This window comes from Idiotropiscis lumnitzeri, chromosome 22 (assembly GCF_059441095.1).
Source record: "Idiotropiscis lumnitzeri isolate Australia: NSW breed Sydney's pygmy pipehorse chromosome 22, RoL_Ilum_1.0, whole genome shotgun sequence".
In the NCBI taxonomy this organism is placed as follows: Eukaryota; Metazoa; Chordata; class Actinopteri; order Syngnathiformes; family Syngnathidae; genus Idiotropiscis; species Idiotropiscis lumnitzeri.
Genome location: NC_142412.1, coordinates 5,803,277 through 5,875,365, shown reverse-complemented (window position 1 = coordinate 5,875,365; position 72,089 = coordinate 5,803,277). Strand labels below are relative to the sequence as shown.

At 42.7% G+C, this 72,089-nt stretch overlaps 1 long non-coding RNA gene across 2 annotated transcripts; it reads right to left on the bottom strand.

Annotated features, from left to right (window-relative positions):
* Window positions 1–35,850: 35,850 nt before the first annotated feature.
* On the bottom strand, window positions 35,851–53,063 carry LOC148316172 (uncharacterized). Of its 2 annotated transcripts, XR_015840285.1 has the most exons (5): window positions 52,832–53,063; window positions 41,184–41,329; window positions 40,894–41,074; window positions 38,484–40,382; window positions 35,851–38,427 (listed from the first exon to the last, which is right to left on the bottom strand). It is a non-coding gene; the product is annotated as an uncharacterized LOC148316172 (long non-coding RNA). The 2 variants fall into 2 exon arrangements; XR_015840284.1 differs by having other exon boundaries at window positions 35,851–40,382; window positions 52,832–52,999.
* Window positions 53,064–72,089: the final 19,026 nt, after the last annotated feature.

The following is a 72,089-nucleotide window of genomic DNA, read 5'->3' as shown; positions in this document are numbered from 1 at the left end:
CGTTTTGGCAAAAGGCGTGAATAAACAGGGGGGAATGTTAGAATAATATTTCTCCCAGCTCCTCCCATTTGTCAAGTGGTGTTTTATTTACATTTGGATACAAAAATCACAGTCAAGATTTCATATCATGAAAACGTTTAGTTTAGCTGTTAATGAAGTTTCGTTTTGTAACCCCAGCAGGCGTGGGTTGGAATCCCACCTCAGACAGAGTTTTTTTGCGATGCATGCTTGTGTTGTGCACGAGCCAAGCGTGTTAGCAAAGCAGAGGGGCGGCACTGCAGAAAAAAAAAAACGACGTGGCGTCAATTGTGGCCCCAAAGCACATCTCTCTAAACAGCCATGTGATTGGCTGAGTCTGAGTGGCCATTGTATACTGTCTGTGTTTGTGTGTTTTGTGCAAGTCAGAAAGATGCCAATGTTTAACAGTCTCAATATCCTAATACCACGCCTCCTGGGGAGACTGTGACCTGAACGCAAGGATCTTGTCGGCCACTATGATGTAAGGCGTGGCTATTACGGTGCTGAAAAGTCCGATTGGGTTCAATTTTGTGCTTCTGCTGCTTTCATTGTATCTGAAACGAGGAGGTCTGTCTCGCTAATTAATCCTCCTACATTTAGTGCCTGACAAACGGAAGTTTCACCATGCATGCATAGAGGATTGCCGGGCTGTCGACACCAGAATTCCACTGAGGGGCGACCTTGTTGAGTTGCACGGAGAAAAACATCCAAGAAAATAACTTGTATTAGCTTTTACCAGTTGGTGGCGCTACTACTACGATGTAATTGATTTGACTCTATAATTAACACCTGCTTTGAGTACTACGCTTCTTACACTTGTTTTAAAATAAACTTGCCATGAGGTTTTTTCCTTCCTCTGATGAATTATTGACGTTTTAGAAAGGGGGAGAATAGACACTGCTGAGTCTGCCCCGTTCCCTGGGATAGCCGCACTGTTGTGGCATTGAGTCTTTCTTTCACTGTGATGCACTCAAAACACATCACACTAATGCCGTGCGTTGGGAATCTGACACAGTAAGCCGAAGAGGAGCACCTGAACAAAAAATTCATGCAATTTGTAATTAGACACTTTGTCATACAAAAAGTCACTCAGGGCAAGAGAAAAAAAAAGGTAAACTTTGACATGTGCAGGGAAGACTGATTGTTTCTTTTTTTGTTGGGTCGTCTAAGGCGCTGCGTTCAGGTCGCAGTCTCCCCAGGAGGCGTGGGTTCGACTCCCGCCTCAGACAGAGCCCATTGAAAGTACCAAGCACCTGTGTGCATTAATCCAACATGGAACAGAATGACATCTCATAAATAAATGAATAAATAAATAAAGAATGCCACCTTACAGGGAGTTAGTTATTCATGAGGGTGTGACTTACCTGTCAAAAAAATGAAAAATCATGCATTTCTGAGACAGCTGTCAAGGCTCCATTTAGGGGGCCGGCTATGAGCCGCGCCGTGCCCGCCAACAGCCTTCCACGGTCGGATACAATGTTTCAAAGTTCCCCGCTGGAAAGGGGACTTAGAAGAAATTTGTAAAATTCACCGTCCATATGAATATTTTGGTTGGAACATTCATGACATGTCTGCCTTTAGGCAAATTCTGCATTGTAAATTAAATATATGGGTAATTGTACGTTTATTGTTGGGTTTTATATTACTTTGTCGGATTATAATTTTCATTTTATAAAAGCTTTTCCGTTTGTTGACTGACATTAATAGTGTTGATGCTTGATTTCAAACTAACCCAAATATTTGAACTGTCAGCTTCCCATTGTTTTTTTTTTTTTTTTTTTTATTATTCTTTTCTGTTGCATGCTGTTTTGCATCACATGTCAAATCTTCCTCAATTGCCATCGGTGCCTTTTATGTTTGGAAAACAGTATTTCCGTCAACATCGAAGTGGTCACAAGCACGTGTCTCATGTTGGATGTATGAAATTTTATTCTGATATTTTCCATTGTAACGTATTTCATTGTATTTAGGACTAAGACATTGTAAAACACTGTTTGGAAGAACTTATAGAATACCTCAAATTTAAGAACAAATGGGAAATAGATGTTGAAGCAACTTTAGTTGACCATATGTGAAAAGTGTTAGGAAAACAAAAGACAGGCGCAAATTTAGAGTGACAAGGATCTTTCTGTCTCCCAGCAGGGGCACAAAATTAGTGAAGCTAGGATACTGGGTGCTTGTAAGAAGAACCTGTTACACAATCGCGCCTTCAAATGCGCGTTGAGCAAGTGAGACGTTTCAATTTTCAGCAAACACATTCAAGAGAGCATTACCAGGTGCCAGGATGGCGGAGCGGTCTAAGGCGTTGCGTTCAGGTCGCTAACCTTGTCATTGTAATTAAAAGCTGTTGGTGTCACCGTTCAAAGCAAGAAAAAGAGAAGAAAAGACTCAAGACATTGATCTTACTCTATCCCTATTTTTATGACTTTCCTTCAAAGGGCCAGCCCAGCGGCATGCAAACGAATGTTCACTATATGTATCATTGATTTTGGGCAGACATATTCAATTCAGGTTCAATTTATCAACATTTGGCACCGCCTGTGCCCGGGGAAGGTGCTCCTATTCGGGCCAAGTGTGACACACGCCCGCACTCCTCCTCCGGAGCTTCCATTTGTGCAAACTTAGGGGCCGCTTGGCACCGTCTGTGCCCGGGGAAGGTGCTCCTATTCGGGCCCACACCCGGCCGTCGCCGGCAACGGACAGCCTCGAGGGCTACGCCGCGACGAGTAGGAAGGCCGCCGTCGAACAATCGGAAAAATAATAATAATAATAAAACAAATTACATCGATACAAACCCCAGATGATTATCTTCGTCGAACTTGATTAAAAAAAACATTGGTAAATGAGGACATTACCTGCACGCATCCTTGGGGGGAACCGGTGCTCAGCATGAGGGTGGAGGACGGATCTCTTGACTGTGTTTGATTTGTTATTGCTTGGTACTTTCAATGGGCTCTGTCTGAGGTGGGATTCCATTTCCACGGGTCGTTTCCTCCCACATTTCCAAAACATGCACAATTCGTGACTGTAGGTTTTGTAATGTCCACTCTCCTTGAGCGAGTAAAGTTTCATCTGACCTTTGTTTGGACGGGATTATAGTAAACAAATCAAATACCGATAATATGCTCTGAGTTAGCTGTCAGACAGGACCCAGTCCATGATGTGATTTTCTCTTTTGCAGTGGTCGGTGATGGCTGATTTGTAATGTTTTTTTACACTCTATAAATGTGGAAATTTACATTGGAAACGTTTGGTTTAGCTGTTAATGAAGTTTCGTTTTAGGTTAATGTTTTACCTGACACGCCGGCCCGTCTCATCCGGAGCGCAAAAGTTGTTTTGTTTTGAGCCATTAAACGTCTTATGATGTCTGCAGTCGACGCGGAGCGCTCTGTAGGGGACCAAAATTTTGTCTAGCGCTCTTCCAGCCATTAGGGCGCTGGAAATATGGCTACGGGACAAAATTACCTTTTCGGGAAGGTCACGGCCATGATGTGGTTTTCCCTTTTGCAGTGGTCAGTGATTGCTGATTTGTAATGTTCATGTTGCGGCAGTAAACAGGCCAACAAATAATTAAATTAGATGCTAAAGTATATAAATAAATGTCGCGCTGCAGGAAGACGACATCACGTTGGCATAGCAACCGCATTTTCTTGGGAAGGTATCTAACATTTCCCATAAAAACGGACGCTTTTCTTGCTAATTCCTAGGACCATATATAAAATTGATTTTTGGAACTGGGAGATGCCTGTACTCAAAGAGCAAGTTTCCTTGTGGAAAGAGCAAGAGCATGGGCAGAACACAAACACATTTCCTTTAAATGGAAGTAATCCAAGACGGGTTTTTGTGACTATATTTTCAGATTAGAAAATAATTAACCCAGGTGTCTTAATCAGGTATATAATACGTGTATATTCAAGATTTTGTGGGTAAATGCCATTCCATCAGGTGTAAAGGTAACACATGGGATTTTAAATCTTAATCAATTTTGAAAAAATGAAATAAAAATCTGTTGCTATTTGCTTTTTTAGTTAGTTTTTATTACTTGTAAGAGCCCCTTTGTTTGAGGCAAATGTGGAATCAGAGGACAAAAATAATAGGTCAGATTATTTCAGGATACGGCGCTCTGGAATTTCCCACAATGACGGACGGTAGAGGTCACGCCGGTGTCGGGGATCTGCTCTGTGGCATTTCAGTTAGGACATTTTGAGAATTTTGGTTGATTGTTTCAATAAAGCACTTCTACTGGAGCTCATACCCATCAAAAATTTAAAAGGGGAGGATTGGTAACAAATACATGGCAATTTATCTTATCTCAATGTTGTTAAAAGTGAAGAAAATGTGCTTGAAACAGAAAGTTGACGCACATGATTTGCTATTCATGGGCCACATAAAATGATGTCGCAGGCCAGATCTGGCCCCTGGGCCTTGAGTTTGACACCGGTGGGACCAAACTTGCATCTTAATGTTTTTGGGGGTCAAGCTCAGGTAACACAGCCTGGTGATGCTGTCAGAAGACACCCCAGTAAGTGTAGTCTAAACATTCCTGTAATTTTTATAGCAGGTTTTGCACATTTCAGTCTTATTTCCAGTTAGCCATTAAATTAATTAACTCTATCACCTTTGTAGGAGTTGAGTCACAGAGGAAATGAGAAGTATTTAGTCAATGCTCGTTTATACAGAACAGCAATGCGGGAAAGAACCGTGAAAATGCCAGCAATTACAGGCGGTGTGAAAGGGGTCATTCTTTTGCACCCTGATCCTAAAGGCTTCATCTGATTGCCTTAAAATTCCGTTTTTTTTTTTGTTTTTTTTAAAGCCTTACAATACATGGTTGTTTTTTTTTTTTATTTTATTTTTTTTTTAAACCTCACTATACATGCTTGTTTTATTTTTTTTTAAAGCCTTACTATACATGGTCGTTTTTTTTTTAAAGCCGTACAATACATGTTTTTTTTTTTTTTTTTTTTTAAACCTAACTATACATGCTTGTTTTATTTTTTTTAAAGCCTTACTATACATGGTCGCTGCTGCCCCCCCAGGCCGGGGCAGGCCCGCTTGGGGAGGGTTGGGGGGGTCTGAGCAACCCTGACGCTCATTAGGAGCTGTCAGTCGAGGCCCGAGCGGGTTCAGTGCTTCGCGGTTCACCTTTCGCGGGTTCAGTGCTTCGCGGGTATAAAAAATATTCGGGGGCATTGTAGTTTCGCCGAGCGGCACGACGGGCGCTGGAGCGGTTAGACGGCCGGCGTGCGCCGCGGACTGCGCGATGGTGGAACGGGTGTCCCTCCGCCGGCAGCCGCGCGCCAAATGTAGGCGCAGATACAACAAATAACCACTCACACTCACTTTAGCATGCACATAGTTGGGGGCGCCCCGGTGCAAGCAGCTCTGGTTGAGTGTTTCACCTCGCTTTTGAGAGGCATTATCTCAAAAGGGAAATATTGGACAATCAAATTAATGACTGCCCAGGCTTCAGGATGTCTTTTAGAAATTATTATTGGGGCCCGAGCAGCGACCGCGGCGAGGCGCAGTGCGCGTCCCCCAAAGCCTGGGTCAAAGTGGAGCCTGAGACTTCGGACCCTCAATTGTAAATAAGTCTGTAATAAAAATGTAGATTATGTCACGGATAAAATTCCTCACCACTGAAAAGGGATTTAGGCAGAAGAGTCATTAGAAAACCTGTAAAACGAATCTAAACCTACAGTATCTAGAAAGGTCTGTGAAAAGTCCTGAAAAGGTCTACAACAGGCCACATTGTCTTCAGGGCCTGAATATCCTCAAATGTGTCTTATCCGCTTCATCTTGCTCAGATTGGCATGTCATTTCTTGAGCATTCTTAAAGCGTCAAAGTTGAAAAAAAACCATAATTGTCTGCTTTTAATGAATCAGTCAAATATCAATAATAAGAACGGCAGGATGTCTGATTAGTGGGCCGAACGTGAGCCATTTAGGCTCCAATTGATCCATCTTAAAGTTAATGAACCCAACGCCTTAGACCGCTCTGCCATCCTGGCGGGACATGAGCTTGAGACGGACGCAGGGCGCGCTCCGCCGGAACTTGAACTTGGGACGGACGCGGGACGTGCTCCGCCGGAACGTGAAGCACTTAAAGGGATAATTCATTCATTTTTGGAATTTTCAGCAGTAATAAGTAAAATATTTTGCTGTCTGAGGTGGGATTCGACAGCAGGTAAAAGTCGGAGTAATTAAATAAATACAAAAAGAATGGCTGGGGAATAAAAAAATACTGAAAGGTCTGCAAAGGCTGTCTCGCCTGCCAATGACTTGCTCGTGTGAAAATGATTGCTGCACTACAACTTCTATAAACCACTTGGAACAATCATCAGTTTTTTTTTTTTTTTTTTGTTTAACCATGCACAGTTTATTTCCCTTATGAGATAATCCGGCAGGGGCCCCATTTTGGGTTCCACTGTTTTAAAAGGCGCAGTCTCAATGCTATTTCTGTATTTGAAACATGCATACACGACACTGTGTTATTGGTCACAGGCATTGTGAAACATAAATTTAAAACACAGGATGCACACTAAAACAGCAATCTGTCATGTCAACATGGCCTTGTACAAAATGTCTCAAAGGAGCAGGGGACATCAGTGTTCTCATGAAGAAGAAAAAACACCTCTTCCTCCTCCTCCTTTCTTCTCTCCTCCTCATTTATGGGACAGAATGTCAATTATTTAATTTAGCAGGTTTATATTTACTGAATATGCTATGATCGCAAAATTCCGGACGAACTGGCGCACCAGTGAACACCAATAGGAGTGATATCACAGAAGAGGATTAATACGTTGAGAGTATGACAAGGCTTGGATAAATAATGTGTCCCTGTGACAATTAGGCCGGCGTGCAATGTGAATGTGGTGGGATTCGATCGTGTCCGGGGGAACGTGCTCTTCTTCTAAACGCTACCCCTGGTCACCTAAACGCTACCCCTGGTCGCCTAAACGCTATATATATATATATATATATATATATATTTATTTTTTGAAATGGCTCGCCATGGCCCTCGAGAAATGTTAAAAAAAGCAGCCCTGGTTGTCGAGACAAGCTGAGACGGTCCAATACCAGAGAAGTTAAAAAAATATTCAAAAGAAAAAGTGGTGTCAAAGCTCATTTTGAATTAGTTTTTCATGAGGGCAGCCATTTTTATTACTGTGACGCGAGCATGCCCTCCTCCTCAGCTGGTAATGCCCTCTTTACTGTGTTTGCTTTGATATTGCTTGGTACTTTCAATGGGCTCTGTCTGAGGCGGGATTCGAACCCACGCCTCCTGGGGAGACTGCGACCTGAACGCAACGCCTTGGATGGCAGGAGTGTAAAGACAATAAAATAGCGATGTAGTCGGCTACCGTTGACATAGCAGACATCTTTGATGAACGCCAGCAAAATTGTCATGAGCGAATCGAGCATTAAACATTTGACAGTCAAACAATGCCGATGCGCATTGCATTCACAATAGATGCAAAGACGGTGCGCAACCCGCCGGGCACATTCCTCCAAGGAAAGGCGGGTTCTGCGGTAAAGTGTTTTGCTACACGCGTCTCCTTCCCTCACTTAAGATTTCCTTCGCCGCAATGGACAAAATGCTTAATTTATCTATGTTTTTTTTCTACCTGATGCATTTGCATCTCCGCGAGTCCCGGACAGGTCGTGAATAAAGTCAAAAGTCGGGCCCCGTTAGCCACTTTTCTGCTTTACATGATGTTTTTTAGTGCTGAAAATGCATTTTCAGCTCGCACTGTACACATTTGCTATAAAATGTATTTTTGAAAATTAAAAAAAAAATGGTGTTGTACTTGATAAGAAAAAAATAGTTATAATATAATTCCACTGAATTTAAAAAATTAAAAAAGGCCGCCAGGTGTCAGTATACTTAATACAGATCTACAGGTTTTTTGAGCTTTATAATGGCAGTGACATCTAATGCTAATATTGTTAGCCTGCCAATAGCGTTTTGCATTGTGTGTTATCTTTCACTAATTTTAATAATTTTTTAATCATTTTAATAAAACATTAAATGTGATGTCTCGTCACTTCTGTTATTTTGTCAAATTACAGTCATGTATTTTATGTTGTCATGTTCGCTTTTATTTTGCAATAATTATTTCCTCTTGTTTCAGTAGCTTTACTTCCTGCCCTCGTGTTTCCTCGTTATGGTAACTCTCTCCACCTGTGGGCCATATTGTTCGTCTCTCCCTGTCCTCAGATCGTGAAAACTTTGATGCCCCAATAATAATTTCTACACAAAGTCGGATTCGTCAAAAGGGCACCGTGCAGTACGTGAAAATTAAAATTAAAAAAAAGCAGCTCTGGGTGAGTGTTTCACCTCGCTTTTTGTAAATTTTATGGAGTACAGTGAAGCCGCAGGCCGTCATCCAAGTGGAGTCCGATGCGCAGATGCGCTTCGTGATTGTGCAGCGATGAGCGAGACTTGGGCCGGGGTGTACTGTGGTGTTGTGAGTCCAAGAAAGGTCGTTGGAGATCTGTGAGGTGAATTCCCCCCCCCCACCACCACCAGCTTGCTCCTCAGCTTGGAGTGGGGAGTGTCATGAAACTAAATGACCATTAATTTGATTGTCCAATATTTCCCTTATGAGATAATGCCTCTCATAGCAAATGTGTCTAATGCAATCTGGACGCGAAATGGACTGCGGCGTCAAATTGTTGAACCAAATGAATGAGTCTGCCCCCAAAAAAGGATCCATGCTGAAGCAACTTACAAATTCAGCTCACGAACCCACACAAGAACACACAGTGGTGAAAAACCTTTTTCCTGCTCAATTTGCGGAACGGAGAGTTCGAATAGAAGCAACGTGAATGCACAGAGTTCCGTATTTTCCAATTTGGAGCGGGCCATGGCAAACATCACAAAACCATCTTACAGTGCACATATGTGGCCATTGAACCATTTATACCCCCACTCAGTGGGAACTGAAACCGCACTGTCTGGACGGATGTCATGTAAGTAAACCATTGGCACCGCCTGTGCCCGGGGAAGGTGCTCATATTCGGCTTCACTGTCACACAGCATGCACTCCTGCACACCGGCCGTCTAACCGCTCCAGCGCCCCGTCGTGCCGCTCGGCGAAACTATAATGCCCCCGAATATTTTTTAGAGATGTATCTGGAGGAAAAATATGAGAACAATCACTTTTAATAATTGAGCTTTACATCAACCACAGCTGGCTTTTAGATGGGCGCACACAGAAAGAAAGAAAGAAAGAACGCACGCGCACGTGCCCGGCATGCCCAAACCGCATGCATATGAAACAATAACAAAAGGCTGTCATGCCCGACGCGGATCATGACAGTACGAAAAAAAAAAACATTTTGTGAAATAAAAAATTAGAATACTTTTTCTGGGGGGAATAATCAGAAATTTCGCTTTCACTTCCAGTTTTGAGGCCAGAAATTTCATGCGTTTACATTGTGTTTATTAACCTTCTGTGCACCCACTCATACGCACGCAAATGCGCAACGGGGCTGACGTAATTAACTCCACTCCGTGTTGTCTAAAGAAGGGGCTGAGTGTCGCTTTGTGTCCGCCCAACAAGATGCATGAGCAGCATGAATACAATTTGTCAACGCCTTAGACCGCTCCGCCATCCTGGCACCTGGCACGCCTCCTGGGGAGACTGCGACCTGAACGCAACGTCTTAGACCGCTCTGCCATCCTGGCAGCTGGTAATGCTCTCTTGACTGTGTTTGCTTTGTTCTCGACTCGGAACGGGCTCGCCACTTTTCCTGAAAGGCAATCAGCTCTCCTGCGGGCAGGCCTGGGACTGTTTTCATGAAACCGTCCCTCTTTTGTGCTGCGCGTGCAATGCAGGCTGCCAGCAACACCAGATTTGGAAGATCTTCAGCTCAAATAAGCGTATATTTCACACTAAGAGTTACGGCGCAGGGCAAGCGCACACGCTGGTCCGCTCAGTGTGGCGCGCGTGTTTTGAGTCGTACGGTAAAGTTATGTTTTCCAGGTACTTGGACCAGGTCAGCCGGCGACACACGGCGGCTGCGGGTCGACCTCTGAGCGTTGGCCGGCACCGCAGCACACACATAACCACTGACCGATTGGCAATCATGACCCGCCATCGGAGGGCCCCTGCCGGCCCCGGCCTCGCGCCGGGGTGTTCGGGTGGACGGTTCCTTCGGCCTGCGGCAGAAGGTTTTGGTCAATTTAATAAAATTGCTTTTTTGAACATTTCTCGAGGGCCAGATAGGCACCAGCACCCCCGCGACCCTCGTGGACCTTTGATTCAGATAATGGATGGATGTTCTGAACGACCAGTCAAATAATGAAGGGGCAATATTATGAGGCGTCTTCCCGGGTTGGGGAATGCTGAAAGTCGAGATGTTGGCATCCGCGGTGGTATTGGAGCCCCCAGCCTGAGCGTGAAGCCGGGAGCAACATGTGACAGCACAGGCAACAGGCGGACAAAACATAGGCACAGATGGGAATGAGGTGATGGGCTCAGTTGTGCACAGCAGCAGCAACGAGCTGCGTGATGTGGATCATCTCCTCTGTGGCGACAAATAAACGAACAAGTAGCGTTTTAACTGAGGAGGTGAACGAGGAGTCGCTAAGCGTGCTCATCGCTGAAGTGAAACACAGACATAGTCTGTTGAGTAAGTGAGTCGCCTAGAAACGGTAATGTGTGAACACGTACTGTGAGGGTAATGTGAATGCTTGCTTATTGGTTGAGTAGTGACAAAAGTTGACATCATATATGAGAGGAAGCGCGGTGGCCAAACTATCAATGATTTTTCTCCCGCTGACTTTTTCTAAACTTACGCTAGCACGTGTGAATGCATGTTTAGTTGTGGTCGACGGTGTCGTCTTCCTTGGCTGATGGTGTGTGTTTTGAGGGGCGCATAATACAAATTGAATGAAAATCCGACATTGCTTTTGAATGGTGCTGCCTCTGGTCCATGTTTTAAAAAAAGCACAGTGACGACTTTAAATAGGGCAACCAACGGCTTTCAGTTTGAAGACGATCGTGACGCTAATTCGAGGACAGACTTGATTATCTTTTCTAGCAATATTTGTACATTTTCATTCAATATGGGTTTGATATTACGAGATTTATTATTCTTTTTAACTTTAATTATTATTTTTCTTTTAGTAGCAGAAGAGTTACAGTCATCACGTTTGACTGAAGGGTTGCACGTCCTAATTAAATGTGATCATTTAATACGCTAAATTAAAAGCCAACATTGTCATGAAAGCATTTACGTAAAAGTCACTTTGCATGTGATGAACATGCCAATACACATACATGAAAAGACCTCCTTTGTTTGTTGATGGTTCGTAGAAATGTATTGACATTTCCAGAAATACTAATGAATGCCATGGAGGCATCCTCTTGGTTAATTAACTCAAAATGCTCTTTCCATTTTGCGTCATGTAAGCCCCGTGCTCACCGTGCCTCTTTGCATACTGATAAACACGTGTTCACTTTTTTTTTTTTTATTGTCTAATGCAATCATTTTTTTTTTAAACATTTGACCTTTATCCGAGTCTCTGAGTTGAGGTACAGCAAGAATATGACAGAATTCTTTGGCACGACAAGACTTTGGTGACGTTTAGGTGGAATTAATTTGCCTCAGCGGCACGGAGGGGCGCTATCCTTCGAAAGTCGGTCACGGTGGCTGTCGCTTGCATTTCCCGAGTCGGAACGCGCGGTTTCCGTTTTGACCCCAATGTGCCAGGAGGCACACCTGACGCTCGTACAGCTCCGGGTTTTGGGCGTGCCGAGACACGCCTTGGCGCACGAAGTCGGCCGAGCCTGTACCTCACCAACGCCAGATCCGTGGTCCACAAAATCGTTACCTGACATGTTTCGGCGAGTCTTTCGCCTTCTTCAGAGTGTCGGAGGCGTGGGTTCGAATCCCGCCTCAGACATTGCCCATTGAAAGTGCCAAGCAAGAACAAAGCAAACACAGTCAAGAGAGCATTACCAGATGCCAGGATAGAAGAGCGGTCGAAGGCGTTGCGATTATTTGATGAAATTTGTTGATTCCGCATAGTGCTGCCCTCTCACAAGCGAGTATTGACTCACAAGACGCGTTCGTCACCTTCAACGTGAGGCCTCCGAGGAAGCCTTACGGTCACCAACTTGTGAGCTGATTGGCCAGCAAATTTAAAAATATTCGGGGGCATTGTAGTTTCGCCGAGCGGCACGACTAAATCTCAAATTTTGACTATTACACACGATGTCTTGTCTGGTATCATGATAGCTGGAGGATATTTTGTCATGATATTTTAGTCAGGCCTGATAACAGTGATGTATGCTGATTTAAGGCTACTAAAGCCAATTTGCGTTTTTCCCAGAAAATGTTTGTTGGCAACATGACGCGCTGGTCCAATGATGAGCATCTCGGTTTTATCTGAGTTAAGACGCAAAAAATATCGGGACACAAAGACGTAATGAATTATGTCGCAGTCCTTTAGAGTAGCACTGGACATCCTATGAGAAAATTACAGTCAGTTCCACACTAAATCCGAAGAATTTAGCGGCATGCTCACGAAGCAAAGTACTTTCCATATGGTGTAATAAATTTATTAATAAATTAAATAAATATAAATTACCAGGAATTTAAATTAACACAGCATGCACCACCGGTGCGCATGCAATTGGGGATGCTGCAAGGTTTATTGCCCATGGTGATGCTGTTGCTATGGTTACAGGCATTTTATTATTTCCCTTTGGCCCAAATATCTGTTCTGATCTCATTTTAACAAATATGGTTCTTGTCCTATTCGGACAATTTATTGTAATTGTCCAGCTTTTTCATTTACGCTGGATGAGCCTTGCACCAAACGGACTCTCTGAGCTCCAGAAATCCGTTCAGCTTCTCCAGCTCCTTGCACCACGGAGGTTCAAAATCGTAAAAAAAAAACGATTCCATATTCTATTAATATGGGCCCGAGCAGCGACCGCGGCGAGGTCCCTATTGTTTATGTAGAAATTATTATTAGGGGGACAGCCACACTTGGTCACCGACCTTGTACGTAGGGGCCGCGCGCCTCCAAAAGGGGGTGTGCCAATTTGTCATAAATCTCATCCGCAAAAAAGCCCTTAAATCACACTGAGCCGCGCCGTGCCCGCCAACAGCCTTCCACTCTGGTCTGAGTGGTTTAACAACCGCCACCCTTTCAATTCACCAATTGACATATCACATTGTACATGTGATCACAAACATGATTTGGTTTATCAAAAATGCACTCATCCAAATTTAGTCATGAGTGCATCTTGCGTTAGAATTAGCAGCTTAATCGCTTATTTCTCGGTTCTATTAAACTCATTGTTGTCCAGAAACGTAATAGTGATGCGGTAAAAGGATCACGTTCATCATGATAAGGAGCTCTTTGGATTATTCAATGCAATCTTCAATAGGATACTCGAATACGAAAAGTGCCCGGGGAAGGTGCTCCTCTTCGGCTTACTGTGACACGAGCATGCCCGTTGCCGTTGACTTTGTATCGTCGCTTGCATTTCAAAAACTCTTTTTTTTTTTTTTTTTAAAGACAAGCCTGACACAAGGCTATTTTGACTCTGCCCCTCCCCATCTCCCAGAGATACCAATAATGGCATTCTGACATTATCAACTTTGCAGCCGCATCGCTCCGATACTTACAAACTTAGCAAAGACCATTACAACAACAACAACAGCTTGAATACCAGTCTAGATCTCTTTCTGGAGAATTAATTTGAGTAAATTAACTTTGAACTCTGTTCTACTTATCCACTCTTTTCATATATATGAATTGACTCTCCCTCATTTACTTCAGCTGTGCTTTCAATTTAAATAAATGTGGGAGCCAGACTACGGTTAATGGGGACAGAGACCACCCTTGTTATTAGGGCCCGAGCTGCGACGGCTGCGAGGTCCCTATTGTTTTTGTAGAAAATATTAATACTTTTAGCAGAGTACAAATTTTGATTTTAAAAAAGAGAAAGCAGAGTATCACGGCAAAAAAAAAAAAAAAAACACATTAACCGGATTGACAGAGACTTCTCACTTAATCAGCAATTCATTTAGGAAAAAGTGAAATTGTCCTGCTTTTATTGTCCCGTGGCTAAAAGCACATAACCCGGATATCGACTGGGGGCGACTAGCGTAATATTGCTGTATGTAAATTGTATATTTATTGGTCATCTTCTGTTGTCAAACTATGTGCTATTTTTAGAACAGACCCCAGGACTACTCATGTTGTCCAAAAGCTCCGGCAACATGACTCAGATGATCCTATCTTCTCGAAGTTGTACACATTCGAGGATACTTCAGCCCTGAAGACATCTACCAACTTATTTTTCATCGTTCTTTTATATTCTGTGTCATTATTCCACATTTGTGTCACCTCTCTTGACGTCTATATCCGTCAATGGCAGCGAATGAGTTAAACGCCCAACTCGGACGTCACTCTCTTGTTCTTTCTCGCTATGCTCATTCACGAAATTATTTCTCGATTGTCGCGTCTGCGCCGATCGTTTCGCTCGGCATTCAACACGATCATCCCAGACATCCTCGTCGCCAAACTGGACACTCTCGGCCTCCCTGCCCTCACACGCATCTGGATTAAGGACTTTCTGACCAACAGACCCCAGACTGTGTTGCTCGGCCCAATGAATAGCAGTGCGGCAATTATTGTAGTGCTACTCTATAGTTAATCTTTAGCAATCTCGGTACGCTAACCAGAACCGGCGTGACGAGCTACTAAAAATAGCACATTGTCGTACGATATTTTGATAGATTTTCCATCGTAAGTTAGCAGGTCATTTCCTAGTTAGCAAAAGATGACGTCATAGGACAGAGGGGCAGGCAACGAGATTAGAGGGCTCCCCTCTCCAGTGCAATACGACCTGAACGCAACGCCTTACACCGCTTCGCCATCCTGGCAACTGGTAATGCTCTCTTTACTGTGTTTCCTTTGTTCTTGCTTGGTACTTTCAATGGGCTCTGTCTGAGGTGGGATTCGAACCCACGCCTCCTGGGGAGACATGCTGTTTTGCAAGGTTAGGGTGGTGACGCAGGGGTTCGGTCAAATGAAGTTCACAGTCGTGTTGCGTGTGTTGATGTTTTGCTCTCATGGTTTACACAAGCTGAGGCTAAAGAACGAATTTATGGTTCAACGGAAGCGATCGGTGGCGACGTTTCGCGCGGTTCGGACCGTACCAGAGCTCCGGCCGGAGCTCTGGTACGGTCCGAACCGCGCGAAACGTCGCCACCGATCGTGTCCGGGGGAACGTGCTCTTCTTCGTCCACTCTCCTCTTCGCCCACGGATGGCGACACAACACAATGATTTGGTGAACAATTTCTTAAGGAATTGCATTATCTAGTCTCCATTGTTACCCTCACAGACGGCTTCATCTGATTGCCTTAAAATTCTGTCTGTAGCATCTTAATTTATCAATATTTTATACGTTAGTTGTGCTGCTTCTTGATATTGCCATGGTCCGCGTTTGTTGATTTTGGTTTAGTTTTTAGTTTCATGTTTTTCCTGGTGTTCCTTCTTTGTGTGTCTCTCGTTAAGCTTATTGTGTCCAGCCTGTACTTGCCGTCCCACTCCTTTCCACACACTCCCACACGCACACATACATACATACATACATACATACATACATAGGGCTACCGTGCTGCTCTAGCAGGTCGCCACTCGCTCCCTAGGGTGGCGCCCAAGACTGTAGTACTGCTGTTTCCCGCTCAGTAAGAAACTCTGAAGAAATAATGAACGGCATGAATAGAGGAAGAGCAAGATGGTGATGAGAATGGTATGTAACAATGCGCCCTGTAATGCAACACGCCTATTGTATAGACCGAGTAACTCACTCGACCATCAGCACGTCGCCTCTGATTGTGTTAGTTAAGATTCCAGATCGCTGCCCTCGGCGGCTCTCGCGTCTCCAACACACGCTCCAAAATCCGCGCGTCCTCCTCGGTGTTAGGCGGCGGCTTCAGTTCTTGACACCGCAAGGCTAAATCCAAAAGCGGCTTGGGAAGTGGCTCAGAGGAGCCGGGACAGGGCTCAGCAGCTGGCGGGGAGCCGGGACTTCTTCCTTGTGTAGGCGAATGACATTTTAAGGTGCTTGTCCGCCAATCCAAATTAGAGAGGGGGAGTGTTGTTCTCCACGGGAGCCGCTTGCGCGGCTTTGTTGTCAAATCCAGTAGTAGTCGTTGTTGTACTCAATCTGTTTACAATCTTTATCAACACTCCAGACCAGGGTTTGACTTTGACCATCGCCAAACCTTCATTCACTGTCCGCGACAGGGTAAATATGTTATCATTGGGGGTGATTGGGGCGGCATGGCTCATCGGTAGAGTGGTTGTTTCCCAAACTAGAGGTTGCGGGATCAATTCCTCGCCATTGTGAACATGCCAAATTGTCCATTGCGGCGAAGGAAATCTTAAGTGAAAACTTTGAAGCCTGCCGACTTCACCCACACTTATTTTAGTTTTTTTTTCTTCGGTCAGTTAGCACGAAGGCACGCTAGCGCCACACACGCACACACAAACACGAAGCAGTTTTTTAAGTGAAGTGCTAAACAAAAAAATAAAAAAGACAAACTCGAACTGGACAATGACGAACTCGAACATCAAGGCATATACTTAAGCAGACTCCTTCTCTCGTGCAAACATTGGTGTGCAGGAGACGACACACAAATTCAAAAAAGATGAAGAGTGGAAAATGGCTATGCGCAACGCCAAAACTAAGGTAAGATCCAAATAACTGTTTTAGAGCTCTAATATTGACCGTACCAGAGATATATATTTTTTAGTTTTACTGTTTTTAATTTTGCATATTTTCTGAACTATAGAGTGCCCCCTAGTGGCGAAGGAAAAATCCACAAAAACGCCGCACCATTGTAGTAGCCGCCTGGTTCAAAATCTAATTTTCATGTTGTGCTTGTTCTTCCCAACAACAGGTCCGTGGGCCACTTTTGACAGAGCCACGGCGGGATGCACAGATGAAAAAAATAAACAACTTTGCAGTTGAAAAGTGCAAAGAGCTCCCATGCTCAGATGCATGTATTATAGCTCAATGAAAACAAACATCTCTTTAAAGTTTACGACGGCAAATCGTTAAAAGCCCCCCCTTGTGTTCGAGACCAGTCAGTTTCACGGGTTCAAAACGTCCGAAAACGAGACTGTCCAGGCGAATAGTTAATTAAAAGCTTGCCTGGACACCTCATTCCATCACAGCAAATAATGCCTCACATAGCAAGAGGCACGGTGCTCTCCGTGAGCGGCCAGGTTAATCTGCTCATCCAGCAGGCCATGGACACCAAAAACCTAAGTAGGCTCTTCCCGGGCTGGCAAGCTTGGGTGTAAATGACACAGCTGAGCAAGCCTCGCCAGTTTTTTTTTTGCAAATATTGCGCATAACGCGTTGCCTTTTGCCAAGCCAGAGAGGGGGAGGAGCGCGTGCCACCAGCCGCCAAAGGCCCGCGAAGCCACTGTTTTGACCCCTTTTAAGTAAATTCAAAATGGCCTCATCAGCCAGCGCGACAAGCAGTGATTGTATAACAGGCAACCTAACAGGTTAGCTTTTATTTACAACGAAGTTTGAAATATAGTAAGAGTCTCTGTGGGGGGGCGGAATTAAATAAGGACCCTCCAGAGATGATTTATCCGTGGGCTGTGATACTCGTCTACTCGGCGTGTGTGTGCGTGTATTGTGTTTGCACTTTTAGATCACGTGACCCGTAGAGCAGCATGGAGAGCTGAACATTGCTACAGCGCCCCGTCGTGCCGCTCGTCACTGTGCCCGCCACCAACTGGTTAAAACAAATACAAATTATTTTCGTTGATGTTTTTCTCCGGGCAGGTGAACAAAATCTACCTTATATTTGCTGCAGTCTCCCCAGGAGGCGTGGGTTCGAAATTGGAGAAATACAACACAATACGTCGCAGAACAAACAACAAATGACGAGTAGCGATGTGGACGGATGGGCGGCGAGGGCGATTGTGAAGCTATATCGTCTGGAACCAGAACATGGGACACTGCCGTTGTTTGCGTGCTCAGAAAAATATTCTCTTTTGGAATGAGGTTAGCTATAAAGAGAAAAATTGAGTGTTTTTGACCTTTAATATTTATCTAACTAACAACAGAGAATCTGCCGCGTCTCGTGACTGGTGAGTGTTAAATTGAACGTGCGCGCGTGCTTTGAAATATTCTTAAATTAACTAAACTCTTGGAGCCATTTTTAATGATGGATTTTAGGCCCTAATGTTTTGAATTTATTATTGTGGGTGTGGCCGTGGTACTGGTGGAAGCCTGACAGTCAACAGCTATTCAGCAGGTCCACTATACAAAAGTTGTGGAATTCCTGCTTTTTTTTTTTAATCATTACAGAGAAGGGGTGGACACCGTGTTAAAAAAGTCGGCCGGGATTTGGCTGCATGAATTGAGGAAAAATAAATAAATTAAAAAGATTTTTCGTGTTTTACTGTCATGAAAAACTTAAGACCTGGGACAAACACTGGGGCTAAAACTTTTTGTTTCCATGAAGGAAATACTGGACAATCAAATTAATGACTTTCCAGGCTTCAGGATGCCTTTCTACACTATATAAAGGTGGAAAACACTATATAAAGGTGGAAATGTACATTGGAAACGTTTCAAACCTCCTGCAAGGCTAAACCTGCATTTTTTAATTAGCAGGGTATCGCATGGTTTAAAGGAGACCTTTTGCATTCATATTCACAGGATAAGCATTTCCAGCTGGTTTCCCAAACATTGCAAATGAGATTGAATGGCCACCCTGCGCCCCCTCCAGGTGGGAGATTTGTAATGCTCCTCCGTAAACGTGGCTAGACTATAAATATACATATAAAAGAGATGTGTAAAAGACAGTCGGGTTTCATCTTGAGAAGGGCAGTCAAATTTCACTCACTGGTTGTAAAAGTGGAGTAAATCAGAAACTAACATCCAAACATTAAGGCATGAGAAAAGAACACAATTTTTTGCCTAACCGCAAAGTTTTATGCTTTTATTAATTGATTTGATAGTTTGTCTCTTCGTATTTACTCTCATCTTTTCTCGACAACCACACATCGCTCTTTTTCTTGTGAGGGCTCGGATATGGAATTTTTGGAAAGTTGGCTCTCTGACACACCTCTTCTATAGTTAGAAGCATGCATGCACTCAAATTAAATAAAGCTAGTTTACCAAGTTGCCAATTGCTACAGGTCTTCACAGGAGCAGTCCAAAATGCTGCATGTTTTTTTAATTATTATGGTCATTGAATTGAACTGCATCTATAATAGGTAGACACATAAAAAAAAAGTCTAAAGTCATGCATGATTGGTTTGAAGTTGCCCTTTTAGGCTCAAAAAATGAAAGAAAATGTCAATGCAAGCCAAATAAACGGCGTTGCGTTCAGGTCGCAGTCTCCCCAGGAGGCGTGGGTTCGAATCCCACCTCAGACAGAGCCCATTGAAAGTACCAAGCAAGAACAAAGCAGCGCCTTAGACCGCACTAATGGTGTAACGCGGGAGTGGCATTGCACTGTTCAGCAATAAAACTGCACTGGGAATAAAGTGGCATGTCAAAGACGGTCAATACCGAGAATGTATCAACAATTGCGTGAAATATGTCTGGTCTGGTATCATGATTAAAACCAAAATAAATGTCATTTTAAAAACTAGTTGCCTGCCTAAAATAAATTCTGAACTAAAAGTAATAATCTGATCTTTATTTAAAAAAAAGTAACTGTGTTGACTGTTGGATGTGGCTGACAATGCTGGACCTGCCTTACGCTAATGGAGGCGCCAGCTCTCGTCATGCACTTTGCACAATTTATAAATATATATATATATATATCCTTCGGTCGGATACAATGTTTGAAAGTTCCCCGCTGGAAAGGGGACTTAGAAGAAATAAGGCGTGACCTACCGTGACCAGCCTTGGCATTGAAAGTACCAAGCAAGAACAAAGCAAGTTTGTATCAAATTGTGCCTTTTGGCCACTTTAGGCCAATTGAAACAAATATTTTAATTCCTTGTTAGTTACGCTTCATTAGGTACAGCTGCACGAGCGCTGTCCGGTGATTGTGTATTTTGTCGTTTGTTTGTCACTCCCAGTTCCCGTGTAGCCTCGCGGCTAGCATGCAAGCATTTCTGCAGATAATTCCTGTCCTTTCTTTGACTCCAACTAGTAGACGCCTCTCGGGGTCTTCTGTTGTGTGTAAAACAGAAAAGGTTGCCGGTTGTTTCGGGCAAGGGGTGTCCAAGTGTTTAGTAGTAAACCACTTTTTAAATTAACGATTTTGTTCATTCAGTTAATATGTTGATTGAAATCTCAAAACAACAAAAACAATGGGGCGAAAGGGAAGTGGGGCATTAAACTCAAGGTATTTTGTTTTAATTTTTATAATTTTATTATTTTTTCCCCATGCGATTTTCAGAAAATTTGATAACGTGTGAATCAGTTTGTGCAAACAAAACATACGGAGGCTTGGGGGTTATTTTCCTGTGGTTGTTTTATATTGGACAGAACATATTTTTCTTTTGCACTCAAATGACAAATCCCCTCACTTAAATTACCAGCAGTATTAGTACAAAATGTCTACAAAAAGGATCAGCCCAAACCTTCACCTGTAAATAAAACGTCAACCAACACAGGCTCATCAATGCTTGAGCAAGTTGCCATGTCAGACAAGTAAGATTTCACATTATATTAGTTGCTTGTACGGGACACCTAATTAATGTGTTAATACATGATACATTTTTATATAAGCAACACTTATGATTGTAACGTATTTTTAATTCTTTCTAGGCGGGAACTGTCCGAACAAAAAATAAGCAAGTATGGAAATAACAGTCTTTAGGCATTCACGAGACCACCCTAACCTTGCAAAACAGGCACACAACATAGTTCACACCACATTCTTGTTTCACTCCGTTTGCCTCGGGCACGGAGCTCCGGGGGAATTTTCCCCTCATTTCTTCTAAGTCCCCTTTCCAGCGGGGAACTTTGAAACATTGTATCCGACCGTGGAAGGCTGTTGGCGGGCACGGCGCGGCTCATAGCCGGCCCTCGGTGCGGTCAAGAGAAAGAGGAAATGTGAAAGATGGGTATTTTCTCCTGCAGTCAGCGCCGGGCAGCGGGCGAGGATTAGCGGTCAGCGTTTGATGATGCAACGGCGGAAAAAACACACACACAAACATACACATTCGGGAGCTTTTTGTTACGGTCAATTAAGTGATACTGCTCGGTGCGTTTTCTGTTCTTTGCTTCCCTTTTGACTTTTCGTTAATCCTATGCGTTTGTTTGTGTTAAGTGTATTGTATAAAACTAAATAAAAGGGATAGTTTTTCGTTGCCTTTTAGCTGTCGTTGAGCCGAGCGCGACTGCTTCCGCCTTGCAAGTCTTGAATGCGGATGGGAAACAGAGCCCGTGACCTTTTGGATCGAGGGAAGACTGTTCTGTTTGCCTTTGAGGAGGCCATCGGTAAACACGAGCAGGCACACACGCACGCGAAAGACTCGCCGAAACATGTCAGGTAAAAAATTAACCTAAAACTCATTTTCATTCATGTGCCCATGCTAGAGAGCGTTCCAATATTTCCCTTATGAGATAATGCCTCTCACTCCGGAGCTTCCATTCGGTTAAACTTAGGGGCCGCTTGGAACCGCCAGGATGGCGGAGCGGTCTAAGGCGCTGCGTTCAGGTCGCAGTCTCCCCAGGAGGCGTGGGTTCGAATCCCGCCTCAGACAGAGCCCATTGAAAATACCAAGCAAGAACAAAGCAAACACCGCGATTAGCAAGCCGTTTACGGCCAATGCTAACCAGACTAGCAGATTGGCTACAAGGCAATATTTAACATATTTGCTCGGATGAATGTTTAGCCCTTCCGGATGTCGCAATACGAAATGTATCATCGTGATTTTTCGTGAAAAGTTGTGGGAGTGGCATTGCACTGTTCGGCAATAAAACAAAGCTGATTATGAGGTTCTAAATATGAACGACAACTCGTAAAACTTTACACACACATCAGGCCGAGCAAATTTATCAATATTTTATAAGTTAGTTGTGCAGAGCAGTGACAGTGAGCTGGAAACAACTCATCATATCACAACAAAGGAGCAAGGAGCCAGGTACCCCACTAAAGCATCACCAACACCCAATTATGACCCACAAGCACCCTGGCCCGACTGGTATTGCTGCCGCTCTCGCCGGCACACAAATATTTACTTAATGCAAGTCTAAAAGAGACTACGACCTCGCAGCCGTCCCCACGAAATTTCTCGGACTCCGCCGTCCCTCATAGGAGCGGGGCATCTCGCGGCAGAGGCCTCGGTGGCGGCGGCGGCGGCAGCGGGCGTGGCCAAAAATGCTTTTAAAAAAAATACAATATATATATATATATATATATCAATTTGTTCCATGTTTGCTGCCCTCAATTTGCATTAGCAGTCCCGTGCCCGGGGACGGTGCTCCTCTACGGCTTAACTGCCACGCACATTAATTTGATTGTCCAGTATTTCCTTCATGAGATGAACCCTCGCTACTTCGCGGTTCACCTTTCGCGGGTTCAGTGCTTCGCGGGGTCTGCGTGCGCTGCCTCGTGATGATGAGGAGGAGTGCATTACACCGACGTATCTCTCGTCTGCCGTCGATGGAGAGGAACTATAAGCATGAGCAGGAACATCTGTTAGCGGTCTAAGGCGTTGCGTTCAGGTCGCAGTCTCCCCAGGAGGCGTGGGTTCGAATCCCACCTCAGACAGAGCCCATTGCGACAAAACTTCCAACTCATTAGCTGGCAGACTCGGAACGATTGAGGGTGCACACATGGATTAGTTGAAAAATTGGCTCGTGGGCTTCTTGATGGACTTGTGGAGTAAACGATTGCATTTTGCAGGAACTTTTGTTGCCACGGAGATTAATATTTTTGCTCATTTGAAAAAGGGGTGGATGGGTGACAGTGAGTTTAAGACCTGGTCACATTTGCTATGAGAGGCATTATCTCATAAGGGAAATATTGGACAATTGCTGAGCAGCACGGTCCTAAGCTGGCGTCCACGTCCAAGGGAAGGGTCAGAAAACTTTGTCGCTCGGCAGAATCTCACTTTGGGAAAACAATTATTTTGTCAGATATACCAACTAAAAAATATTTGTCAACGGAAAGATTCAACCCTATCTCATATTTTACCTGGTAATGCTCTCTTGAATGTGTTTGCTTTGTTCTTGCTTGGTACGTTCAATGGGCTCTGTCTGAGTCGGGATTCGAACCCACGCCTCCTGGGGAATAATTATGATTGGCCACTGGCATATATTGAGGCGGCGTACACACTGGTCTGTTCGTGGACAGTTGCAGAGGAAAACAAGAGCGGCACGACGGGGCGGATCAGAGAGGCCATTGAGATCTAGATTTTTGCACATTTTCCTACGATAGGATGATATCCCTAATGTCCCGCTCCATTTTGTCAGTAATAAAGAGATTGTCCTAAAAACGTGCGCTACGGGGCAACAACGAAGCCTTTGTGCTTCGTATTGCAGTTGTTTGCCTGAGTCACATCTGGATTCTCCATCTCCTGGCCTGGCGACCTACCCACGGTGTTGGAAAAAAAACATGTAAATATCAAGACCATGTAAATAAAAATGTATTTTCTGCCAGTACCGGCACGTTGGAAATGTGAAATATTTACGACCAAGCAAGAAAAAAGCAAACACAGTCAAGAGAGCATTACCAGCTGCCAGGATGGCAGAGCGGTCTAAGGCGTTGCGTTCAGGTCGCAGCATTTCATATGGATCCATCGATACACATTGAATTCTTTTTTCATATTATTTTATTCATTATTTTTTTTATTTTCCAATATTTTCACTGCCCTGTTAAAAAAACATTTAATGTAGTTTTCCTCCCGGCAGCTATATTTAACAAAAACACTTAATTGACCGTAACAAAAACATTCCTCGATCGTCATTTGCTTGGAGGTGAGCTTGACTGTTGAGGCAAATTTAGTTCCCCGGTTTGCTTCCAGTCCTGTCGATGTGTGTCTTCAGGTACCGACTCTTTATGTACATGTGGTAGCGCCACCAACTGGTTAAAACAAATACAACAGAATTTGTTGGAAGAGGACACTCTTTAACTGGATAATCGAATTTAAAGCTGATTCAAAGCGTCGGAAAATAAAAGCCTCTTCACTCATCCTCGCTACTTAATAGGACTTGATATTTATTGTGTTTTACCCTCAGTCTCAAGTATGCTTGTTCAACTCCTTTTTTTTGTTAGCCTTTCAAGACTCTGTGCCAGGAAGAGAGCAACTTCTACATTTCTTCTATGTTTCCTGGGCAGCATTTGAGGTCAGGGAGATGACGGTGGGGCACACAAAGACGAACAACAATCCGCACTCACACTCATAACTCGGGGCAATTTAGAGTGTCCAATGCCGGCCTGTCTCCTCCGGAGCCTCCACGCGGTTGAACTTAGGGGCCACTCGGCCCACCTCGCGAAATCCTAAACTTACCCTGTACATAAAACGTCCCGACCTGAAGACATCTATATATTATTATACTATTAGAGCATTCCCACCAAGCGGCCCCTAAGTTTAACCGAATGGTGCCTAAATAAATACAAAAAGAATGGCTGGGGAATAAAAAAATAATACGTTTTAATAATAATTTGGTTTTTTTGTTATAAAATGAATTTCACTCTCTCTCTCCCCGTATATATATATATATATATATATATCTCACAACTTAACCACGACTTGCGACAACTGCTGGTCAAAAAAACGGCACGCCATGCCGCAGCAGGCTGGGACCAGAAGAAGAACGTGCGGGGGGCACAATGAGTCCTAAAATACATTTAATTTACACACTTGCAAGGTAACAGTATTGTTTGTTAATTTGATATAAATACGACTATTCGTTAAATACAAATAAATGAATGCTTAATAACTCCCCTGCAAAATAGTGAAGCTCATTCGAACTCCAGGACTCCCCTTTGAGAACGAAACACACTTGGACTGTACACTTGAGAATGTGTGCAATCTCAAAAACTGACTGAAACTATACTTTACATTTACAAGACAATATTCACAGGCATATAATCTATGATTTTTTGCAAGTGTCAGCAGTGGAGGTTGTGGGTAAAAAACGGCGCGGCTCTGGCCAGCATCTTGGGAGAGAGCTGACAGAGTAATGGATCACCACCAAACGCATGTGTGCATATATATATATATATATATATATATATATATATAAAAATCAATTTATCAATTCAATTAATATCATCATATACAGCAGTCGCCACTTGGTCTTCCAGAAAAGCCAGTTCTGTGTCTGTGGTCCCACTGCTGATATTGCGGGGGCGCTGGGGGATGGCCACATTGGTGGGATAGGAGTGCAGAACACTGAGATGGCCCTGGTCGCTTTGCACCACCAGCTGCAGCGAACGCCACTTCGTGGTGGCCAACATGACTCAGATGCGGATGCCAAAGTAGAACGTGGTGGTCGACATGTCGTAACGCGCCTCTTCTTTTTAGTATGCGGCAGTCGTCATTACAGAGTTTGTGTTTGGTTGTTGAAAGATGTTTTTGCGTACATTATATCATACGAATCTCTTTAAAAGGTTGGCAGCTATTGTGTGTGCTACAGTAAGAAGGGGAAAGTTTTTTAGGCATGTTTTTTTCTGCTTTTCTGAATATTTTTTTTCTGTTTTTCAGAATTTTTTTTCTGTTTTTCAGAATTACTTTTTTCTGTTTATCCAGAATATTTTTTTTCTGTTTTTTTTAAATGCATTTTCAGTTTTTCAGAATATAACACATTTTGAAAAAAAAACCTTTTCCTGAGTAATATAATTTTAATAATATTTTTTTCCGTTTCTTTTTTTTAAATGGCAGAAAAAAAATGTTCTGTAAAACAGGAAAAAAACTTTAAAAAAAAAACAATTGCCCCCCCCCCAAATACTCAGAAAAACAGTATTTTCTTTCAAGTAAACACATAAACACTCACAAACAAACACACACACACAAAATCAGTTTATGATTGAATTTTGGCAAAAAAGAAATATTTTGGAGGAAAAAAAAATTGTTAACTAAGATGGTGCATACATTCAATGTAGTTCGCAACTAATGTGTTTGTTAAATATATGCACATTACATTTAGAGGCGTAAGAGCTACACAGTCTGTGACATTTTGCTTGCAAAAGAATGTTAGAAGAATGTTTTCAATGCATGAGACCTCCAGGTGAGCCCGGGGAGCCCGCGGGTTCAGACATTTGGTGTGTGTGCTTGGCTGAGGAGCCAGTGGTGCTCCATTGTAGCTACAAAAAAATAAATAAAAAAAAAAACACAAAAGAAATATACAAATAAAACAAAAATAGCATTAACAAAATTTTGCTCCCAGCGCTTGACTTATATAACCTCACTTCCCTCTCAATTTTTCTGCTTTGGTCATCTGATGAGCATTGAGATACCGGTGGACTTCCATCCTTCTTCGAACACCTCCTTCCTTCCTTCCAATATAATCCTCCTGTTAACAGAGGACAACTCCTCTCTCAGGCGCTAATTCATTTACACATATTCAATAATTCATATCACCGGCCCTGCCCCAGGCATCCTGCCGCTGGCGGGTGTGTCTGCATGGACACCTTTTGTGCTCACTAATTGCATACTGTCTCACACCGAGGCATTTTTTTTTCAAGCAGATTTAGGGCTACTGATGTTGGCTACTTCACGTGAGATTTAATCAGAATTGACAGGAAAGAACTAGAAATTTGTAAAATGTCAAGTAAGACTATGACACAGGATTAAGACTGATATGAAATAGAAACTTTACTTTTTAATGGCTGCACACAAATTGTTGGGTGTCTCATTTAGAATCAAATTAAATAAACAAATCTTTTGTGAGCTGAAAATGTTTCTGTAAGCAAGCCGTTCCGAATAATGTCAGATTGTGACCCAACATTGAAATTAATTTACATAACACCGCAGCCGCATGAGTTATTTTTCTCATGACGTGCAAAGTAAGTTGTATAGGCAGAGTGAAGATGATGGCCAGACTACGGAGTCTGACACACGACCATGCAGAGGCACTATCACGACACTATCACGACACAAACACCTACTTCCCCCCCACAGAGCTCTGACGTCCATGCTATTATGTGAAGCCAAGAGGTAAGCATTGTTTGTTTTTTTTTTGTTTTTTTTGGGATGAAGTACTCATTCTTGATTGCGATGGCGTTGTGGTCTGGGGTGGGCTGAGGAGGTCATGTTTGTATTTTTGGGACGTGTCCGTTTGCCATGTCCACTCGATCTGCCGTCTCCTCAAGTTAAAATGTTGAATTTAAGCACCCCCACCTTTCTATCAAATGTTAAAGTCATTATCAGAAGTATTGACAAAATTATCTTGAATTATTTTCCGATTGGCAAGCATGACCCGCCATCGGAGGGCCCCTGCCGGCCCCGCGGCCTCGCGCCGGGGTGTTCGGGTGGACGGTTCCTTCGGCCTGCGGATCGACCTCTAGCGCACCAACCAGCGCGAAAAAGGACTAATTTCGTATTGTGACATCCTCATGGCCGAAAGCCTGGAAAGTCATTAATTTGATTGTCCACGCCACAAACGCGTCAAGTATAAATACAAAGCACCAAGAAATGATGGTGACTTGAAGAGTTTCATAATAAGAAAAAAAAGTGATTTACTACCATCTTCTAATCGTAAACCTTTTCATTGTCACATGAAGGTATCTCCTCCTATAGGAGAACTCAGAGGACGATAAGAAAAGGGGCCGGTCAACAGACAGTGAAGTTAGTCAGGTGAGAGGCGCTCATCTGTGCTGTGTGGCTAGATGAACAGTTTAGTGCCGCGCTCTTCACCCTTGGTCCCGAAGAGTCACGGGTGTTGGTATGAAAGAATATCCGTTTTAACAGATGCGCTCACATCCATAGTGTGTCCGTTTTGAGAGAGTTAAGTGACCGCTTAAGAAATGCACAGTTTGTGATCTGCCTCAGGACGCCTTTGTCGTCAATGATGAAGAGTCCCCTGCCACACATCAACTCTTTGATTAACATGACGTGTGACAGGTAGAAAAACGGAAAACGGTTTGACGACTCCACCTCAGCGTGTGGCCCTGATCCTCCAGGTAGACTCCATAGTTACTCTTCACTTCAAAAAAGGCTAGTGAGTGTTTTTAAACTCTGCAGATCACGAAACAAAAAAACACAACAAACAAATTGAAGGGGGATTCCCCCATCTGTGGTCCCTTCTCAAGGTTTGTCACTTTTCCCCAGATGGGGTTTTGAGTTTTCCCTTGCCCTCCTGTGGGTTAAGCTCAGGGGAAATTCTTGTTAGGCATGTGTTTCTAATACTGAATTTTGAAGAGGATTTTTTTTCGCAGGTTAAATGAACACAAGGATGCAAGGCCACACGGGATCACCCAAGTGCACACTTTCGGTTCATAAATGCGACACTATAGTTTTTTTTTTTACTGAGTGACGTTTGGGGGAGGCATTTGTGTTCAGTCTTACTCATTTGGGCAAACTTAGGGGCCGCTTGGCACCGCCTGTGCCCGGGGATTCAGAAAGTAGGTGTTTCTGGTTGTTTGTCTAAATAGAAGCTCCGGAGGAGGAGGGCGGGCGTTAGCAATATAAAGAACGATGATTTCAGCAATCAAGCTAGCATTCCACGCAGATCAACATTCAACACCACTAATGGATTCCAAATATATTTGTTCTGGCTGGTTCAATATTTCCCTTATGAGATAATGCCTCTCATAGCAAATGTGTACAGCGCGAGCTAATGATTGCCCAGGCTTCAGGATGTCTTTTTACACTATACCAATTCAGGGGGGCGGTGAGCGATGCGCCATCCCTAAATTTCTGATTTATTTTCTATTTAATTATTTACTCTTTAATTAACTTAATTGATATATTTAATTAAATTATTTGTTGTAAAAAAAACAAAAAGAAAGGCCCCGTGTGCGACCATCAAAAGTACAGCTTTCACACAGAACGGCAACTGCAGTGCCCATTGAAACTACCAAGCAAGAACAAAGCAAACACAGTCAAGAGAGCATTACCAGTTGCCAGGATGGCAAAGCGGTCTAAGGCGTTGCTGGCCCCCGGGCCGTAGTTTGCCCAAGTGCCCTAAGCCAATTGATTCAACTGCAGCTTTATTGTTCTGCCTCGGAACTTTTAGTGTTGTTTTGCAGAAGTAAAAGGGAATTGATTCAAGTCGGACTAAGTAGTAAATGTTCTACTTTTACAAAGATAATAAAGAGCTATGAACTTTATTCATAGAACGATAATCACCAATTTACCCATTTTCCCTCCGACCAGGGGTTCATGCGTCACTGAAGACTCTAAAGACACGCGTCCTATCCTGCTCCAGACATCCTAGTTGCACAGTTTGACCACCAATACGTCAGGTGGCGATTCAGCTGTATCCGGTAGTGTTGTGTTTCCTCAAGGCCGACGGGACTGTTTGCTGTCGCCCCCCTCTCAGAAGCAAATGCCATAAAATCTATGAGTAGTAAATCGTCCAATAAATGTAACATTTTCTTTTCATGCAATATTTGGGGCCGACTTCCTGTAAAACCTAGCTCCAGTGCAGTACCACAACATGGCAGGCAGCACTGAGATCCACCGGAAGCAATTTAGCAAAATTAAGACCAAGAATGTATAGGTCGCTGTTATAAGAGCGTTAAAGCGACTGTGCCCTCGATGCTGATTTCTGTTTGCCATCAATGGCGTTTTCCATGACACGTTAGCATAAAGCTTGGCAACGTTGCGGCGTATCCCCAGGGACCAACGGTAGCGCTCACCATGCCCTCCATGCCGTGCGGCAGCAGCAGCACGATGCCATTCTGCCGGACCCACTTGGCCTGGCCTTCATGAATGTTTTTTTTTTAACTTGAGAGGTTCTGCTCTATTGTGACTTTTTTGTTTCAAAGGCATAGCAGCTATGTATCACTGTTGTAAATATTTCAGTGACACATCATTGTAATACTAAAATGTAAACATCAATGGGAAAATAAATGTATATGCTCTCAGGCTATAAACCATCGCTCCGCTAGTGCCCGGGCCGAAGTTGTTGAACTTCTGTTTGGGTTGTGTTTCACTTGTTATGCAAAAGCCAGCGATACTCTGCTTTCTCTTTTTTAACGTCACCGATGTCCTGTCATGACATTGGACAGTTCACACAGTTTCAAATAAATTAGAAAAACCTATTGTATGTCAGGGGTCACTTGAGGACCACTTGAGTTGCCCATGAGGCATTTTGTAAAAGTCACAAATAAAGTTTAATATGTTACTGGTCACAATTTTACTTAGTGTTTACCTTAATTTTTTTATTTAAATCAAAATTTCTCACAATGTAATTTTCAAATAATGTTTTATAATTTTCAAATAACATTTTATAATTTCTATTGCAGAACGAGCGCGCATATTGTTGGATGAGTGAGAGTTGGGTAAGGTCGCGAATTGGAGTTGCACATTAACACTGGCGCGCGTATGTGTGCGTGCGTGTGTGAGACACACCTGTGGGGGGGGGGGGGTTTGGTAGTATAATATAGGTTTGTGCAGATTATTGCATTCGGTGCGACACGTTTCAAATCAACAATAGCACAAGGATAAAAGAGCATCTGTGCGCGTTTAGACTAGTGGGGCGCATAGAACATATTGGCTCCTACCGCACAACTTAGATATTGCTGAAGGCCACATCACAGCCTTTTCTGGAAATTTTTCACATTTGAGGATATTCAGGCCCTGAATATTTTTTAGACCCGCGAAGCACTGAACCCCACTCTGAATCCAAATGAAGAGCGCAAGACTGATTTTACGGCCAATGTCAACGCCCTGTTATCACTGAGACGGCCGTTTAAAAACATTCAAATTATTCTTCAACAGTTGATGACCAGACTTCATTAAAAGCAAAGAAAAATCTTCATTTGCGGAATGACTGATTGTAGTCATGGTCTTTACTGATTGACCAAATTGTTGAGTGTGAATGTAATTGTGGTATGGTTGTTAGCTTGCATAAAACTTGTCTGGGAAGTTCAGGAGTGTGTGTGTGAGTGTGAGAGCATGTGTCTGCACGTGGTTGCGTGTCGCCGCAAATGGCCGAGTATTTTTAGAGGCTCCGATTTGTCGTCACAGTGGGGATGCAGGGTTGTCATCTTGTGTGAGGGTGCGTCTGGGATCGAGGGAGTCCAAGAGAATTTCAACTGTACACAGATTGTCAGTCAGTCTTCATACTTAATGGATTATGCTCTTCCTTAGCAGTGGTGGTAAGTAACCAAGTATAAATACTTCAGCAATGAGCTTTGCCATTTGGTTATTCTCATATTTGCTGAGGTTCAGCTTATTGGCGTGGATGAGAATCAAATTTTTCGCCATGCCCGATGAGACATGTGAATCCAAAACAAGCGTGTCAATTGAGTGTCTGAGCTGTCACAAAAGAGTGGTACACTCGCCTTAGTTGTGTGTGGGCTGCGCTGGTTCAGTTCCCACTCAGTGAATTTTCAGCACTAAAAAAACTAAACTTCATTAACAGCTAAACTAAACGTTTCCAATGTAAATTTCCCTTCTCACACTCTTTTTTTTTTGTTCGAACTCCGATTTGTTCGACCTCAGAGTCATTCGAGAATTCACAATTATTTGAAGTTATTAAACAGTAATTAATAGACCAAACTTTTATAACAGCTAAACCAAACGTTTCCAATGTAAATTTCCACCTTGACTTAATCAACGCGGGCTTATGACCCGCGCTATCCAAGTTCAATTGCGTCTTAAGGCCTACTATATCTGAAAGATGGGGCTGTGATGAGGAAGTATTACTCTCCCGATGGTAAGGAGTTCCACTCTCAGACAAGCTTTTCCGACTTGAATTACTGTTTTTGCCACAATTGTGATGAAACGGCGGGATTAGTCGTTCGGGGGGGATCTGGTGAGGACTCTCAGCTGCTTCGGCTGATTGATTCATTACTTGAGGAACCTGCCAATGCAGCGATTTTAAAACTAAATCCAGTGCCCAATTTGGTATGTTTGCATCTACGGGGCGCTGGAGCGGTTAGACGGCCGGCGTGCGCCGAAGAAGAGCGTGGGCGAAGAGGAGTGATAGGAGGGAAATGTGTTTTGTGCTATTAATAATTGTTTCCCGCTGCAAACGGCGGCAGTGTTTTCCAAACTCGACCTGCGATCCGCATACCACCTGGTAAGAATTCGGGAAAATACTGGACAATCATTGTCTCTCCACCGCAGGATCTAGTATCAGTACCAAGTTTGACATCTTTGGCTTTTTGCTCTGATAGAGAAAGGCCTAGCTCTCCAGCTCGCTTTAACGTCCGAAGATTTCCCCAAAACTAACAGGGCGCCTTGTAATGCAATGCGCCTATTGTATAAACTGAGCAACTCCCTCGACCATTGGGCCTGATCCCCTTGGGGTATTTCAAATTGCATGTTAGCACATTAGCCAAAGTGTCTTTTCCATGGTCTCGTTCTCACAGCACAGACGCTCGCAGGGGAATAATCCGAAAGCTCCGAGGGAAAGAATGTGAAATCTGCCTGGCAACACGGTACAGCCACCTGATAGTGACTTTGTTTGTTTTGTTATTGCTTGGTACTTTCAATGGGCTCTGTCTGAGGTGGGATTCGAACCCACGCCTCCTGGGGAGACATCCTGAAGCCTGGGCAGTCATTAATTCGATTGTCCAATATTTCCTTTATGAGATAATGCCTCTCATATCTTGTCAACGTGCCTCTTCCTTAAACTGCACTGAAAACGCAGTTACAGTGACGGAGCAAGCAAGTTGCAAATGACGTCAGAATCCAGGTTTTCTGCCGTCTCTGGCTCGGATGCCGCCAGTATCTTTATGGAGCCGATCCACTTGTCGTCCGGCATCGCCGGTGGGAATTTATCGTGCATTTATCGTTATCGAGATGTGTGTAAGATGTCTATGTAAAGGTTGGTTAGATGTCGATGTCTATGTAAATGTTTATGATGGATGTCGATGGACGATAAATATTTCGAGTATGCCGAACTGGAAACTTGTGAACGTTTCACGGCCACGTCTCTGAAACGGAGATGCACACTGATGTTGCACTTTTGCCCCGTCTCTTAATCAGAGAGCTTATCAGCCTGATCACTTTCACACGTAATTCTCAACTGACTTGATATTTGAATCACATGAGGCTCGTCGGTGGGCGCAGGTTCGAGGAACCGGAATCGCGGTAGCTCGGCGCGCGGTCCTTGTCATTAAATGCTAGAAAATGTTTTTCCAAAGCATTGGTGCCCGAATAGAGAACGCTCTAGAACCTGTGGACTTCTTTTTGGCTCTGCACTCCTCCATAAAAATAGCGAGAGTAAGATCATTGTCTTGAGTCTTTTTGTTTTTGATGTAGTGTTCACGATTTTACCCCGCCCCTAAAAAAAAAAAAAATTATTATTTTGCCCAAATGAGGGCTTCCCGTTTTTACAGGTCGCCCATCTACGGACTCACTAAGCCATCCAATCGGTAGTAGCGACGCCGTTAGTGGACATCAGTCCACGAGATATGCCGTCTAGATGAAGAGCAGAAATGAATCCACAGGAGGGTGCCACTCTCAATTTGAATTAGAAACCAAATAGTAAAAAATGTTAATATTTTGTCTACCATTGTGTTGAGAAATTTGAATGCATATTCTGCTTGTTTGTGCTGATCAGGCACTTTTCTTTTCCTGACTGGAGAGTTTTCCACTTTAGACGTCGGTAAACATCTTGGTGATATTCACGCAGTTCTGGCTGTTGAAATGAGGCCGCTTGGCGCCCTCCTCCGATAATTTATGAACACATGCAAAGACTGCCGTATGTAGCAGAGGCAGACAATTATGTTTTAGGTTAATGTTTTACCTGACATGTTTCGGCGAGTCTCTGTGATGACTTAAGAGTGGCCCGTCTTTATCAGCTGATGTTCCATGAGGGCGTGAATTTTTCTTAAATAATATCTTGGAATTAATATAATAAAATCCATCATTTGTAAAGCACAGTCCCGACATGAATAATTATTTGGATATAGTTTGTAAATACTTCAAAGTGTTTATTGGGCAAGAGGCGCGGTGCACCCTGGATCGAATCTCGAATTTCCCCATTGTGGGACGGAATTTGACTGGAAGATGAAGACGAGATTAGAGCAGCCCTGGTTGAGTGTTTCACCTCGCTTTTTGTAAAGCAACTTGCCCCACTTAGCATGGGTTCCTTCCCGCCAACAGCCTTCCACGGTCGGATACAATGTTTCAAAGTTCCCCGCTGGAAAGGGGACTTAGAAGAAATTTGTAAAATTCACCCGGAGCTCCGTGCCCGAGGGCCGGCCAAATTTGTGTATTTATTACCACACCGCTTCTTCGGCCTTCGTCCATGTGTTTTTTTTTCCCTTTTCAGGGGGGTTTCCCGTCATGTGAAGATGTGATGATGTGATTAGATTGAGCGCTGAGTGTGTGTGGGAGTGGGAAATTGATTTGCCAGGCTGCACAGCTATAAATGACCAAGCATGGCAAAATGTGATTTCAATCGACTGTATTTTAGCGGTCGCTGCTCGGGCCCTAATAATAATTTCTACATAAACAATAGGGACCTCGCCTCGGGGTAAATAAAGATGATGAGACCCACCCTTGGAGAAGGGAGCGAGATGAAAAGAATAGATAATGTTGGCGACCGCCCCCTTTTAAGTAAATTCAAAATGGCCGACTTCCTGTAAAACCTAGCTCATTGCTCCATTTTCAAATTTCTCAACTAGCCAAGTCCATTGGACGGCTCTGCTGCAGGTGAAGAACAACATGGCCTTAAACGATGGCTCAAGTATAATTTACTGCTTAATTATATGCAAAATGAGTTTTGTAAATAGTCTGAGGTGGGATTCGAACCCAGCAATCCAACGCTTGGTGAATTCTTATAACAGCTAAACCAAACGTTTCAAATGTAAATTTCCACCTTTATATAGTGTAGAAAGGCATCCTGAAGCCTGGAAAGTCATTAATTTGATTGTCCAGTATTTCCTTCATGAGATCGGGTGAGGCGAGTGCGGCGAAAGACGGAAATAAATTCCAAAATAGATTAAAAAAAAAAAAACAATTATTCAATCAATGTCAGAAATTAATCTTTGAGACAATCTTGTGTACACAAAACATAAAGGGCTGTATGAAGACGCAATTGAGAGGCAAAATAAGCCTTTTATCCATTCATTATCTGTACCACTTCTCCTCACAAGGGTCCCGGGGGGTGCTGAAGCCTATCCCAGCCATCTTTGGGCAGTAGGCGGGGTAAACCCTGAACTGGTTGCCAGCCATCGCAGGGCATAGACGAACAACCTCACACTCATACCTAAGGGCAATTTAGAGTTGTTGTTTTTGGAATGTAGGAGGGAAGCATCTTAAGACCTGGGACAAACACTGGGGCTAAAAATTTTTGTTTCCGAAATACTATATGAACGGGGTAACTGCCAAAATATTATTGCAATCATTATCGCCTTGTCGTCCGGATGTGAAATTGAGTTGTTCAATTAATCACAAGGTGAGATCGATCTGGGGTATCTCTCTGGTCACTTGTTAGCGTGATAAGAATAAGCGACACATTGATCACTAATCGTGTGGCGGGAGTGAACGAGCGCTCCAGAAATAAAAGGGCAACGCGGCTGTGTTTTATGTGAGCCGCTAAATGACTTTTCTCGGGCGTCGCCTTTCAAAATGCAGCATGAATGCCACTTCTAGTGCGAGAAATTAAACCAACTATAGCACGAGTAATTCAGAACTGAATTGTCATCATGTCTAAAATATATTGTGTATGTTTGCTTAAATATATATATATATATATATATACACCAACAACGCTTAGCACCGGTCAGGCCCAACTAATTTATGAAGGCTTGTGTGTACAAGAAAAAAAAGTTCAATGTAGAAGTATCTGTACTTAAAAACAAAATTGAAAAAATACAAATAAAAGAGCGAAACTGTTTGAAGAGGTTGAAAAATGTAACGAAAAGAGCAAGGTCCTTATAATTAATGAAAATTAATTTTAAATGACATTTCCATTGACAAAATGTGAAATGGATTCCATTGTGGGGGGGGGGGGGAGAACATGAAGGGGTGGCCCGTAGATGGACGTTCCCATGTTGCCATTCTTGATTTTTCACTGGTTGCTGCCAAACCATCTACTAGGTTTATATAAACAAATAATTTAATTAAATATGTCAATTGCTTTCTCATTTAGCTTCTTGATGTTATGTGACTGAAGCCTTGCTATCTTTTCTATTAATGAACATTGAGTCATTTGGCTAGAATGAATGGCATTGAAGGGACACTCTGCCAGAACTCTTTTGATCATGCATCCTAAAAAGCATAAATTTATCAGAGGATTAATTCGCGTTGCTCGGCCTTTAGCTGGAAACCGGAGAAGCTTGTACTGCAACTGGTGGATCCAGCTGCCACGCCCCGCGACCTTTGCTGCCGTCGGGGTCACTGCAATCATCTGGCGAGGGCCATCTCAGCATTCACTTGTCCCAACGAAGTCGTTTCAGCACCTTGAAGAAGAGTTGGTCTCCCACACGGACGTGATTTCTCTGTGGATCAGAACACACTGGCCAGTAATTGTTATTTGTTCAAAAATAAAAACCTTCAATTGCTTTGCTCCGCTTTCTCTTGTTTATGTGATGTGGACTTTTACTGATGTTTGACTCTTTAGAGGTATAGTTTACCAAGAACCTTTTGCTTGACCTCCGAATGAACATGACATTCAGCCCAACGACAATAAAATTTCGGGGGGGGGCAACCATTTCTATGTATCCATTTATCGCATAGCGCCACACTCGCCCCCACAAAATTAAATGTCTCCTTTTTAAAGACGGCACCAAACGGACGGGACCCGGTCCCCCTTTGAAACGTGCGAGAGGGCCACTTTGTCAAGGAAAAACTTACCTAGCATACGAATGTACAGCGCCGTTTGGTCCGAGCTGCGAGTAACCGTCTTTTGTGCTCGGCAAAGAAATTTGTTGGTCGGCATGCCGCCATCACATACTCCATGTCCAGTGAGCAGCCGGAGTACCTTAGGGTAAACCCGCTGACCGGCTGGGTGTACGTCAATCAGCCCATCTCGCAGGTATGCACTCAGAAAACAAGCTGGATGCAACATTAAGCACACCTACCACAGTACCAAACGATCACGATATTTTGTCACCGACAATGATACCGTCATGATACAATGATGTTGGACTTTTGTCTTTTAGGTTTTCCAAACGATGAAACGCTATTGGTCATGACATCAATTCAGCATATAGTGAGAGATGTTAGAGTGTTTTACAAGAGTTTAGATCAGCGAGTGTCAAAGACTTGACATCGACATAGGGCCGAATGATCTTGGGGCTGTAAGACAAGAGATGATGAACTGACAGATGTTTTATTTTTGTCACGTTCAAAGCTTTCGAGGAAGTGTGGAAGTTCACCACATATGGACAATCAAATTAATGACTTTCCAGGCTTCAGGATGCCTTTCTACACTATATAAAGGTGGAGACCACATCCTGCCATCCCAGTGCAAAAGTTTGGGTAGCCTCATCAGTCAGATAATCCCTTTTCCCTTATCACAAGCAGTGTCTGGCATCAGTATGTAAAAAGACATCCTGAAGCCTGGGCAGCCATTAATTTGATTGTCCAATATTTCCCTTATGAGAGTGACGTGCGCCTGCGTGTCCATCCAATCACGAAAACGACAAAATGACATGGAAACAATAAAACTAAAGTAGAATAAAACCAACTTAAGCAGAGGTTTGACCGAAGAACCTCGTTGCTGTGCGGAAGATGTTCGACCTAAATGTCCCGCTGTTCGTCAGCTCGCTATACTGTACATTGTATGGGCAGTCTCATCGGGCATGGCGAAAAATTTCGAGGGCGTTACCGTAACGAGACTGCGACCTGAACGCGCATTTCTTGGAATAGATTGCAAATGCTTCGGCTTATGCAACCATTATGTACAATTCTGTGCTGTTTTCTATTGTTTACGACACGGTGATCAAATTGTCTCCTAAACTTTTTTTTCGGTCATTCTGTTTGCCGCCATCTTATTTTTGTGTGTGTGTGTGAAATCCCACTTTGGACGCCACGAGCAGATGTTTTCTCGTTCTGCCGGGGCTGCTCTTTTGAAAATTTCTATATCTAAGTGTAATTTTGGGACAGTAGTTGCAAATGAGGAGAACTTGTGACTGTAGTAGTCCATTGCGGCGAAGGAAATCTTAAGTGCAAGCCTCAGGTTGTATTTCCTAGATGGGAGGCGCTCTGCAACTTGACTGTGGATCACATTTATAGAGTGTAAAAAGGCATCCTGAAGCCTGATGATTTTTTTTATTTCTTTTGTGGTCAATTGGGTGGTCACTGCTCGGGCCCTAATAATAATAATAATAATAATTTCCACAAAAACAATGGGGACCTCGTAGCGGTCGCTGCTCGGGCCCTAATAATATATTCTACATAAACAATAGGGACCTCGCCGCGGTCGCTGCTCGGGCCCCAATAATAATTTCTACACAAAGTCCATTGTGGTGACCCGCCCCCTTTTAAGTAAATTCAAAATGGCCGACTTCCTGTAAAACCTAGCTCATTGCTCCGCGACATTTCGTTTCGTGCGAGAGCTCCGGAGGAGACGACGCGTTCGTAGCAGCGGATTCCACCACACTGAGCACTTTTCGGCTGTGATGCCGGTGAAACGAATGGGACCGTCAACTGGCCCAGGAGTATCTGAAAAGACAAAACGGGTGAAAATGAAAGTACCATGCAAGAACAAAGCAAACACAGTCAGGAGAAACTTAACGTCCTTATTTTGAGGCAAAACCAAGAGGTCTGGTTGACGACATACAGACGTAGCCGCGCAAAATGTTGCCGCCTTTTTGAAGAATCGTCTGGAGAATCAGGTACAAGGGGGTGTGTACACTTTGGAGTCGGAGTGGAGGTCCGGGTGGGCAAAATTTTTTTTTTTCCAAGTTAAACTATCCAACAACAAGAATTCACAATCTGTCCTGGAATAGCAAACCCGCAAAAAAAAAAACATAAATCACGCAATAAAAAGTCTCTTTCTACTTTGTTTGATTCCTATTTTTCTCTTGTTCTTCCTACTTTAATTAAATAGCTCCAGTATGCTAGCGACGCTTCAATTTGTCTCCCAATAAAAGGTGCGAAAACGTGATGAGTTGACAAATAGCATGATAAGCGTGGACGCAGGAAGTTGTGCTCGGGCCCCAATTATAATTTCTACACAAAGTCCATTGTGGTGACCCGCCCCCTTTTAAGTAAATTCAAAATGGCCAACTTCCTGTAAAACCTAGCTCATTGCTCCAAGAGACTTTTTTGTAGGTCTTGGTCTTATACATACAGTGAACCCTCGCTACTTGGCGGTTCACCTTTCGCGGGTTCAGTGCTTCGCGGGTCTAAAAAATATTCGGGGGCATTGTAGTTTCGCCGAGCGGCACGACGGGGCGCTGGAGCGGTTAGACGGCCGGTGTGCGCCGAAGAAGAGCGTGGGCGAAGAGGAGAGTGGACGAAGAAGAGCACGTTCCCCCGGACACGATCGGTGGCGACGTTTCGCGCGGTTCGGACAGTACCAGAGCTCCGGCCGGCGTGCGTGGCAGTTAAGCCGTAGAGGAGAACCTTCCCCGGGCACGGGCGGTGCCAAGCGGCCCGAGCAGCGACCGCTACGGGTAGAGAGAGAGAGAGTGAGGACTGTGGCAGAAACAGATGGTTATATTTAGCAATTCTCATCTCATCTCTCCCTGCAATCTGCATTTTGACGCCAAGATCCTTCCGAAAAGTTCCTATTAATGCTTAGGGAAAGCCAACCATTTGTGATTGTTTTAGTTTGTGCATTGTGGAAGGTGCATTTAATGGCTAGGAGAGATTCAAAATGCTCCACTGTGATGACCTCTCCCCACCCGACCCCCCTCCCCTTTCCCCCTTTCCGGAGAATTTAAGGGCTTTCATGGCAGGCCACGCGAGCCTTGCTGGCCGCCGTTTAGTCATGCCACTTTCCATCTTTACCGTTCAGATGGTGTGTGTGTGCGCGTTTGTTTTTTGTTTTTTTTCGTTTTGTTTTGCGAGATGCCACAGACACCGCGGGCTTGAAAACCAGAACGTCTGTCAAATAACAACAATGACCAATGGCTCAGAGGCAAATGCAACCGAGTAATTGCCCATCCAGCACCGTTTTTTTCCCCCTCCAAAAAAAAATATATATATTTGCCCCCTTTCCCTCTAAGCCAGCCACATTGCTGGAGCCCTGTGTAAGGCGTTGCGTTCAGGTCGCAGTCTCCCCTGGAGGCGTTGGTTCGAATCCCGCCTCAGACAGAGCCCATTGAAAGTACCAAGCAATGCTGGTACGCCGTCCGGTGTGCCCTGTGAAATGAAAGGTGGCATTCCTTATTTATTTATTCATTTACAGTGCCTTTTAACATGGCAACAACTTTGCTAATTAAAACAGAACAAACCCAAGAGAAAAAAAAAAATCGAGATTTATTTTGCGTATTTTCTGAACTATAGAGCGCCCCTACTGGTCACACTCAGTGCGGCCTTCAATTAATTTACATTTTTTTAATTTAAAAATATTTACTGGTGCTGAGCCATGAAAAGAAGCGCACTCACTGCAAGAAAAACTTCCAACGTTTCGGATTTTATGACGTTTTAAGCTACACTAAACATTACGCTGGAAAACATCAGCAGGTGACATATTGTTTGGGTGGCTGTTCAGGAAGCGTCGCAATTTATTTAACCATCCTTACAAAATGACAATTGGACCACAGTGTCAGAAGAATTTAGATTTTCTTTTTGATAAAACATGTTCTCATGCATATTTCCCATCGAGCGAAGTGAAGCTTCTAAGGTTCTTGCCGCGCGGTTCGGACCGTACCAGGGCTCCGGCCGGCGTGCGTGGCAGTTAAGCCGTAGAGGAGCACCGTCCCCGGGCACGGGCGGTGCCAAGCGGCCGTGTTGGAATCAAAGACGTCAATCGTTCTCTGGTCGCCCAGGCAAACCCTGTCATCCGGGTAACGACCCGCCACAATAAGGTCATAAACAGGATGCCATGTAGCCTGCAGAAATGTTGACAAAACAAGTTTGGCTTGGTAAATTTTTCCTAACACAAATCAGGCACATTTGGGAGAATTCTTGGAGCGGAAAGTCACTGTCGAGACAACCAACCTTGATGGGTGAGAGATGTTGAAAATGTCTGTGTGGATGCTGGATAACGTGCTGAGGCTTGGACCAATCAGAGGAGGAATACACACGGATCTGGTCATACTGATCCGTTGTTAGCAACTTGGAGCAGTCCAAATGATGAAAATAGGCTGCAACAGAAAATCATGTATGAGGATCATTTTCACAATTTTTCCAGGGAAAGCTAATGATTATGATAAAGTTCCAAGTCACGTATTTGAAAAATAGTTCTGGAGAGGTGGTAAAAGTTGCTAGCTTGACAATGCTGAATGTTTGTAGCTATGTTGTTAGCAGAGGGCACTTGATCCTTTTTTGCTGGTCAGTCCCCCACCCGCTATCCCGATACTCTTCCGGCCTCGACCCTCCGACCTAACTCATAAAAATTGTTGGCCTAAAAACCCATTCGGCCCCCCCTTCCAGACTCCGAGCAGTATCTGATTGCGATCTCATATGAGCGCCAAGCAAAATCCTTTTGTGCGGAAATTCAAAATGAACCAAATCTGAGACACTAAACTATTTTCAGTACTTTTTGGCACAACTTCCATATCAAATGTTGTGATTTTATACTTTTCCACATTTAACATTAAAATGGAGGTAACTCAGGTTTGACCTTCAGCCACAACAGAGTGTTGGGTGTGAGTGCTTCCAAGTCGTTGAGGTCGGAAGATGTCAAAAATAAACAACTGACATAATGTGGTTGCAAAAGTGTGCACACCCTTGCTGTTTCAGGGGGCTTTTCCTAACATATTAATACTCAAATCTTCCAGCACAAGCAATGTTGTGAAGAGTGCTTTCACGGCATCAGCAGGATCTGTTTACTCCAAGACAATAAAAATATATGGCAGCGTGCATATTTATGCAACCAGGTTTTCTTTCTTTTTTCCTTAAAACATTGGAGTTTGTTTTTAACGGTCACATTAAAGGTGGAAACAGTTTGTAAATTATTTATCTTGACTGTGTTTCCTTTGTTCTTGCTTGGTACTTTCAATGGGCGCTGTCTGAGGTGGGATTCGAACCCACGCCTCCTGGGGAGACTGCGACCTGAACGCAACGCCTTAGACCGCTCTGCCATCCTGGCAGCATTGATGTGTACAAGAGAGCCGTTGAGTAAGTTGACGTGAATGCAAAACAAATTTAAATCATGTGTGAGAGCATCTTAGCATTTCCGTAGCAAAAACAATGTTGGTATGATAAGAATTGCAGTCCACATTTTCATATAATTGTTTCATGAAAGGTGAAAAATGTGTTCGCCTTAATATTGCAGGTGAATTATGACTTACTGACTTATGTTTACGTCACACCTGTTCAGTAGTATTTTGTCAAATGATTGTAATTACCATCTTAACGCGTGTAAGTCAGTGTTTAATTGGCTACATAATCATTGGGGTGAAATTAATCTTAATTGCAAAAAGGGGTAATTTAAATAGAGACATCCAAGATCATAAAAGGATGAATGCATGTTCCGTGGAATGTGATTTGTCAACACGGAAAAGCCCTGAGTGATGAAAACGTTAACATATGGTTAAGGAACCGGTCTCTTTGACGGCAAAGTCTGACTATGGTAAACAATTGATAATTAGACCTCAAAGAAGTGATTGTGCAGTTGAAAAAGTTCATATATTGACTGTGCAAAGCTAAAGTGAGAAACTAGGATTAACTATTTGGCAAACACGAGAACATATTCAGTCTTGAGGAAGACTGAATGCAGTAAAATTGCAATAAGAACAACAATAAACCAGCCCAGAGTGTTACAATGTCCTGGAAACAAAAGTTTGGGATTGCCCCTGACGGTGAAATTCCTCTCTGAACTCCTCCTTTGTGCCCCCGGCAGCAACTCATGAAACAGGGAAACTGATAAGAGATACAATTTTGTTGAAACCGAACATGAAAGGTTAAAGGTCATGCAAAACGAAAAAAAAACATCTAATGTTCCATACTTCAGTTTGGCGACGGATGTACTACGGTAATTCAATTAATGGAACGACATTTTGAGATGGAAATGACAGGAATGTGACTTCGACCTACTCCCTATCAAATTGTCCGCCATCCATCATCATGTTTAACACTACTGGAGAATGATATACGATCATAATTTCACACCCCATCACAGAATCGTAGACGCATTTTGTTGAGAAATAAATCATTGGTCGTCATGTCAGTGGAGACATCCTGAAGATGCTATAAAATAACAACAATCTCTCATGTGAATTTTCCAAATCAGTGAGAGAGCGAGACTGGCCAAGCACACAACAGTTAAAACTGCTGAGGGAACTGAATAACACTCGTGCGTATGTGTTGGGTCGATTTGGAGGGTTGACAAAAGAAAAGCATATGGGTATTTGAAGTGCCTTCTTGATCTCATGAAGGATCACATGAATGTCAAAGACTCCTGTCACTGGCAAACTTTAAAAATGAGCCGCGCCGCGCCCGCCAACAGCCTTCCATATGTCCATTGCTGAGGTTGTCAGGAAACTTGACCAATCTATTTCTATTGCTACGCTTGATTCAGAGATTGTTATAATAAATATAATTTGACTTTGGGTCTGGTTGAGCACAAAACACTGTTAGCAAAATGAGTGCAACAACCAGGCGTTTTATTCCTGATAAAAAATAATGGATAAAAAAATACATTAATTAATCTCCACAAAGTCGTCTCCAGCTCGGAAAAATTTAAAAGAAAAAACGGACGTTACCAGATTCAAAGGTACTTGTTCAAAGGCCTTCCTTTAAAAATAATTTGTGACTTGTGAGCTTTAAACTCTAAGCAGATCGATGACCTACTAATGACGCAGCGTCAACAGCAACTGAGGGTTCAGTATTTGGCTCAAGCACGTCATTTAGCCTCGCTCGCAGGGGCTCAGGATCAAACAAACATCATTTGGATTGGGGAGACAACCACTCGATCACCTGAACCTAGCCGCTTTCATTAATGAACGACGGAAAATGACCACTCCAAAAAAATTATGACCTAAACATGATTTTCAAACTAATATTATATGACTTTACTACGGCGTTAGGACAGAATCGCCAGTCTGATTTTAATTTTAATCACAAATATAGTGGGTCAAGTTTGTAGATTGAACTCACTCTTTTCACTTTACATCCAGATTTGAGCGCAGCAATCTCAACAGCGAATCTTTCATTCTGGCTGAAGCTGCCAGGATGGCAGAGCGGTCTAAGGCGTTGCGTTCAGGGCGCAGTCTCCCCAGGAGGCGTGGCTTCGAATCCCGCCGTGCTGGACGAGTTTGACGAGTTGATTTCGGTGGATGAGGATCATCTCATTTCCATTTTTAATAGCAAAATCATCCCGGGGTTCTGTGAGAAATCTATTTAATTTCACTTAATTAGTCTGAAAATTCTTATTTATTAATTAGAAATATAGCTTTGCCCTATCCCTGCGACATACTTTTGAGTGAACGACAGAACAAATGCTCTTCCATTAGATGGCAGGACATATTTCATCATGTCTTAAAAGCCCCCTTTGAGATCCATCAGGCATTACACGCATGCAAGGAGCTGATTGGTAAAAATATTTTTGTTTAGTATCATGATAAAATGAGTGCAGTGACGACTGCAGGCACTCAAAATTGCAAAGACTGAGTTGGAGATTTGAATTCAGAAGTTTAGAGATGGTCAAATAAAGTTCCCTTAGCTTAAGCCGGCCGGAGCATCACACTGGACAATGGCACATTTTCATCAGAGATGATGTTATGCGTCACTAAATGTATTTTTGACACTGATTTAAAACATCTATCTTTTATCTAAAGCACAAAAGACTTGACATGTTTTCTTTTTAAGTTTGACCAATAAAAGCTTGCACAATATGGATTTTACCATGCTTTGTAATGTATAGCTATGATGTTTCGGGTATAAAAAAAAAATCTACCTGTTGCTAAAGCACGTCTTTAATTCTTAAATTTGACAAAACATAGAACCTTATCACGTTATAAAATCAGTTCTTGATAAAAGTCAGATAAAAAAAATGATGACGATGCCTAGATTGAATTTTTTTAAAGTCCCAAGCAATAACAAAGGAAACACAGTCAAGAGAGCATTACCAGTTGCCAGGATGGCGGAGCGGTCTAAGGCGTTGCGTTCAGGTCGCAGTCTCCCCAGGAGGCGCGGGTTCGAATCCCACCTCAGACAGAGCCCATTGAAAGTACCAAGCAAGAACAAAGCAAACACAGTCAAGAGAGCATTACCAGTTGCCAGGATGGCGGAGCGGTCTAAGGCGCTGCGTTCAGGTCGCAGCCGATGTGTTTAGTCACTGCGGTCAGTGAAGCAATGTGACGAAGAGATGAGACCTGCATGGTTCTTATTGGCTCAAAGGCCCGGCTGGATAACTTGAAAGGGGCGGGTCACCACAATGGACTTTGTGTGGAAATTATTATTGGGGCCCGAGCAGCGACCGCGGCGAGGTCCCTATTGTTTATGTAGAAATTATTAGCCAAATAGCTTGCAGGGTTCGCGGTTAACTTTAAAAACTGCTTGCCCATAGGGCAAGTGCCACTAAAATTTGCCTTGCCCGAGTGGCCAAATTACTTGCCCGACTTGGGCAAGTGACAATTTTTTTTCTCTAAGAATAAAATGTTTATGGTTGTAAAATGTGCGCCACAAATGTAAATAAACATATAGGGAAGTGCCACTAAAATTTGCCTTGCCCGAGTGGCCAAATTACTTGCCCACGCGCACAAAATGTTGCGGCCAGTGAATGGAAAACTAATGCAAACAAGACATCTGAGGTCATCACTTGAACACCTTATTTTCCGCAACTGAGTCGAGTAAAAAAAAACAAATCCTTGCGTGTTTAAAAATCATCATGGTATGTTGGTCACTTGGGAATAAAACATAAAAAAACTTCAATATACCTAGTGAAAAATAACAAAACTGTCTCCACTTCTGGCTCTGCATACGAATGCTCCTTATTGTCTACTACACCGTCACCATATTACGGAAAGTGTGATTTATTTATTTTGCCGTGTGTTGCCATGCCCTTCTTTAATTTTTTTTCTGCCTCCATGTTATTGCTTGCTGTTTTAGCCTCTAGAGATTAAGATTAGAAGTCATGTAATTTTGGACCTGCGAGGATTTCCTTGCTAATAATAAATAAATAAATAAATAAATAAAATAAAAGACCAGAATGATTTTTTTTGGTTTCCATCCTGTTCTTCCTGGAGCATTTTTTTTAAGATGAATATTTTTTAGTCTGTAGGTTGAAAGCAGTCAGTCAGTTTGCTACTTTTGTAGTCATTTAACCGTTAGCTATTTGCTATGTGAGGCATTATCTCATAAGGGAAATACTGGACAATCAAATTAATGACTTCCCAGGCTTCAGGATGCCTTTTTACACTCTATAAATGTGGAAATTTACATTGGAAAAGTTTGGTTTAGCTGTTAATGAAGTTTCGTTTTTTTAGTGCTGAAAATTCATTGTCTGCTGGCGCTGTACACTTTTTCTAAGTGTTGCAATATCTCATGAAGGAAATACTGGACAATCAAATTAATGACTTTCCAGGCTTCAGGAGCGCGTGTCTGCGGGTGCGTGCGTGTGTGCGTGCCCGTGAATAGAATAATGAAGCTTAAATACGCGAGGGATGACTGCACAGATGATTAACGGGTTCCGAAATCTTTTTTCCCCGGCTGGGGGATTAGGTGACGGTGACCCACTAGGAAGTTTAAGGCATTGACAAACTGGGCATGCACCTGTTCCAGTGATGTCGTCTTCCTGCTAATTTATATTACAACACATGGAAATCGCTTTGTTACAGCTCCAGCTGTTGTGAAATGTGCCACAAAGGTCACGTTTTTGTTATCGGTACCGTCCAGCGTCCTGGAGAAGACGGCCGGGGCCGGCAGGGGCCCTCCGATGGCGGGTCATGATTGCCAATCGGTCAGTGGTTATGTGTGTGCTGCGGTGCCGGCCAACGCTCAGAGGTCGACCCGCAGGCCGAAGGAACCGTCCACCTATTATTATTATTAATATAAATATAAATAATAATAATAATAATAATAATAACAATAATAATAATAATGGGGGGAAAATCACACAGGGCTGGTCAGTTGAGCTCACGAACATTTCCTCAACCTTTCCAGCACATCAATCATAACCAAGCGCGTCAACCTCAATATTTACAGCTGTGTAGCTTGACGAGCAAGCCATTGTGCACTTTCTGCCCACCATTAAGTAACTATTATTAAATTAGCCTTTCGTGTGAAAGCAAATGCCTAATCAGAATCAGAAATCAATTTGTCATTGTACTCAAGTGTGCAATGAGATTAGAGAGGGGAAGGAAATACTGGACAATCAAATTAATGACTTTCCAGGCTTCAGGATGCCTTTCTACTCTATATAAAGGTGGAATGTACATTGGAAACGTTTGGTTTAGCTGTTATAAAAGTTTGGTTTTTTAGTGCTGTAAATGCATTTTCAGCTCGCGCATGCTGTTTTTCAATCTGTGCCCTGTGACCGGCGATTTTGGCTTTTTTTTTGGGTGAGCGTCAATTAGAAATCAGAAATCCCTTTATTGTCATTGTACAGTGTGCAGATTCCGGCATTTGTGCCATGACGCAGTCCCTCCCCCATACACATTTTGTGGAATTTCCTCCCTACCTTTTCGGCTTACTGTGACGCGAGCATGCCCTCCTCCTCCGGAGCTTCCATTCGGTTAAACTTAGGGGCCGCTTGGCACCGCCCGTGCCCGGGGAAGGTGCTCCTCTACGGCGAAACTACAATGCCCCCGAATATTTTTTAGACCCGCGAAGCACTGAACCCGCGAAAGGTGAACCGCGAAGTAGCGAGGGTTCACTGTATGTATAGAAGCACCTTTTAGTGGACTTTGAAATACAGTCGGTTTCCCCAGGCGCTTGTTCAAGTGAGATAAGTTGCCGGTTGGCTTCATCAGACACCAACAAACACACACACACACTGTGCATCGTAAACACACTTCAGCGCTTTATTGCCTGCAGGGGTTGCTCTGCTGCAGAAATGCTCACTGTATATGTGTTGCTCAATGTAAACTTTATGTTGCTTGAGGTTTCATTTACTTCTTTATTATTATTTTTTTTTTTAATCCTATCCATGCTAATGAAAATCTGGTCCAGGGTCAAACAGTCACCATTATAAAGCCTATATAACAGAACAGGCTGAATATATTAGATTTTTTTTTTTAACCTTCGGAAAGAGTAAAGCCAAGTTACAAGCTGTTCATATTAAAATAGAAAAACAGAAGGAGACTAGCACATGCTTGGCGGGTAAGTATCTTCACATAAAGACTGAACAAGACGCCCTTTTTGGTGTACGTTCCAGTCGACTTTTTATTATTATTTGTACTTGGTATTTTAATTGTACCATAGATTACCGAGTAGCCAGGACAAACGTGTCTTGTTTTCCTGTGTTACTTAAGTTCCATTTGGGGTTCTGTGCTTATCATTTGCCCTTTTTTTTTAAATGGAAATACTCAATATGTTCGGCTTTTGAAAAGGAAATAGAAAACATTTACTAATTGTAGAGGAATGACAGTGCACTTTAACGATAAGGTGTAATGTAAAGGAGATTTATGTTACTGGTGCACTTTTTTTGCACATTGTCGCGCAGTGGTAAAACCACATATCCCATTGTAAAATACTAAACAAGAAAATATACTTTGATCACAATTGATGACAATTTTTTTTTAGCTAGAACCTCAGACTTCTTATGTATTTTCTTCGCTTATAATGTTTTTTGTTCTACTTGTCTAAAAAGTCTGGTTGAGGTTGTCTAGTGGTCTTTTCCTTTTTTTTTTTTTTAATTTTATTATTAATTTTATTTTTATTTTATTTTTATTTTATCTTTTTTTTTATTTCATTTTAATTCTATTTAATATGTTCAAAGTAAATAATTAAATATAAAAAAAATAATAAATAAATAAGAATAAAATAAGATCACGGTCTATCAGCTGGGTTTCTCACCCTCACTCAAGCGCACACGCACTGGCTGACCTACAACAGTTCTTCACCGGCAAGCTTTATGTGCTCATGTACCAACTAAAGCTGCCAGCCGAAGCCCCCTTTTCCCCGGCTGGGGGATTAGGTGACGGTGACCCACTAGGAAGTTTAATTGGCATCATGGGACAATCAAATTAATGACTGCCCAGGCTTCAGGATGTCTTTTTACAGGAGATTGAAGCGTTAAAAAAAGAATTTGGTCACTACACCGCCGCCCTGAAGCGCCACCAGCCCTTTTGCGACCTTCGCGATATATATATATGGCACCTGGTAATGCTCTCTTGAATGTACACATTTGCTGGCGCTGGAGCGTCGGGCCCACACCCGGCCGTCGCCGGCATCAATCATGTGACCTCGAGGACGCCCTGTCATGAGGGGCCGAGGGGCATTCCTATACCCTTGACAAAGCCGTTTATTTACACTGGACATTTACAGCCACTTGCTACACTGAAGAAGCCCACATCAGCCCCTGACAAAGCCACCAGACCCCAAACCAATCAATGCATTGATCAATAATTATGTGAAGTCTCGGTCTTTGGCCAATCCCGGCTCCAGCCATCCTGTGTGGAGTTTGCATGTTCCACATTAAATCCCAATAGCTATGCTTCTACTTGAGTAATAAATGTGAATACGTTTAACAACTCTGGTCTAAAGTATACAGCGAAGCTCGCATTACCAGTAGCCAGGATTGTCCAGCATCAGCTGCGGGATCAAGACAAGCGGCATCCAGAATTTGTCCGTCCGGGGCGGACTCCTCTGGACATCCTGAAGCCTGGACCGCCTTAGACCGCATGAATTTCGTATTGTGACATCCTCACACCACCTCCATCTTTGATGACCGCAACGCCTTAGACCTCTCCGCCATCCTGGCACCTGGTAATGCTCTCTTGAATGTGTTTGCTTTGTTCTTGCCGTCCCTCATGTGGCCGAATGGTTGCCAGGATGGCGAAGCGGTCGTGCTGGGCCACCTGGAACGCACCAGATAACAATGAACTGGGACAGACTCTGCGGCACCGCAATAGCCACGCCCGGCGTGCGCCGAAGAAGAGGGTGGGCGAAGAGGAGAGTGGACGAATTATTCTTGTTTGTATTTGCAATGGGCAATAATCAACAAACAAACCGCTAAGTTTGTGATCATACATTTATATGGAATCGCAGTCATAACGGCACTCCGAGGGAAACCAGAGGTACGGAGAAACTACCGCAAAGACGCGGCAGAGAAACGCTCAGCGAACACGGCAGCCGTCTTCAGGGCCTGAATATCCTCAAATGTGAAAGATTTCCAGAAATTTTCTCTTGCATTCTGCATCTCTCAAACACTGTTCCCTGAAAAACAACATAAACAACACATCACTGGGCCCCTCTCTGGAGCCTGTCCTGGATGTGGTGCCCGATGGGCCCTGGCTGGTTAGACAATGTTGGACTCTTTCAGATCATTGTCACATTGACAGCGTCTAATTAGTTTCCCTTAATACGTCAAAGATACATTTTTTTTACTTGGCTGGTAGTGAATGACTAAAAAAAAACACTGACGCCATCAAGGGCCAGCTCACTGGTCCTGTTGAGTGGTCAAGCTGGCCCTGAAAGCATGAATTTGAAAAGTAGGTTTGTTGAAGAAGATTCCCTTTATTATTAGTCCCACAATGGGGAAATTCGAGGTTCGAACCCAGGCCTCCTGGGGCGGGCTTGAAATAATTGAGAAGCACTGCTAGTATATGCAGACATTATATTCATTCAATCTTGCAGCCCGAGTGAACCACAGCATTGTTGCAAATTCGGGAGGAGAAACGGAAACGTCCCACTGCTGGAGCAGCAGCGGCTTCTCCGGGCAAAGGCGGAAGTGACGTAAGAACGGACTCGCCAATGTGGCGTTATTTTAGTTATTTTGTTAATTTTTTCATCGACCGAATCAGTCAGGTTCTTGCATGTCTGAACCAAAGTGTAATTGCAGGTGTGAGTGTGAGCGCGGATGGTTGTTTGTCTTTGTGTGCCCTGCGATTGGCTGGCAACCAGTTCAGGGTGTACCCCGCCTACTGCCCAATGACAATTGGGCAAGTGACAATTTTTTTTCTCTTGCCCTGAGTGACTTTTTGTATGACAAGAGACTGCCAAGTTTGGTGAGTTTTTGTGCATGTTTCGGGGGTCAAAAATGCGATCGAACAATCGGAAAAATAATAATAATAATAATTTCTACAAAAACAACAGGGACTTCGCAGCGGTCGCTGCTCAGGCACTAATAATAATAATAATAATAATAATAAAAAAAGTAATAATATTTTTCAGGATTTTGTTTGTGTTTGTTTTATTTAAACTCCTGCGTACCCCTTGGAGTTCCTTCAAGCCCCCCTCCCCAGTGTTCATGGTAATGGTGATACATTGCATCTCGATTTTAAAAGTTGTTAACAAGTGTTACAAAAAAGAAATCGTAAAATATTGCAGGTACGCCAAGCTACTTTCGCACTTGTTTCCCATTCTGATCATGTTTTTTTTTTTTTTTTATTACCGTATATTCCGGACGATAAGCTGCTACTTGTTTCCTCGATTTTGAACCGTGCGGCAAATACAATGCCGCCGGAGGCCGGCAGCGGTGCCGGCGGCGACGTTTCGCTCCCCCGGACGCGAGGTGGGCCGAGTGGCCCCTAAGTTCAACCGCGTGGAGGCTCCGGAATCTGATACATCTGAGGGTGTTATCATCTCGTTATGTCTACATGCACAAAAACTCACCAAACTTGGCAGTCTCATCGGGCATGGCGAGAAATTTGATATTTTAAACGTCTAATATGAACACTTTCCGTTGGCGGCCACCGACCTGCGTCAATTCTTTGAGCAAAGTCCAATCAATATGGTGATCCTTGTGATCACAGCTTGTTTTCCAAGACCGTCACAGATTTGGAGTTCTTTTGTCTGCAGCTGTATGAACAGGTCATTCTGCAACCAGGAAATTCACAATGCAGGTTAACGGTCTCAAGCTAAATCCGATTTATTCACTTTTTATTGCGTTCAGGTCGCAGTCTCCCCTGGAGGCGTGGTTTCGAATCCCAGCGAGTCGAGGCGGGATAGGCTTTTCTAGAAAAACAACGGCAGATGAGGACGAGGATGTTGCGGCCGAACGCTTGCGAGTGTCCGGTGGCGCAGCAGGAAAGCCAAAAATTTCGACTACGCATGCACGTGCCATGCACGAGGAGAAAGTAGGTGGACAAATAAAACAAAAAATGAAAATCCAGTTGTCGTACAGTATTCGAGAAAAATGGCGCGAGCCTTGCCAGACATAGCGATTATCTGCTCGAGGACTTTTCACACGATATGAATATTTTCTTTATCCTGCAGGGATTTTTGAACTTGCGCTGGTCCCGCTTCGCTCGGGTGACGCTGACCCGCTCCCTGGCCATCGTGCCCACTCTGCTGGTTGCCATCTTTCAGGACGTGCAGCATCTAACTGGCATGAACGACTTCCTCAACGTGCTGCAGAGCATACAGGTCACTCTTTGCTAAAACAAAATTCTGTCTTGTTGCTCATAGTGGTGAAGCTGATGCCTCACATAGCAAATGTGTACAGTGCGAGCTGAAAATGCATTTTCAGCACTAAAAAACCAAACACGTCTAAAGCAAGTTCACGGAGCGGTAGCAGCGAATCCCGCCTCGCAGTTTACCTTGCACACGTAGTCGGTGCGCTGCGTGTAGCCGTTGAAGATGGCCACCGCCCCGTCGGGAAGGGAGCCGTCCCAGGGCACCCACTTTCCTTGCCTCTCGCATTCATCTTTTTCGCTCCTCTGTGTCTGGAAGGCTTATTCAAACCTCTCGGCTGCAATCCGCCTGTGTCATCATTAATGAGCTTAGCATGTGCAGCACAGCTTGTAGCTTTGACCAAAGAACAGATTGACAACCTTGCCATGCGTAACTTTGGCGAGAGTGATGCCTTGAAGACTTGCAGTGTCTGTATAACGGAGTACGCGGAGGGAAACAAGCTCCGGAAGCTTCCTTGCTCCCACGAGTATCACGTACACTGCATCGATCGCTGGCTGTCGGAAAACTCCACCTGCCCCATTTGTCGCAGGGCTGTTCTGGTGTCTACCAATCGAGAAAGCGTAGTGTAGTTCAGAACAGTTCTCTTTGTCCACACATAACTGATGTAATAACCCAAGTTCATTAACAACTTTAAAGAGAAGAGTCTTTGTTGAAATCTATGCCATCCATAAATTTCCACCTTTATATAGTGTAAAAAGACATCCTTGACAAAGGAATCCTGGCCGACGCTGTATGGAGGTTATGGTATGCAATGGACGAGATAAGAATGCAAGCTGCAGCTGTTGACTATTTTGGTATTCGGATATTCAACTGAAGGTTGTATTTTGTGTTTTTCTTTTGGTTGGTTAAAAATGCCGAAGTAAAAAAAAAAAAAAATAAGACACTTCCACTTAATAATGAATAATCAACATTTTTAATACTTAAACCGTGCATAGTAGTATCTGTCAATTGTCTGTGGCTGAAATGTTTTTGGTTTTTTTAGTGCTGAAAATGCATTTTCAGCTCGCACTGTACACATTTGCTATGAGAGGCATTATCTCATAAGGGAAAGCCTGGGCAGTCTCTTTATGTTTCCACTTTAGTGTACCGCTCGGGCCTCCTCTCACAAAGTCCAGTCCTCGTTAGCAAGCTCTGATAACGATCCGCCTCAGACAGAGCCCATTGAAACATATTCTGAACATTTTTTACATTTTAAAAGTCTTCCAATTTTGAGGTCATGATTCATTTGAAAAAAAAAAAAAACTGGAGAAAGAACTAATATATAGTAATATATAACTAATAAAACAGCATTATATTTTATTTGTTGGTGTTTCATTATGGAATAAATTGGACGAAGAATAAAAATAACTGCAGAAAAATAAGTCATTTTAAAACCATGCACAAGAAAAATATTTTAAGTGCCTCTGTTAAGAGTAGACGAGTATTTTGTGACGTGTCTAACCAAGACAGAATTTTAAAATACTTTTGTAGACATCAGCCTCACATTATTACGTTACCTTCATGTACTGTACAGAAATCGTCAGAATTCTGCCCATTTTCCCTTTCAGACAACATGGACTTGATGTTTTGTGAGTAAATGACTTGAAAATATGCCTGAATAAATTAACACAACTGAAACTATTATTAGTGTCCCTTGGGAGCCATTACACAACCGGCAAAAATGACGACAACTCGTGAAACTTTACACACACATCAGGCCGAGCAAATTGTGACATCCTCATGGCCGAAACAGTCATCCGAGCATATATGAGGGCGACCTTGTTGAGTTGCTTTTTTAAAATTTATTTCAACTTATATTTAAGCTTGCTTACATTTTCTTTAATATACTCAAGGATTTTTTTCAATTAATCTCTATTCAGGGGCAGCACGGTGGATGACTGGTTAGTAGTGATGGGTCCACGATCCAGCCTGTTATAGATGCATCTATTCTGTAACACTGCTCAGAGGGGACTGAAGAAAATTATTTATTAACCAAAACTCATGCAGAAAATAAAATAATTATTGAATGCAGTGCTTTTGGATCATTAGAATTCCAAACAAATATTACAAAACACAAACCAAACGTTTCCAATGTACATTTCCACCTTTCTACAGTTTGTTGGAGGCAAAATTATTAAATCTCTTTGGAATGGATGAAACGAACCCACGCCTCCTGGGGAGACTGCGACCTGAACGCAACGCCTTAGACCGCTCCGCCATCCTGGCAACTGGTAATGCTCTCTTGACTGTGTTTGCTTTGTTCTTGCTTGGTAGTTTCAATGGGCACTGTCTGAGGTGGGATTCGAACCCACGCCTCCTGGGGAGACTGCGACCTGAACTGAGTGTCCTGCTGCCATTGTCTCATGCACCGTGTTCTTGCTCGTAGCTGGACAATCAAATTAATGACTTTCCAGGCTTCAGGCAATCGGAGCTCCGTGCCCGAGGGCCGGCTATGAGCCGCGCCGTGCCCGCCAACAGCCTTCCACGGTCGGATACAATGTTTCAAAGTTCCCCGCTGGAAAGGGGACTTAGAAGAAATTAGGCAACTTTCCCCGGAGCTCCATGCCTGAGTGCGGGCTGTTTGCCGCGCCGCGTCCGCCAAATGCCTTCAGTGGTCGGATACCACGTTTGCAAGTTCCCCGCTGGAAAGGGGACTTAGAAGAAATTATGAAAATTTGCCTTAGACCGCTCTGCCATCCTGGCATCTACACAGGCATGACAACGCTTTGATAACGTGGTATTCTCAAGAAATAATTTTATTTTGTTTTTGCATACCGTATTTTTCAGACGGATTATAAGGTGCCGTCTCAATAAAATCTGAATAATAAATGAGTGTTTTGTTCTGGTGCCCCTTTAGCGACCGCGGCAAGGTCCCTATTGTTTTTGTAGACTTTGGTTTCGTTGCCGAGAAACGTCAAGTTTGTGTAAATGGCTCGTCATGAAGACATCTTAATGTTATTATTTTGTTCGTCGAAGTAGAACAACACTTTCCTGCCGTTGAGCTCGTACCTCTTCAAACCAACACGCTTGTCCATCAGCAGCTGTTGACGAAGACGCAAAGAAGAAGGCCTCAACAACCGGACTCGCAACACCACAAGCAGAGCTGGGGGCGCGGGGATAAAGCAGAAAAGGGTACCCCGAGCTGCCTGAGCGACAGCGCCGCCTCCAGCTTGTCCAGGAAGCGTCTTTTTACTTCCTCCGCTCCTGCAAGGTGTCTTTAATCCCAGTTTCATATATATATATATATATATAGATGTATTTATATATTTATTATATATATTGTATATTTTTTTATTCTGAAAGGGAAATGGATTTTGAATATCAAAAATGCACTTCCTGGAACACAGCAGCGACATCAGAAGTGATTAGTTTCCCGGGAAGCCGAAGTTACACTCAGCCTTGTGTTCAGGCTTTTACACGCATGGTGAAGGTATCCCCCGGAGCTTCCATTCGGTTAAACTTAGGGGCCGCTTGGCACCGCCCGTGCCCGGGGAAGGTGCTCCTCTTCGGCTTACTGTGTCGCGAGCATGTAGGGGCCGCTTGGCACCGCCTGTGCCCGGGGAAGGTGCTCATATTCGGCTTCACTGTCACGCAGCATGCACTCCTCCTCCGTTGGTTTTTGTTTTTTTCGATCCGCCCCCCCTCTGCATCGAAGGCGTGTGTGTGGAGAGGGTCCGTCCCATTTTCCCCCAATTGGATAAAACGCCCTATTTGGAAATGCTCACCTGTCTCGAAAGTGTAGCCGCCGCAACTCCAGAACCCTTCGAATGCTTTCAAATCCAATTAAAAAAAAAAAATTCTTCATGATTATAGAGAAGAGCAGCCCACGCAGCAAGCGTACATTTTTTTCTTGGACTGGAAACTAAGCGGATGCTTGCCCATATTTGGCGCTGGTTGCCAAGCGAGCGGTCGGCGTCCGAGCATTATCTCATAAGGGAAATATTGGACAATGCCGCTCGGCGAAACTACAATGCCCCCGAATATTTTTTAGACCCAAAGGCAAAATGAGAGGCAGTGGGCAGAACACATGTAAACATCTTTTCGAGTGCCCAAAACAAAAATTACCAAGAGTCTTTTTATAAATATATCATTTTACGTATTTTATAATTTCTTTCTATTAAGTTTCCATAAGTGACACTTAATTTACTTCAATGTTTTCTGAAAACTGAAATGCAAAGTTCCAGCAGCACTCCGGGGGGGCCTGCGCTTTCACTGAGAAATGACCAAGATTGGGTCTAACCTGCTTCCGCCCGCCCTCCTCCCCCGGAGCTTCCATTCGCATTCATTCTTTGGATTTTCATCTCGTTTCATGTAATACAGCGGTATAAAAAGTCTACACACCCCCTGTTTAAATGCCAGGTTTTTTAATTTTAATGTCGTACGTCACGCATGGTTTTGGCACATTGTTGTTGAAAAAGTGCTCTACAGCAGAGGTATTCAATTAAAAGTCACAGAGGTCCACGACGAAAATTTCTTCCAATTAAAAGGTCCGAACCAAAGTCCAACTTCCTATGCAGTACTGGTTAAAGCAGGGTTGGGCAAACTTTTTGATTGGCGGGCCACAATGGGTTCTAAAGTTTGACGGAGGGGCAGGAGCAGATGGATGGGGCCAAAAAGTCACCAGCCGTCCACCTGAATGACTACCGTCCATATTTCACTGTCATCACCATTGATTTTAAAAAATTTAATTAACAAAAGCAAAAGGCAAACACCTACAAGCTCATCTGGGCTTCCTGCTTGTGTTTTGAGTGAATTGGGCAAGCATTTTATTTCATGAACCACTGAAAATGTGAAAGTAATAATCTTGAGCACCGTTGGCCAGCACGTAGGGAACTTAAGTGACTCAGATGCTGCTTGAGGCATCAGAGAGTGCAATCACGTAAATAGCTTTGTAGGGCAAGCGAAAAAGTTCCATTTTATTTGATTATTCTCTCTCGTCTGAGCGAGCATCCCAAGATGCTTTTCTATATCGCATCCTAAATCTCATTTTGCCTTGCCCACATGATTCTAAACTCGGCTAGAGGAGCACCTTCCCCGGGCACGGGTTCAATCCCGGCTCCAGCCTTCCTGTGTAGAGTTTGCATGTTCTCCTCGTGCCTGCGTGGGTTTTCTCCATAAAATTTACAAAAAGCGAGGTGAAACACTCAACCAGGGCTGCGGATTTGCCATCTGCCAATTTGCTGATCCTAACCTAGCTCATTGCTCCAAGAGACTTTTTTGTTAAACTTAGGGGCCGCTTGGCACCGCCCGTGCCCGGGGAAGGTGCTCCTCTTCGTCATCCCAGAACTATGGTTTATGCTTAGGATCTCTGCTATTTGACAAGATTTTGATTTGATTGACAGGAGACCCATGCGCGAACAGGATGTGCAGTCTGACGGAGCTTTGCATCAGCACTAGCACAGACAGGACTAATTATAAAATGTAGGATTACCTGGTCACAGTGGATAAAATTGAACCGCGGATTATTGTTGGGCACATCTTCAGCTTTAAAACGAGGGTAGGATTGTAATTTTCTTTCGATGTTTTAGTAGGGGTTTGATTGATGAATGTTCCACTCATGTTCAGGACAATTCATGTTCAGAAGAAGATGAAAGAACTGTTAATACAGACATTTGACTCATTATTATTATTATTATTATTATTTATTACTGATTAATTTTCTTAATCAGCGCAAAATTTGCTTACGCTTAATATTTTACTCTCAAATTTTACAACAATAAAATTGACTCCCAAAATGTTCAACCGGTTAAAAAAAAAAAAAAAGTGAAAAGGATGAGACTGCTTTATGGAGCCGTGAGTGGCCATAAACCGCTAGAAACATGAATTAGGCGCACATGATTTGCTTTAGCGGGACACATACAATGAAGTACCTTATAAAAATTAGCCAAAATTCACCGGATATATTTCTGCCTAAACGGGCTGCTGCGGATATTAAAAGCAAAAAAAAAAAAAAAAATTCTAAAAAAAAAAAAATAGCACATTCAAATCTCTGCATCCCCTGTATCTAGTAGTGGGGGCATATTAGTAAAATCATGTTCAACCTATATTTAATTGAATACTTATTATTATTATTATTAGTCCCACAATGGGGAAATTTGAAAGTAATAATATTTTCTACAAAAACAATAGGGACCTCGCAGCCGTCGCAGCTCGGGCCCTAATAACAATAGGGACCTCGCAGCAGCAGCGAGGATGCGCCCAGAGACTGGAGACCTCTCATTAAGTGAATTTGGCCCAGCAACACACTCACAACACATGTTAAAATATGATGCTAATGACAGCTACTCAGAGTCAAGTCTACTAAAAAGACCTAATTTTAAATAGTGTCATAATTAGCAAAGATTAAATAAATATGCACTTTTCCCCAAAACTTACTGTTTATATTCAGTTATACACCTTGCGCCAATCAATATCAATTTTTACATTTTGACGTACTGCACGGCGGCCAACAGCCTTCCATGGTCGGACACCATTGTTACACAAACATTCATTTTGCATTCTCCTTCAGCGATGATTTGTAGATCACAGCCAACTGCTCTGCAAAGCCATTTTTTACCTGACATGTTTCGGCGAGTCTTTGACGGACAAGTGCAAACAAAATATGACTGTATGCACTGCTTAACAAGAGAGACATGGAGGGATACTCGCTCGTGAGGGGGCGGCACCATGTCCCTCTCGTCCAATCAGCCGTGAGTATGACTCCCCCGCTGCCCACCTCTCACCTGCCAACCACTTTCGGAAGGAAAATGTTGCTGTGCTTCTTGTTTAGTAATATGTTTTTTGTTTCCGATTAATACGTCTTAGCCTTTTTTTTTTTTTAACATTCCAGCTATTTCAGACAGAAGTGCTAAGTCTGTCTCATTGTTAGTGAGTTTGGCAGTGGGGGTGTGTGTGTGTGTGTGTATATATATATATATATATATGTGTATATATATATATATATGGCGGTTTAATAGACTGTCGCTTCCCCCGGGAAGTGCAATAACTTGTCAAGTTTGAGAGACAAGTTGTGCATATTTGTCCATTTTGGCAAAGAGGAGGGAAATTCAAGCCACTGCCGAGTGTTTTTCTCCCGTGCCCGGGGAAGGTGCTCATATTCGGCTTCACTGTCAGGCAGCATCCCTTGTAGCACAAAGTCTGGCTTGGAGAGTAAGCCATTAGGTCAATTGAGCAAATAAGGCACACAAGAACACACACTGGAGAAAACCCTTTTTCCTGCTCAGTTTGTGGCATGAAATTCGTTAAAAAGTCACCTTCACTTTGCATACTACAGTTTGTGAAAGTTTTTCAATTGAATTTATCCATCCATCCATCATCTGTACCGCTTCTCCTCACTAGGGTCGCGGGGGTGCTGGAGCCAATCCCAGCTATCTTCGGGCAGTAGGCGGGGGACACCCTGGACTGGTTGCCAGCCAATTGCAGCTTGTTGGGGCAGTCAGACAGATATGATCCACATTTAGTAGGTGCTACTTTTTAGGTAGTTCTGGGTCCATCCCGTTCAGCCACGCCTTGAACTGTGCTCCGCAGCCAGGGGCTACTTGGCCCCAGACGGAGGACGACGACGACCGCAGCAGCACCTACATGAGATGAGAACACTTTTTCAGCGCTGTTGTTTGTTCTCTTCGGTGCCGATGACCCTGCCCTTCTCCCGGTCCAAGTTTGGTTTTTTAGTGCTGTAAATGCATTTTCAGCTCGCGCTGTGGACAATTGTGTTGCTTTTCCTCCTCTAAGTCAGTTTTGTTAAACAAAACAGAGTTCCAACAGCAATCGAATGGGCCCAAGTCAAACTCATTCACAACCAAAACCATTCCTTCGCAGCTTAAAAAAAATGACAGCATTGTATTAGGTTCATTTTGTCTTCTTATTATTGATATTGTCTAACCGCTCCAGCGCCCCGTCGTGCCGCTCGGCGAAAAGGGACTTCGCAGCGGTCGCTGCTCAGGCCCTATGGCAGAACACGGCCCGCAGCCGTCACTCCCGGTCCCTGCACCCGAAACGTTTGGTTTAGCTGTTAATGAAGTTGAACATTCACCGTTGGAAAAAGAGGAACTTGGATATAAAAATGATTGGGAATCAACAATTAGGTCCATTGATTGCTTTTTGTGTTAGCATGAATGTTGTAATTGAATAAATAATCCTGCTTTGTTTTATTTTGTTTTTGACACTTGCAACAAAAAACCATAACACAAATTCAAAGAGTTTGAAGCTCTCTCACATTGTGCTGTGCTGTCCTTATTGACGGACAAATTACAAAATAAATGCAGTATACCTTCATTAAAAATCACAAATTATCACCATAATCAGACTAGATTCCGATAAAAAATACGTCCCATGAAATAAATTAAATAAAGAAAACGGAGGGTGTGTGTTGGTTAGTGGTCACAGCAGGGGGTGTAAGAGCAGGTCATTTTGCACAAACAACTCCAAAGTCCAAAGTCAGCTGATCCTGAGCACAGCAATCATTGAAGATTTTGTTGGGAGCGTGGTACTAGGCAGCAGCAGTAGTATTGCGTCCGACTAGTTTCAGGATGAACAACCTTTATACCGTGAGTTATTGATGTTTTCTGCATTTTCATATGGTGCTGTTTTTGTTTGTTGCAGAGAACTACCTGGGGTCTAAAGTGAAGAACGCACGGGTCCCGGTACCTACTCCTTGCATGCCTGAACCTACCGCCACGGATGCGGCTCCGGGCCGCGGCGAGCCCCGGCGCGCGGCGCTCAGTTGGGAGCACCTGCCTCCTAATCACGTTTAAGCCATCATTTGGTTGTTTAGGCATTATTTGGTCTTGATTGTGGAGGGAAAACATCGAGAAAAAGCAAAGGGTTTAAACTCAAACTCCTCACAGCTGACATTTGAAAATTTAACTAAACGTACTCACCATTGAAGAATTAATGACATGGACGTCTTTTGACGCAATATGTGGTCAAATACCAAATAGAATGAAACTGTTTGGTTTTTTATTTATTTTTTTAATACGGTGCTGAAAAATTCCGATTGTACTTTGTGGCACATTCCTTTCGAGACTGTTTTAGATTAAAGCGCGAACATTGCCGCCATGAAGCCGGCAAACTGCCAACAAACGCACGTTAGTGGCGCCCGCGCGTGTCACGCGTGGAAAACATTATTCAAACAAATGTCGAATTCTTTTTGACAGCGCTCGTGTTAGGAACACGAGCAGATCACTCAACTCAAAGATTTATAACTCACAGTTCAATGCAGCGTGGCGCCTCAGACAGAGCCCATTGAAAGGACCAAGCAAGAACAAAGCAAATACATCCAAGCACACGTCACCGCTTTTTTGGTGTAAAGACTGCCGCAAATAGAAAATTGTTTGTTATTGGGCTGTACGTCAAAGAATCATGGAGAATGCAAAAACGAAACTTCATTAACAGCTAAATCAAACGTTTCCAATGTAAATTTCCGGTTTTTTTGTTATAACATGAATTTCACTCTCTCTCTCCCCGTATATATATATATATATATATATATTTATTATATATATTGTATATTTTTTTTAAGCATTTTTGAAGGTGCTGCCTCTCATAGCAAATGTGTACAGCGCGAGCTGTAAATCGCTGCCATCTAGTGGCCAAAGTGCGCATACCAAAAGGAGCAGCACTATGTCCATCAAATTATTTTATTCTACATTTTGCTCACATTGATCCGGTGCAAGTCGGGGGCCGCAATGACACCCCCCCGGATGACTAAAGCTTTTTAGATTAACTGCCTCCGTAGTGGCCTACCTTTTCTCACGTTTCATCAAGACTCTCCAGTGACTCGGCTCGCGCTCAGGACGGCGACAGCACAAACTTTAACCATATTTGAAAGAATAGATATTTTTAAAGTGAATATAATTTATGAGTTTAGTCAATGAGTCAGGTCTGCCGAGCCATTGCATCAGCTGTGCATCGCATGCGGCCGGACAATGTGGAAAATCATGAATTGCTGGCGTGTTGGCACGGTTTGGAAATACCCTTCTTCATTTGGACTGACCACAAGAATCTCTCATACCTACAGTCCGCCTTCCGGCCCAATATGGGGATTTTGTCCACTTGGACGGAAAAAGTGAGTGTCAGAGTGTCAGATTGTAAATTGACATGAATCTTATTGTGCAGAGAGCTGGGCGGCGCACCTTCAAAAATGCTTAAAAAAAAATACAATATATATAATAAATATATATATATATATATAGATATATACGGTCGTGAAATGCTCGACAACGTCAAAAAGGACGGATGCTGTCTTGTAGAGATGACTAAACTTTTTTCCCCTATATAATACGGATAATACAAATCCCCACTCCCCACAATGCCCAAAAAAAATAAAAATGTGATTACCACTTTGTTAATTAATTAGTCTTGCGTAATCATATCAAACATTCTTTGTCCTGAAAAATGCTACAACAGCATGTGTTTGTGGTTTTGGCTGTGACATACCAAACATAGCAGCACATGCCTACGGTACCTTGCGCCAATCAATATCATTTTTTACATTATATATATATATATATATATTAAAGGAGTGGAAGAGTTGAAACCTGGCTAGTTTTATTCGATGTCCTGCATCTTGTGTCACTGTTATTCTGTGGAATGCTGAGTGTGTGGCTGGTGAAGTTGGAAAAAGAAAGTGAAAGAATGTGAGGTTTGGGAGGTTTTAGGTTGGTGCCTGGCGCAGACAGACACCTCGAGCGGGAAGGGGGTCGACAAGAAACTGGACCCTTCAGCCACAAGCAGGAGGGGCCACCACTTGAAGAAAGACCAAGAGAAGCAAGCTAAAGTTAACTGCAGCATACACATAGCCAATAGAATCATGCCAGGATGCCTTTGTCTCTGTGTCATTTGCATATTGTGTCTATAAATTAATGCTGAACAGCGAAGACAAAGAGAGCTGCTGTATTGAGAGGGACCCAAACTCAAGTTGTAGATTTGTGTGTTAGGAATAAATCCACTCGTGTGTGAAAATGCCGGCTTCCTGATACCTTTCTATTGCAGAACGAGCGCGCATATTGTTGGATGAATGAGAGTTGGGTAAAGTCACAAATTGGAGTCAGATTATTAATTTGAGTTTACATTGGTTTAAAATTAAATTCTAACATTGATTTAAAGATAAATTCCAACAATATATATATATATATATATATATATATATATATATATAGGTTGACAGACGCACAGGTGATATTGTTTTATAAAATTTGTTACCAAGACCCCGAGGTTAGTATATATATTTTTTTATTCCCCAGCCAGCAATTGACATTTGTACTTTCAGTCCTACGGGCATGGCGAGAAATTTGATATTTTAAAGTCCAAAGTGATTGAGAAATTCAGAACGTGCCAGTAGCACTGAACTGCGTCATACTGACCGCTTTGTCTAATATGTTTGCACTCCAACATAAATAAACTCAAAACTGTGGTAGAGGGGCGTAACAGAAAATAAATGAGAAGCATTGATCTATCTTTTAATTTGGATAAAGTACTTGACATTGTCACTATTTATTTGACTAGAGAAAAAAACATGACTAAAAAAATGTGAAATAAGGTGTTAAAGGAGTGTGTGTGTGTGTGTGTTCATCTTATGCAATAATTGAGCTTGGCTAACACACTCTCTGACAACGTTTAACCAAAAAGAGAAACCTCACAAAAAATAAATAAATAACGAATGCACTACAGCTCTCAGTATTACGATTCAGCAACACGAATGCCTTTAGAGAAGATAGACCTCCTGCCCCACAACTTCAAACTTTTTACGTGAACAGATTTTCCGGCTTCTTAAAAAATAACTACACACTCAAAACATTACGTAAGTACACTTAAAACTCCTGAAATGCTTCCTAAAAGTTACCAAAATACCGTTAAAGCAATAAAACACTTTGTTTTTATTTGTATTAATTTGAGAGAGAGAGCGAGATAGAGAAAGAGAATCAAGTGCAAGATAAAAATAAAACTATTGTTAGGGCCACTAAGTATTGTGTAATGAAAAATAGGGATAGAGTAAGATCAATGTCTTGAGTCTTTTCTAGCCAATTTTCAATCGGATTCGTTGTTGCGTTCAGGTCACAGTCTCCCCACCTTCTCCAGGTGGGAGAGTGTAGTGTGGAGCAGGTATATGATGGCATCCCGCGGCGTCCCGCAGGGGTCTGAACTCCCCAGCTCCTGTAAGTATGTATGTTATTAATGAGTTCTAGTGGCCCTAAATTTTTTCTGGAACTACGGCAACCCGGTCCAACCACAATAATTTATAAATTGGTGCACGATGCAGATGGCGCACAAGGCAGTTCATTGTTCTAGGGGTCGGAATCAAATTAGGAAAATGGCAGCTGTGTCCATGCCTTATCATTATGAAATGTAATCCAATTTGACGAGACAATCCTCTTGAAATGGACAGAGCAACCTCCCGGGCTCATCTGTAATAGCAGTGCTCTTTAGTCATGCTCAAGTACTCACGTGTTATGTGTCTGGTTTGGGCTTTGAGATCCCCGTTGGTTGTTCTATTTGGTTCCTAGTAACAGCTAAACCAAACGTTTCCAATGTACATTTCCACCTTTTGCATCCCTATCACTGTGCACAGGGTGCATGACGGAAAATAGCAAACACAACCGCTACTCTCAGCGGGTGGCTCGGTCCTTTTAAGTAAATTCAAAATGGCCGACTTCCTGTAAAACCTAGCTCATTGCTCCGGAAACCCCCCACCGCACTGGAGGGGGCGGCCGGCTATTTAGCAGTATTCATAAAACTATGAGAATTCAGCATTGTTTTGGCATGAATAGTTTGAAATGACCCGTTTTGTTCTATTACAATCCTTGCAGATGTTGAACAATTGTTTATCAATTGTGAAGCTGAGTCAAGATGGAAAATCACAGTGCACGATGACGGGCCCCGGGCGCAGAGGAGCCCAGAAGCATTCACCTCCACTGCCAAGGACCAAACTCACATACCCGTTACCTCCGATCTTGGGCTGCTCTGCATGTTGTGCTGGGCCACCTGGAACAACAGCGGAGCTATGCAATGGGGAAAAAAAATTAAAACAAACTATCAAAGGATGACTGGCCGGTCACAAGTTTGAGGAAACACCTTGGTTGAACAAATTATTTTAGTATTTCTTGGGGCCACCTTCATTTTTGTCTAAGTTGTTTTCCCGAGTTATTTCGTCCAAATAATTCTGTTGAAACACAACTATGCCTGATTTTCTGTGGTTTTTATTTCATTAAATGTTCATTGAGGGTCCTCGTGGTTCTTCAGCGCCTTTATCACAATCGCTCGGCTGCGCTCTGATCACTGAGTGAACTCCCTTTTTTTTAAATAATAAGTTGTTACCTTGAGTTACGAATTCTCATTATAGACCAGGAGTGGGAAAACCTTTTGATTGGTGGGTCCTAAAATTTGACAGAGGACCCAGACAAAAATGCAATTACACACACACAATCATTTTTATATAGTTTCAATATTTAGTCATTTTCAACAGAGCGCACTTATATACTAAATATTTAGCAATGTTCGCATTAAACACCTTCGCCAGTCAAACAAATATAAGGCGTTTATTTCACATTCAAGAAAATGTGGCTCCAGGAATTTAAGGGTGCCACTTCCAGAAAAAACAGTAAAATATCTCCTGCAGAAATATATCAAGTGCTAAGCATTGAGCGAACCCACGCCTCCTGGGGAGACTGCGACCTGAACGCAACGCCTTCGGCTTACTGTGACGCGAGCATGCCCTACATCGCCATGGAGGGAGTGCATAGACGTGGAATTCCCCCATACGTCTACGCCTTCTACATTCTATACCCGTGAGAATGGGAAAAAACAAAACAAAACACAATAATGATAAGTTCATGTCAGCAAATTAAAGGACAGACAAGCGAATTAACTGAGAGGGAAGTGAACAAAGAGACAGGCGGGTGCTTTTGACCAAGAGGTGAAGCGTAGCCAGATGATTTCTCAGCAGAAGTTTAGAGAGGATCTGCTACAGTTGGCAGGAAGACGAATCCCAGTCGGGGTGGATGGGGGGGTGATTCCCTCTTTTGTCTCATGTCTTTTACGTAATCAATTTTCTTTGGCAAGTCCTAAATAAAGTCATATAGTGGTACTAATGTTTTAATATAACGCCATGTGTCAGTGGCACAGTTATGACCACGCAACCACATGCAGATATCTCACCTGTCCTGTTTAGCTCGTTTGTCCACTGAGGCCACCCGTACGCTTATTCTTGCGTTTAGTCGTCCCAGAGGCTAAATATTTATTTATCGCATCGAAAGCAAAATATCTTTTTAATTGACTTTGTTTTTTTTCTGGCTGAATGTGAGATTAAGTTTCTCAATTTAGTTTTCGGTGCACTTTTCTCTTTTAGCGACGTCTGATACAATTGTGCATTTTTGCCCCGTTTTTTTTTTTTTTCTCCAATGTATTTACAGATGCGGAAAAAAAATTCCTGATGCAACCACAATAAAGTTCACAATAACTGAAAAGGCACAAGCAGAGATGATGATATCATTATATCAAATTTTATTATTTTGAACTACGACAGAGATCGTGTGATAATCATGTGTCTTTGTTTGTCAGCAGGAGTCAGGCGGGTCACACGCATCATGTCCTCATCATCAGTTTGTTATTTTGTTCCAAAGTACAAATATGGTTGACATAAAGGAAAATATAATTATTTTATACTCAAGTAAGAGTAATGTTGCTTTAGGATAATATGACTCAAAAGTGCAGACGTTGGCGGGGAGCGGGCTTTTATAGTCTTCCTACTTGACCTCCTCTCTGTGCACACACCAATCTACTTCATCTCCGAGCACACTCCAAATCACTGTCTGGGCCCGAGCAGCGACCGCGGCGAGGCCCGACATTTTCAAGCATGCAATGCAACTCTCGGGAGAGCTTGTTATGAAAGCAGGGGTTGTTTATGAGCAAGACTACTTCAAATGAACCACAAACAAGCAACAAAATGACAGAATGGATATCAGATATTCCAAACTCGTCGTGCACACGCTCAGACGCGATGGCCTCTCATTTAGATATGCAAATGCCGGCGCAGACTTGTGCAACATGTTGGGCTTTGTTTTTCAAAATAAAATCAGATGTTTGCAAATGTCTTATTTTGATTGAACAAATATAATTAGTCTGCTTTTATGGTGGACTACAGAAAGCTGAATGTTAATGTTGAAAGGCTGACATTCTGAGAAATCTTTAAAAATGGTCACTTTTTAAACAAATAAAATGCCCACTTTCTTTGAAAATTTTGTGTGATGTACTTGAAATGTTTTCAAATATATAATATGTGCCTCAGTCAGCGGGGAAGTTTTTATCTTCATTTGCGGCTCAACTACTCTTGGAAGGACGAGGAGGTCTTCTCTGAGGGCCCGGGTAATATTTCAAATTCTAGTCCCTTCTCTGCCACTCCTTCAAACACGATGTTCTTCTTGGCCAGGAACTGTCAGATGCTCAAATCATTCTGAGCTAAGTGTGTTGTCCTGCCACAACTTTGCCTCTTCTCACGCACGGAAAGAAGCAAACACCGCACGCCTGCAGGATTGGTTTATTTTCTGACGTGGCAGTTACGGCTTGTACCTGTCTTGATTTGATGAAGTTTGAAAAGAAATTTGCCATTAAGACTAAATAAAATCACGATAGAAACAAGCTGCAAATGACGTATCAGTGTGAGGGTTGCCACTCTGAACAAGACTGGGGGAGGCGGTTTAAAATCCGACAGATGGGATTTCTGCATTTAATCTTCCTCAAATTAGAAATCACAGAGGCTTTTGTATCATTTGCACCTAATTTGATTGTCCAGTATTTCCCTTATGAGATAATGCCTCTAAAATATCAAATTTTTCGCCATGCCCGATGAGACTGCCAAGTTTGTCAGGTAAAAAATTAACCTAAAACAAGCAGGGGAAGAGGGGGCAGAAAAGAGGAGAAGCGGCAGTAAACAGGCCAACAAACAATACTCTGCTTCTATATATCAATGTTGGTCATACTTGGTGATAGCCTCCCTGCTGCGAGAACAAACATCTTCTGAGCAGTGCTTGAATCTCTTTTTTTTTTTTTTTTTTTTGATCTTGGCCTACGACAGGGTGCGATTGGCTGGCAAGCGCTTCAGGATTTACTCTGCCTCTTGCACAAAGTCGGCTGGGATAGGTGCCAGCGTACATGCAACCCGAGTGAGGCTCAGGAACTGATTGGATATTCTCAGGATGCTGGGATGGATGTTTTTTTTTTGTTTGTTTGTTTTTTTACTGGCCCAATTTCCTGAGAAACACGCCAAAAGATTTACACTCTCCTCTGCATTAGTAACAGTGTTGTGATTTTTTTTCAAGTTTGAAATGTCTCGTTTGACAACCCAATTTTTTTTTCTCTTTGGAAATGCAGATCCTCTGTGGATGCGGCGCTCCTGCACAGAGGTGGGAATACGAGTTGGAAGTGAGATTTCCTCTTCTTGTCTCTCAACAATTAACATCTTCAAGACGCCTCCCAGCAAGGCACTTAACCTCCACCGCACTCTGGGGACTCTTCATTGACCTGCTTGCGACTGTGCTCACAGCCTCTCAGGCAAGGGGGCTTTTTTTTTTTTTTTTTCATAGGAGGGGGGGGGTGGATATAATTGGAATGGTACACCTTGCCTAAGCGTTAAACTGAATTTTTAATTATCAGGGAAATGAGTAGAAAAACGCAAACAAGTCATTTCCGAGGATAGCCATTTATACTCGGCTTGTTTACAACGTGAAGTCGAGGCCGTGAAATGATTTGCAATGGGGGGCGTTCGTTGTAATTAAGCGGCTTGTCTCGCAGGGAAACAGCGTGTATCACTGATGGGCTCTTTTGAGAAACGATTTATTGATGACGAGCAAAAATAAAAAAAAACGAAACTAAAATAAGTAAACATTTTAATAGGCTCATGAAATCAAATGTAGAAATGTTTTTTTTTATCATTAGAGCTGTCAAAATTAAAGCGTTGACTCATGATTATTTTTTTTTAAAATTCACGCAATTAGATATTTTAATTCAGTTTTATTTACTTCAAAAATTTATTTGCACTGTAAGTTTTGACAAACGTTTCGAAGAAAAATTGTGATTTTTAATTTAGATCGTAGTCAAGGATAAAAAAAAAACAGTCTTTAAAATAAACTTCATATTATGTGAGTTTACATTAATTACAACATATGATTCAAGTAAATACCAGTTAAAAGCTTCACAAAAAATAGTAGGAAAAAAAGCGATTAATCGCAATTAATTACGGATTTTCTATGCGATTAATTAGTTTAAAAATTTAATGGCTTGACAGCACTACATTAAATCAAATCTGTGTGAAGCTGGCAAATATTATAGGTTAAGTCATAATAAAAATTTATTGGAGAAGGAGCAGATTAATTAATAATAATAATAATAAAATAAAAAATATATATTTTTAAAATGTAAAAAATATATTTAAAAATATAATAAAAATAATAATTGTCAAAATAATAACAAATAATAATATAATATAATTTCAATGATAATTTTGGCGAGAACTCAAGCATGATCACAAACACTCATTTTAACATCATCTGACTAAAACTGTTTTATACAAACCAAACAAACAAATGGACAGTTACCTTGCGGGGGGTGAGGTGCTCTTATTTCGGCTATAATTTTGTTAGTCTCTTTTTGAGCTGTGTCTAGGCTGCTTTGGTGCAGGGCAGTATGTCCTCTATTGGCCTATACGGGAACGTGCCGAGTCCGTGCCTGGAATGGAAGAAGAGAGAATCGCCCTTTAGAGAGCAGAAGGCAAAAGACGGTGAATGCGTGTGATGATGCAGGCGATGGTCACAAGACAGGGATCGGATTGCAAATAATAATAATTAAAAAAATAAAATATGTATATATTATTATTTTTTTATTCATTTTATTTTATTTTAACAACACAACATGCAGGTTACTGACATCATAGAAGACTCAAATGAGATAATACCTTCAAGAAAACAATGATTAATACATTTGAAGTTACATCAAAACGTCGTGTTAGTCGGTGGATGTTGCAATGATGCTAGAAGGAGCGCTACCTGCCATACTAGGGCCCCTCCCAGACCCGCAGTCGGCCTTGGCCTCAGTGTTGATGGCTAAAGGAGAAGGAAGGTGGGGTGTGTGGCGGGGGATGATCGGATGGGTAAATATGGTGAGCGATAACTTTGATGAGAGTTTTCCAACCTTTATTGAACCAAGGGACATATTTTACATTAGAAACATGTCACGGCATACACCATCTCACACACCATCCTTCTCAAAAGACTTTCTTCCATCGGCATCACCCACACCGCCCTCAACTGGTTCCATTCATACTTCAAAGACCGCACTCAGTTCATCCAGCTTAAATATTTCTCATCAAAGTCCCTCCCAGTCACCTCAGGTTTGCCCCAAGGCTCGGTCCTGGCCCCCCTATTATGTATCATATACCTCCTTGCCACCTTTCATTTCACAGGGCACACCGGACGGCGTACCAGCAGGTAAAAGTCGGAGTAATTAAATAAATACAAAAAGAATGGCTGGGGAATAAAAAAATAATACGTTTTAATAATAATTTGGTTTTTTTGTTATAACATGAATTTCACTCTCTCTCTCCCCGTATATATATATATATATATATATATATATTTTTTTTTTAATATATATATATATATATATATATATATATATTTACATATTTATTATATATATTGTATATTTTTTTTAAGCATTTTTGAAGGTGCGCCGCTACTTCGCGGATTTTCAGTTTTCGCGGATGGTCTCGGTCCCCATTAACCGCGATAACCGAGGGTTCACTGTACTCCATAAAATTTACAAAAAGCGAGGTGAAACACTCAACCAGAGCTGCTTTTTTTTAACATTTCTCGAGGGCCATGGCGAGCCATTTCAAAAAAGCTGCACAACTAACGTATAAAATATTGATAAATTTGCTCGGCCTGATGTGTGTGTAAAGTTTTACGAGTTGTCGTTCATATTTAGAACCTCATAATCAGCTTTGTTTTATTGCCGAACAGTGCAATGCCACTCCCACAACTTTTCACGAAAAATCACGAATTTCGTATTGTGACATCCTCATGGCCGAAACAGTCATCCGAGCATATATGAGGGCGACCTTGTTGAGTTGCACGGAGAAAAACATCCAAGAAAATAACTTGTATTAGCTTTTACCAGTTGGTGGCGCTACTACTACGATGTAAAATAAGTTGGTAGATGTCTTCAGGGCTGAAGTATCCTCAAATGTGTACAACTTCGAGAAGATAGGATCATCTGAGTCATGTTGCCGGAGCTTTTGTTGCCACAGAGTACAATCGGACTTTTCAGCACCTTAATAGCCACGCCTTTTGCCAAAACGTCACAAAATTCGGCAGAGAGTAAGATCATTGTCTTGAGTCTTTTCTGACTAATTTT